This window comes from Cornus florida, unplaced genomic scaffold (genome assembly GCF_030987335.1).
Source record: "Cornus florida cultivar Cherokee Brave unplaced genomic scaffold, ASM3098733v1 CherokeeBrave_3.0.0_Hap2_Chr02, whole genome shotgun sequence".
NCBI classification, from domain to species: Eukaryota; Viridiplantae; Streptophyta; class Magnoliopsida; order Cornales; family Cornaceae; genus Cornus; species Cornus florida.
In genome coordinates, this window is record NW_026775572.1 from 77212979 (window position 1) to 77285067 (window position 72089).

A 72089-nucleotide genomic window follows, 5' to 3' on the forward strand; every position below is an offset into this window, starting at 1 on the left:
TTAGTTAGAAAGCTTAAAGGACTTAAACATTGCACGGTCATTCAAAAAAAATTGTAATAAACATGGTTCGTTGGAGTTCGTAGCCTTTCCAACTTAAGCTATTAAGCCCTCGGAGTGTCTCTACACTTAACACCCTAAAGCCATCTGGTTTGGGAGCTGTTGGCCTAACGCTTACTACATAGGTTGGTTAGAAAGCTTAAGGGACTTCAGCATTGCACAACCATTCTATGTTTCGCTTATGAGTTACAATTTAAAACTTGTCAACAAGCAATAAAAGTTGTCTTGTAAATAAAATCATGCCTTAGGGACCTCATTTAAAGGGGAATTCAGTGATTTGAAAACTTGTGCTTTGGAATTGGAAAAGAAAGTAAAAGCCGCATGTTGAGAATTCAATTCACTTTCACTGAAGTTTGAGTTATTTCCATTTAAGAGATGACAATTGAATTATTTATATGGACTATGATGTTGATGCATGCATGTTGAAATGGTTTTTCCCAATTTTTGTATCAATGCTTCATATATGCAAGGTAGTCTTCCTAATGATCCCGTCTCCAGCCCTTTATCTGTTCCAAGTTGTATTTGAGCTATGTTTATGTTTATTTTTGCCATGGTGAATATTTTTGTAATAGCATTCCCATGTTTTCATTCCATTGAGCTTTGCATTTTGGTTTTGCTAAGGGACTAGCAAAATGTAAGTTTGGGGGTGTGATAAGCGCTGAATACTGTATATTCAGGCGCCCTAAATTACATTAACAAAGTCCATTAATTGATTATTTTATGTAGATTAACTCCATTTGCATGTTTTTGTGCATTTTCAGGTTAAAGTGCAAAAAGGAAGCAAAAATGATGCCTTGTGGAATTATGAACAAAAAGGGTGCCAATTCTGAATTTCTGGCAGCGGTAGAACCTGACTTTTGTCGCCATTTTCAACCTAGTAAACTCAAGAACTGGACTTCCATCATAACATGAAAGATTTAGAGCTCTGAATCAGCTTTCCAAATCTTCAAGCGGTTCGTCATTCGGAGTTCGGAACAGAGAGTTATGATCTTCTTAACAGAGGTGCGCAGAACTGCCAGGCAGCACTGAAGTACTGCCTTTCTCCCCATTTTCGACCAACCAGACTTGAGAATTGGGTCTTCATCAAAACATGAAGTTTTTGAAGCACTGAATCAGCTCTCCAAATCTTCAAGCAGATCATCATTCGGAGTTTGGGGCACAAAGTTATAGCAATTTTACCAAAGTAGGTTAGTGCTGAGCAAGAAAAGCATGTTGCACATTACACTAATTTAGAGTGCTCGAGACCACTCTTCGAGTGCTCGAAAATCAGCCAGATTGCAGCTCAGAAATGCACCCCTCTTCAGCCCACTTGTGCATTGGTTTCCACATTTCCACCCTCCTTCTTTATGGAGTGGTTGGGAATGTCTTTGGAGGAGAGAGAGAGCTTAGTTGATAGATATAAGGCAACTAAGGGCCACATGGATCCTATCCTACATTTTCTACAAGATTAGAGGAGAGAGAAGGGAGCAAAGGAGGTGTGTTCTTCAAGCTCCAAGAAGGTTGCACGAAAATGGCCATGAAGATGAAGCTTCTTCCTTCTTCTAGCTTAGCAATGGGTAACTAACTCTTTCTCTAGGGAGGTGATAAAGTCCCTCCCTTGTAAGCATGTCCTAGGATAGTCTATTTTGGGGATTTGCCATGTATATTTTATGATCTTTTCATAACCAAGAGCACCTCACTTGTTGTAATGAATGTTGATACATGTATGGATGATTTCTTTAAGTTGATTATCTTACTTTAGATGATGTCTTAGAGTAATCATATTGCTTGAGTTTTTCATGGTGAGAGTGGAAGCAAGGTTATGAAATGGTTTCATGGCATGTTGATAGGTGACTTTAATAGACCATTGCTTAGGAAGTCCTTTGATGGTGTATGCTTAATCTCTAACTCCATGTGCTTTATAATTTTGTCAAGAACTTGATAGTCTCTCATTTAAGTAAATGTGTATAAGCTACACCTTAGTTAGGTAGTCTAAGCATGTTTATCTTTTGATGGATTATACTTGTTTGAGACCTAATGTACCTCTTGATTACTTATATGGCAACCATGTGTTGCTATGTAAGTCTTGACCATCATATGTTGTTTTTCCCCAATTTAGGTCTAATCTAGCATATGTATAGGGATGGAGGCGGATTCACTTCCCTAGTCTCCTCTTCTCTATTGTTCTATTTCATCCTAAATTCCTTGCAAATTAGTGTTTTATGCACTTTGAATTCCTAATTTAAGTGACAACAAACAAAACCTTTATGAACACCCCCTCATCATTCGAGAAAAATTCTAGACACTAAGGTTGCCGTAAGACTAGCGCAGTCCCAGTGGTTCGACTTACCCGACCAATAGCCCTATTTTACAATGATTCGTGCTATTGCGAAGGTTGATGTTTAGTTGATCAACCGATCAAGCATGATGTGGCAAATGAAAGTAGTGAGATTGAGACTGATGTGGCGACTGGCAATACTGAGATGGAGCATGATGTGGCAAATGGCAGTAGTGAGTTGGAGACTGATGTAGTAAATGTTAAGGCTCATGATGATTTTAATCCTGAGGTGAAGTTTGAGCTATATGCAACAGATTTCAATTATTCTAACATTGATTCAACTTATGCACCAAGTAATGACCTACAACGCTTAAACAGTTCATTTGAGGATAAGGATTATGACCTACATGGTCCAAGAAGGGTTAATGGTTTTGAAGTGGGTAAAAAATTTGTAGATGTTGCAACCTTTAGGAAGGCACTAAGGGCTCATGTTGTAAGTGAGAAACATGACTTCAGATTTACAAGGAATAAGAGGGAAAGAGTTGCTGCTAAATGTGCTTCTGACTATGGTTGGAGAATTCATGCATCCATTAACTCTTTAGATGACAGTTTTCAAATCAAGACATTCAGATCTATTCATAATTGCACTTATAATTAACAAACTCAATAGGCAAGCATCATCAGATTTCTTAGCAAACACATACATGGTCGCCTTGAGAGATGAATCCAAATGGAAGATTGGTGCAATGAAGAAAGCAGTATTAAGAGACTTGAATGTGATTGTTTCCAAATACAAGGTTTATAGGGCAAAGAGGAAGTCAGCTGCATATATTCATGAGAACTATGGGATGTAGTTCAATAGAGCTAGAGACTACTGCCACTTGATTCAAAGTACTAACCCTAGTAGTATTACAGGCACCATTATCAACAGACCTACACTTGATGACCCTGCAAGATTTGAGGGGTTATTCATATGCTTTGAAGCAATGAAAATTAGGTTCTTGGGAGGGTGTAGGCCATTGATTGGAGTGGATGGTTGTTTCTTGAAGGTAAACATTTTATGCATAACAGTTTTCATTTATTATAATGTAATTAATATTTTAATATTTTTTTAAAAGTTGGTTTAACATATGTTTCTTTATTGAAGGGTCTTTACAAAGGTCAATTATTAAGTGCAATTGGTAGGGATGGAGACAATGGTCTTTTCCCTATTGCCATTACTGTGGTTAGAGCTGAAACCAAAGAGTCTTGGAAATGGTTTATGGAACAGCTAGAAAGTACAATGATTTACATTTATGTCCAATAGATAAAAGGTATAAATTTTAAATAATACACATACTAAATGTTAGTTAAAAACATTTATATTTCATTAAATGTTTGTTTAACATGTATTTATTTGAATGTTTGCTTCATAGGGTTTAGTAGAGGTATTTGAAGACAGGTTGCATGGGACTGACCATAGATATTGTGTGAAGCACATGTATGATAATTTCAAGAAGGAGTTTAATGGGGCAAAGTTGAGAAATGAGATGTGAGATACAGTAAGTGCACTGACTAGTGATGAATTTGAATATCACATGCAGATGACAAAGAAGATTGATAAGGATACGTATGAATGGCTTGCAAAGGTGCCTGTTAGGTTATGGTCACGGTCAAAATTCAATGATAATTCCAAATGTAACTTGTTTGCTAACAACATTTGTGAAACATGGAATGATAACATTGGTGACGCTAGGGATAAGCCTTTAATTATTATGTTGGAGTGGATTTGTGGTTATTTGATGCATCGTTTCTAATAAAAAAGGGAGTGGATTCAGAAGAAGAGTGGCTTGTTGTGCCTTAATATAGCAGAGATTTTGGAGAAGAGGATGTATCACTCAAGACATTGCAGTACAAAGAAATCAGGTGCTTATATATTTGAGGTTCATTACAAAAGGATGAATGAGGGTGTGGATTTGGAAAATAGAACTTGTAGTTGTAGGGAATGAGATGTAAGTGGGATACCATTCATTCATGTAATTGCATGTATTGTTCCAGATATGGGCAACTTGAGCTATTTGTTGACAACTATTATTATAGGGAGACTTATTTGAGGCCATATAACCCTATCTTATTTCCTATGCCCCTTAGACACTTATAACGTAAAGTTGGCACTAATCTCGTACACCCACCCATTGTTAAGGCTACAACTGACAGGCCTAAAAAAGTAAGGAAGAAAGCAGTTAGTGAGGTTAGTAAACCTGATGTACTTAGCAAAAAAAGGCAACATATTCGATGTACCAAGTGTGGGGAAAGAAGCCACAACTTTCATACTTGCAAAGCAACTGAGGTGTTAACCTAAACCTAGGGGTCAAGTAAAAGGTAGATGAGATAGACCTAGATTGCCTCCTACTTTTGGTATACCAGGTGTATTACTAGACATTGGTGGGACTACAAATGGTACTAATAGAGAAAGAGTTGAATTTGGGGTTGCTAGAGGAAGAAGTGATGGAAGTGCTGCAAGAGGAAGAGGTGCTAGAAGTATTGCAAGAGAAAGAAGTGATGGAAGTGCTACAAGAGGAAGAGATTATGGCAGTGCTACAAGAGGAAGAAGTGTTGAAAGTGCTGTAAGAGGAGGTGGAAATAGTGAAAGACAACTGCAAGAGGTATGCACAATGCTAATGCTAATGCCATTGTATTTATTCTTAAATTATGAGTAATTTAATCAAAATGCTAATTACATTGTATTTTTTTATCTACCATTAGGTGATCTCCATACTATCAAGGTATGGAAATATATTGAATAGCTTATCTCAATCTTCTTTTGTGGATTTGAATGTTTTATGGAGTAGTCAGGCTTCATCCTCAAGGTATAAAATATATTGTTGTCACTTTAGACATTGATATGATTTGAATGGTACTTTTAATAGTGTTGTCACTTGAATGGTAGTTTTATTTGATATTATTCTTTATTGTATGACCAATACAATGGACCCATCACTTTAGACATGTTTGGTGTAAGGAAAGGAAAGAGTAAAATGGCTTTAGACAATAACAGATTGTAGGAAATAACTTTTGTTTTTCGTTGTTTCCTATTTTTTGGTTTTTGTTGAAATGTTTAGACAATATCAACTATTTTTTGGCTTTAAACATCTCTTTAGACATGTTTGGTATAAGGACTTGTTGAACTTGGTTGTTGGTTGCTGAATATGGATATTATATTGCTGTTGAAGGGTTATAATGGTTATGGTGTAGTGACAATTTATTTTTTGATGAAGTGATAGTTGGTATGTAACTATTTATGTTGCTGTTGAAGGGTTATAATGATTGTGGTGTAATGGTAATTTATGTTTTTGATGATGTGACTTGGTATATGAAAATTTATGTTGTTGTTTAAGGCGTATAATAGTTGTGATGGTTATAATGTTTTGGTTATATTGCTATGCTATTAGGTTTTTAGTGCACTATTTTTACTTACAATCCAAATTTATTTCATACATGCTCACATACACAATCTTATGATAGTTAATAAATAGATACTTCCATTACATTAATTTACCGTTACATTGATTTAAATAGCAACACAATCAACATTGCAAAATCACATGGAAAAAAACCCAACATGAATACAACAATGTAACTTATTCCACCATTCACAGTCCTCATAGTTGCTATAGGTTGTGCATCAACATAGTTGATGCTGTCATCATTGTGCAAAGGTTCCAATTCTGCATTTCTCATACCAATTTGAGCTCTCAAAGTTGAAATGGTCCGCATTGCCATCTCTCTCTCCATATGGTTCCAATGAAGTACTCTTTGAACTTCATTATGTTGAGATCAACCCATCTAAAAAAACCACAACATTAGCTTCCACATCCATAAAACTTGCGCCCTAGATTTTCATGTGTCGTTGCTGTTCTCAGAGGCGATTTCAATCCATAATAGCAATGCAAATTATCGTATAATCTACCTTGATGTGATACATTAACAGAGTTTCTTGATGTCATTGAGGGCTCTATATTCTACAACAACAATAGAGAGAGGAAAAAAAACAGATATATGATAATAATATGCACATGTCATACACTAGATAAAATACTAACATGTCATATATAGCAATATATATATATATATATATATATATATATATATATATATATATATAACAATACAAATATATATATTGACCTGGGAGAGTGAGAGTAGAGAGAGGATTTGGTATAGGGAGAGGCCGAAAGTTTATATATATGATTGAAGGGCATAATGGTCATCATGGAGGGCAGTTTTGGAATTAACATAAAGTAATCAATCAAGTGCAAAAGTATATCACTGAAAAGAGGATTACGGCGTCTGAGGGCAAAATACTCACTTTCAAAACTACTATGACTAAGTTGCTCACTTTTTTATTCAAGGAATATTTTGTTCATTTGCTGAAATCTCAGGGTTATTTCGCACTTTTGCTTATTTATTTATTTTTATTTTTTATCTACCATGTTATTTAATAGGAAAATGATAATTTTGACGACATATATCTAACAACTTGAAACCAACACAAGTAAAAAATGCTAACGTGGCAATCCACTTAATAACCACAAAGTGCTCTCTCTTGCTCGCACACTCTCCTTTGCTGCCGCCGCTGCTGTTGCCAATCGTTTTGGTGATAGAAATCCATCGTTTGCCGGCGAAATTGTCCCAAAATCTCATAGATATATCCTAATTTCTCTCTCATTGAAAAAAAATACAGGGCTGATAATTCACATTCTAAAGCAATTAGGGCTATAAAAGTAAACTGAAAATTAGACTGTAAAACTAAACTGAAAATAATTTCACCATCATCTCTTCCTTCTTTACATTCTTCATCTTAATGAAGATCAGTTTCAGTCCCAGATTTGGCCTGGCCTTCGTCATCTCCAACTCCACCGCACTTTCCGGTGATCTCTTCGGCGAAAACTCAATGTTTCCTCCAACACCATTGTCTTGCCCCAATTCTCGCCGTTGAATTTGACACTGGCCGGATCCCAAACAATCACATCAAAATCAACTTGAACAACATCGAATCGGAGACAATTCTTGGATTGAATTTGGGTAATACATGCCTGGATTGAATTTGAGATAATTGATCATATGTATATATATATATTTTTAATTTCTTTAAAGAATTAGCTAAATGAGTGGAATAGAGAATTATTTAATTTCAGTTTAGTTTTATGCATAGGAAATAAAAAAATCAAAGTTGCAACTTTTGGGTATGTTAAATTGACTTGATGAATTAGAGTGGAAGAGAGATGATGCGTGATTGACTGCTTTGGCGCAGAGACGAATAAATTGAAAAAGAAGGGAGATGATTGTATGCTACTTGTTAACAGCTGCCCAGGGCCGGCCTTGGGCCTCAAATTTTTAGGGCCATTGGGGATGGAATTTTTTTATTTTTTTAAAGTTAGGACAAGTCTTGGTCGCCTTGGGCCTCAAATTTTAGAGGCGTCATATTTTGAGGCCCATAGGGGATGGAAAAAAATAAAAATAAAATAAGTTTGGGCAAGTTTCAGACGACACAATCTCCTTCGACACGCCGCAGGGCGCAGTCTCCGCTATCGCCTCAGGTGACAAGGTATGTTTATCCTCTCTCTCTTCTGTCTGTCCTTTTGCATGAATCGATCTTTTATACATGTTTCTTTCTTTCGTTCATCTCATCATTTGATTTGTTCTAACTTTGGTTCGTTTGATTCGGGTCTTTACCTTTGTTCCAATAGTGAAAAGTAGCTTCCAAACTAGGGTTTTTTGTGTGTGTGTGTCACTGTGTGTGATGGCTATAAAAAGCTGAATGAATATATTATGGTTCTCTTATTATTTTAATAAATGCGTGCCTTTCTACATGTGTCTTTCATGGCGATCGAGTCCATAATCTATGGCAGGTACTTTTTTTTTTTTTTCCTCTCCCTAATTCCACTCCAATCTCACAACAGCAGCAACCATACCCCTTTTCCTCATAATTTTTTTGCATTTTCACATTCAATCCTACGAAAATTAAGGATCCCTTCTAGTGGGTTGAACCTTTGAGGTAATAATTAACTTTTTCGATTCTCTAAATTATTTTCATACTTAAAAGTGCCAAATTAGGGGGTTTTTTTTATATTTTATTTTTATATGAAGATACATACCACCATTATTGATGTTATTTGAAGTTGGCTCAGCTAGAATTTCAGTTAATAATACTGTCAAAGCACTTGCCATCAGAACGTACAAACACATGGAAATCAAGAGCAGGCTTTAACAAAACAAAAGTTAATGGTTTTTCTATTAATTTGCAGAGGTCTTCTGTAGCAATGATCAACCAGTCACTGCTACTAAAGTTGATTCCTCATCCTGAAATCAAGAAAGGGGTAATTGGCTCCCAAAAAAAACAAACACAAAATGTAGTGTAGTTAATAGAAAGAGTGAAAGACGAAACTGTATATGATAGTGGATGCCACATATAACCTAAATGTTCCACTACTTCTTTAGTACTACAAGTTCAGCCTCCTATAATATATATAGTCACCTCATCTCCACATATTTTTGTTATCTGTAATCGTCAAATTTTAGTAGCTATATAAACAATGAATGTAAAAGAAGCTGCAGTTTTCTGTTCTCTAGTAAACTGTTCTCTTCATCTTTTATTATGTGTCTGTGAAAATTTCGCACTCTTTAATTGATAGATTTATTGTTATTAGTTAGCTATCTTATGCACACTGCACAGACGTACAATTATTTATTGGTGGTGATAGATTTATAGTTATTAGTTAGTTGTCTTATGCACAATGTAAATGCGCATAATTATTTGTTGGTGGTGATAAATTTATAGTTGTTAGTTAGTTGCCTCATGCACAATGCACAGATGCACAATTATATTAGCTATAGAGTTTGAAAACATCGTGTGAAAATTTTGCACTCTTATAATTTTTTTTTGCGCATGTGAAACTTAAGGGCCTCATATTTGAAAGTTCACCTAGGGCCTCTCAAAATATTTGGAATCTCAAGGCGGGCCCTTGCTGGCCCACACAATGACATACACATTAGAGTTGTATTTTGTCGGTTTTTTAATAATCGGGGGAAATAGCACTACTCTATTTAATAACTGTCCCATTAGTATCTTAAACTAAAGAGTCCTGCTATTTGGCCCAACAAATAAAAACCTACTACTTCACCGAGTCTATGTGGCTACCCATGTGTCAAATATAATGGGACCTATTTTAAAATATAAGGTAATTTTTTTCCCTAAAATATAAGGTAATTGACTATTTAGAAAGTTGTAATCTTTTTTCTAAATTTATCTTAATCCAGTATCTTTGTTGGCAATTAAAGTTTCAACCACCATGTATATGCATATTTGTTTTATATTTCAAATTGTATCTTTGTAAGGACCATTGAGATATTTCAGATTGTATTTTTGATCATTAACATACATATATTACTTTGATAGGCATTTGTTAATTGCTATAATGATCGAAACTAATGATCTATCTAACTCCCAAAAACAAAGAGAAGAAGAGAAATTTAGAACAAAAATTGCAAAGGTATGAAAAAATTATAAAACATTGCAGTTTTTGTACAAATCAAATTATTAAATTTGAGTACCATGAAACTTATGTGAAAAAGAAAAAGAAGATGATATGGCTATGGAAAACTGAAAAGATAAGGAAATGGGTTATAGAAAACTGAAAAGATAAGGAACGGGAAATGAAGTATTTTATGGAAATAAACAAAAGTAATAATGATAATAACCATGTCATATTTTTATGTAATTCGGTTTTAAGTCGGGATATTAAGGTGGTCAAAAATATTATTTTCCTAAACTAAAACCGTGTCATCAGAAATGAAATTCCGAATGTCTTTTGTACTATAATATTACTGCAAGTCTAACTTATCAAAAAAAAAAAAAAATTACTGCAAGTCTACAACCTTTTCACTCTAAAACGCTCCACAATATATCAGATTCAGATCGAATAGAGAGGCAGAGATGGGAAAGAGTAGCAGAAATCCGGACCCTCCGAGCTGCAAGAAGTACGGGGTTCCTCTCTATGGGGCTTCGTGGGTCCCACGCAAGAGCATCAGATCCGACTCAAACCCAACGCAAGACGACGACGGCGATCAACCTTCCGCCGACGGATCGCCGCCGTCGACTGCTGCCGAGAACTACCTGGTTTTTGCTGGAGGCGGTGGTGAAGGCCGCAGCGGCATCCCCAACGCTTTACTCCTCGCCCACTTCGATCCCGCTTCCGATTCTCTCTCCGATCTGCCCGTGAGTCTCTTTTTTTAATTCTTTCCATAAATTTTATTAATCGTTTGATTTTCAGTTGTTCATGCTGAATAAATGTCACAAGCATTACTAATTTTTGTTAGAATATTTCTTTTTGAATTCATTCCATAAATTGTATTAATCGTTTATGTCGGTATAGGTATGAAAGTCAATAATTATTTAGTTGTTCATGCTGGTTAAATGTTATAAGCATTACTAATTTAGTTCAATCCAAACTGGGATAACTATTAGATCATAATCATCTTGGATATTTTTAGGAGCATTTAGAGATGACAGAGAATTAAGCTTGCTAATGCAATTGAGTCATTATAAGCATTAGTTGTGTTTTCAGCTACTATAAGTCCTGCGTGTTTATTTGGTTCTTATTATCATTTTTTATGACTCAGATAAAAATCATCTTTTGTGATTCCACGTTTATTGCCATTTGAATTTGGTGTATCAAAATTACATCTTTCTTTTTGATAAGTAATAATCGATTTAAAAAACGCTCAAAAGGGGAACGCGTCCCTTATACAAAAGCAGAACCGGGATCTAAGGACCCAAAGAGTCCAAAAGATTAACTAAGTCATCGGAAGAGGAGCAAGAACTCCTCTTCACGTAACTAAAGATAGAGCGAATAATATGAAATTTCAGCGTCACCATGGACTACTCATTAGCCTTCAAAACCTTTCAGGGACCCTTTAACCCTGGGACCGTGCCCCTCGAGTAAGTCTTCATTTCCTTTTTTTTTTTTTTTTTTTGACAAGTGTAAGTCTTCAATTCCTTTTAGGGACCCTTTAACCCTGGGACTGTGTCCCTCGTACGAAAATCACTACCCCAATATGTACAATCTCCCAAACCAATTCCCAATACCACAACTCAAAATACCCTTTCAGTTACAGTACTTGTCAACTCAAGATACAATACTGTTTTTCATATCAATTATCATTTCAAGTCACATCAACAAACGCATAGATACTGCAATAATTCTGTCATGATAATAATTCTCAGAACCATATATTCAAATAGCATTTGAATTATAACCAAATACACACATAACATGTCTCATCTCAGAATTTAAATAAATGAACAATTAAAGCAAGTATCAACTCAATTCATACAATTAAATAGCTCAATTTTAACATGAAACAACAAAGTAAATACTAATCATGCTTAAACAAGTAATTAGGACAAGAAATAAACAATTAAATCAGTTAATTTCTATATAGAACTTAGAATAGGAGACTTCCCTACATGTTTAATGATCTGTGAAGTCTCTTCTACAGCTCCTGACTTTGTTATGTCTGTTTCCCTTCCTTAAACCTTAGGATACAACTATCCATAAAATATAGTATTGTAAAATGGTCCATTGCCTAAGTTTCCATCCCTCTAAAGGAAGTCTTAGCATTGTATCTAATGTACACGGACACCTATATGCCCAGGTGTTGTGTGTGTGAGTTATGCTGGCAGTCAATACACATGTAGGAGATGACTCACTCAAATGTTTACAGCTTTTACATGGTAAAGACACATTGCCCCCAAAGTTGTAAAATTAACAAACAACCCCTCCAATTCTCTTTTATTCCATAACCCCATCATTAAAGCCAATTATCACACTAAGTATGATTAAAAAAAATAATAATGATTAAAAATCAGTAAGTATTTAAAAGTCATGATTAAAGGTCACTAACATGATTAAAGATCACTAAGCACGATTAAAAGGCATAATAAAATCATAGAATATTGTTGGAAATTGTGTTTTAAATTCCTATTCTAACTAGGATTCAATTTTAGAGTTGTATTCTATTAGGTAATTTCTTATTTGGCAAGTCTTGGCCTATAAGGAATTGTAATCCTTGTCCAACAAGGAATTATGTTTGTAACTCTATAAATAGGTACATATGTTGTGGGTTGAGACTTATAAGATTGAGAGAGATATAGTCTCACGAGGGAGTTGATGAGTAGAGGTAGTATGCAGGTTGGTAGAATAGGAAAAACACCAATGAAACTAGTAGCGAGGAGATAGGCTCGTGGAGTGGTACATGGTGAAAAGACATGTACGTAGTGTTGGTACTCTATTGTTGCAATATCTCTACGAATCATAGTGGAATCTCTTCTCATCCATAGATGTAGGCCGGTTTTGGCTGAACCATGTATATCTTGTGTTTGTGTGTGATTGCTTTGTTGACTTTCTTTGGATCTTTGTGTTTCGTCCGCTACTCCAACAAATTGGTATCAGAGCCAAAGGTGAAGGAGATCTAGAAAACACAAGAAGTCTCAACATGTGCTAATGCAACAGGCTTCAATTGTTGGTGGAATCAATCGGCTTAGTTACATGGCATGGAGCTCTAGTGGTCAATGTGGAGCCTTGGAGGTTTGACTGATCGAGCAACGTATAATGTGGACAATCGGAGATTTATAGGAGTATTATCAAGATTGAAGCTATAAAAGAATTGTCCTGATCAATGCCATGGAAAGCGATGATTGGTTGGATGGAATTTGAGCCAAAGTGGAGATTGTTGGAAATTGTGCCTTAAATTAAGAGATTGAGTGATTGCTTTGTTGGCTTTCTCTGGATCTTTGTGTTTCACGCGCTTCCGCTTCCCAACAAATTGGTATCAAAGCCAAAGGTGAAGGAGATCCAGAAAACACAAGAAGTCTCAACATGTGCTAATGCAACATGCTTCAATTGTAGGTGGAATCAATCGGCTTAGTTACATGGCATGGAGCTCGAGTGGTCAATGTGGAGCTTTGGAGGTTTGACTGATCGAACAACGTATAATGTGGGCAATTGGAGATCTACAGGAGTATCATCAAGATTGAAGCTGCAAAAGAATTGTCCTGATCAATGCCATGGAAAGCAATGATTGGCTCGATGGAATTTGAGCTAAGGTGGAGATTGTTGGAAATTGTGTCTTAAATTAAGAGATTGAGGGAGAGAGACTTTGGAATTCGTACAGAAACAGAGTGAGGTGCTGAAATCTTGTAATCTCCGATTTTACACGTAGTGAAAACTTTCGCCAGATCCCGACTGTAGACGTAGGCTGTTGCCGAACCACGTACAAATCTTTGTATTCTTTGTCTGGTGTGTTTACTTTTTTGTCGTAATTCTTGATTCAACTTGGGTTCGTTTCGTTTGTCATAACAAACTGGTATCAGAGCCAAAGGTGAAGGAGATCCAAAAGAACATAAGAAGTCTCAACATGTGCTGCGATGAGCTTCAGTTGTAGGTGGAGTCAATCGGCTTGGTTACATGGCATGGAGTTCGAGTAGTCAAGGTGGAGCCTTGGAGGTTTGACTGATCGAGCAATGTATAATGTGGACAGTCGGAGATTTGCAGGAGTATCATCAAGATTGAAGCTGCAAAAGAATTGTCATGATCAATGCCATGGAAAGCGATGATTGGCTGGATGGAATTTGAGCCAAGGTGGAGATTGTTGGAAATTGTGTCTTAAATTCCTATTCTAATTAGGATTCTATTTATAGTGTTTCAAACCCAATTCCTTGTTGGACAAGGATTACAATTTCTTATTTGGCAAGTCTTGGCCTCTAAGGAATTGTAATCCTTGTCCAATAAGGAATTATGTTTGTAACTCTATAAATAGGTACATATGTTGTGGGTTGAGCCTTATGAGATTGAGAGATATGTAGTCTCATGAGGGAGTTGATGGGTGAGGTAGTATGCAGGTTGGTAGAGTAAGAAAAACACTAATGACATTGGTAGCGAGGAGATAGGCTCGTGGAGTGGTACATGGTGAAAAGACATGTACGTAATGTTGGTACTCTATTATTGTAATATCTTTACGAATCATAGTGGAATGTCTTCTCATCCATGGATGTAGGTCGATTTTGGCTGAACCATGTATATCTTGTGTTTGTGTGTGATTGCTTTGTTGGCTTTCTCTGGATCTTTGTGTTTCGCGCTCTTCCACTGCTCCAACAAATGTTGGAATAAAAATATAGGATCTTATAGTAAGGCAAGGATGACTACGACAACGAGAACGACATATCAAAACACATTGGTTTACGAGGAAAACCATAGAGAAAAACTGCAAGAACTTAGGCAAGGAAAATTGGATCCACTATGAAGAAAATGCATTACAACCATAGGTCTCAGACTCAAATTATAAAATGCATAGAATCACTGAAGTTACCACTAATTCAAACTCACCAAACGTTCTACCTCCAACTCTGCTGCTGTCTGTCAATGCATTCGTTCCTAATGTGATCCACTTTTCATGTGATTTATCTTCTTGGCTAAGTTGTCCAATCTTATTTGTTTTTACTTGGGTGATTTGTTGGTAAAGATGTTCTTTAAAGCACGTGAATAGATCAACACCCTAAGATCTCACTTGCCATCTATATGCTTGGGTGATGAAATAAAAATTGCTCTGGATGGTATATTTACTCTCTTGATATGTATATTTCTACACTCTTCTATATTTTCTTTGAGCCCTAAGAGTGTTTATATAGGCTTTTGTTTCAGAACAATTAGGGTTTAAAGAGTTTGAATTGAATACGAAAAAGTATCTCGCAAGCTTTGATTGTTCCAATTAAGGGTTCGATTGATCAAGCACACGTAGTAAGGGAAAATCTATGGTTCGATTGATCGATCCAAGTTGCTTCTTTCACTAAGTATACAATTTTCTGTTTTTGAAATCTATTTATATGCATTAAATGATATGTATACATACATACATGTATGTGCATGTATAAAACCCTAATTGGTGAGTCAGGCATGAATTTACAATTGTGCTATTAGCATTCTATCATATGACGAGAACCTTCGTCGCAATCATCCTGTAAATATATATATACATATATATATATATATATATATATATTGAGGATATCAAAGATGGATTGGACCAGACCAGACCCGACCCGCGAGTAAAGCATCAGGTTGAATGGTAGGTCCGAGCCCAAGCAAAAAGGGTAGCGTAATGAGCCCAACACCCACGAAAGAAGGATCGGACTGAACAGTTGAACTTAGCCCATAACGCAACACTGAGAGTTAGGCCCAACGTCTAAGGCTCACATAATGAAGTCAGGCCCAAAAGGAAGAAGGCCCTAGAATAAGAGCCCTATGTAATAAGTTGGTTAGAATATTTGTAATGGTCTATAAATAGACCATACGAGTAGAGAGAAGGAGGGGCTTTTTGAGTTTTTATTTTGTTGAAGTGTAAGAATTCTAGAGAGAGAAAGGTGAAGGAAGTTCTTGCATCTTCAATTGACGCCATCTGTGGGAAGCGTTGAAGGTTGATTCTTGTTTGATCAACGTTATGTTGATTCCGATTGATTGATGATGACGAAGCTTAATTTGTAGCAGTTTAGTCCGGATCTAAGAAATTGCGGTTGGCTTTTGAGAGATTCTGGATTCTTGATTGATTCTGAGAGATTGGCGTTAGGTTTACGCAGCCGTGATCCACTCCATCGCGACTCAATCCGGCAAGCTCAGACGCTGGAAAAACTCTGATCTATCGAAGGGAAAGCAAAACTTGTAAAATTTGAGTTCAGATCTGCCGTGATTCGCGTTAGCGAGACTCCAATCTAAAGTAGAATTTACGATTCATGCCTTTGTTCCGTTCTGGAATGATGACTGGGGGTGAGAACTCCAATACGGTAGAGAATTTCCAGCAGATGAAGCTTGATGAGTTGATGAGCATGATCGAAGATCTCAGAAGAGAGAATGCAGATTTAAGGACTGAAATGCAGCGTCAAGAAGTCCCGGTGATTCCGCGACCGCTCCTGGCGGGAGAACAAGTTGCACATACCGATGCGGCACATCACGACGAGGAGGTAGGGAACAATCAGACAGATCTTCACCGCGAGGAAGTCCGGCCAAACGATTTGCCGCCAAATCCCCGTCGTATTGATGATCGTGAAGGATCAACTCATGTGGATCCACGACGTGAACAGATCAGTCGAAACGAAGCCATGACTTTTGATCCACATTAACAAACGCTCAGCCGAGGTGAAGCAATGGAGTTTGATCGTCACAAAGCTATACCTCCATGGTACAGAGAGTTCGTTGAGGACAGATCATTTGATCCGACTTATCGGCCTTCCATGGCGACGTTCGACTATCGCGGGTCAGAAAGGAGATCTGTAGATTAGAGAGCAACCGCGGGGTTCCAGAGGGAAAATGAAGCCCTCCGTTCAGCAGCTCGAATGGTTGACTCACTGTTCACTAATGAAATTCTGAATGCTCCGAGTCCGAGGAAATTTTCCATGCCCGTTTTCATTCTGTTCGACGGAACGACCGATCCGATTGATCATGTGTATCACATCCAGTTGAAAATGGCTCTGAACACTGAGAATGATTCCTTGATGTGCAAGTGCTTCCCTACAAGTCTAGCTGGACCAGTGCTCAATTGGTTCAAGAACCTGCCGAGGGGCTCAGTGGATAGTTTCCGAAGCTTATGTGATCGGTTCATAAGCCAATATTATGGAAATAAGCGTCCAGCAAAGGACATTTCAAGCCTATTCACAATGAAGCAGCATGAGGATGAGCGTCTCCAAGCTTTACCAAGAGTATGGTGATTGAATGTCACCCTTCTATGGCGGTTCAAGCATTTATACTGGCCATGACTCGTGGCACTCCATTCCACACAAGCTTGGTAGTGAACACGCTGAAGACTATGGATGAACTTAATAAAAGAGCTGATGGATTTGTGCGCTTGCAAGAAGAAGAGGCAGCAAACGCTCGGAAGACATCCGTCATATCAACAGAGGACAAAACCAAAGCAAAGATCAGACAAAAGCAGGTTCAGTCACAGCGTTCCTCGTGGAAATCTGAGAAGAGGCTCAGAGAGGAAGAGCTGGTTTCCATTGAAAGTTACCTTAGCAAGGCTGTACCAAGAAAATAAAGATAAGTTCCGACCACCTTTAACAATCAGACAACCCCTCGAACAGAGGGATCAGTCTAAGCATTGTGCATTTCATTCTGACTTTGGCCATCAGACTAACGAATGCAGGAACTTAAGGAGACAGGTAGAGATGCTGATAGCCAGAGGGGAGTTCGCAAGTTATATTCAAGGCCCGGCGGTGGAACAGAACCGACCAATGGAGCACGTGAAGAGGAATCAGAAGTCGAACTCTCACAATACGCAACCAGTCCGAATAATCAATGCGATTCACGGTCGGCCTGAGCCTACTGAGGAGTCAGATGAACTGCTTCGAACACGCCTTCGCCAGGCACGGATGAAGAGAAGGGTAGGCAGTGTAAACACTCTGCACCAACAGAACGCATCAACACAGATAAAGTTTGATAGAACAGATCTATTGCGTGTTCAGATCCCTCATGAGGACCCGTTGGTCGTTAGTTTGATAGTGGCCGAATGTTTGGTACGTAGAGTTCTGATTGATCCTGGAAGTAGTGCGAACGTCATGCCGAGGGATACATTTGATCGGCTCGAAATCAAGCCGGACCGGCTCAAATCTATCGGGAATCCTCTACTAGGGTTTGATGGAAAACGAGTGGAGCCCATCGGTACGGTGGAGGTAACAGTACATGCTGCAGAGAGGGTTTTGATGGAGACCTTTGTGGTTGTCGAAATTCATCCCTCTTACAACCTTCTGATGGGCAGAGGGTGAATCCACAGAGTTCAAGGTGTTCCTTCCACTTTGCATCAAGTAATGAGATGCCTGGGGCCAGACGGAGCCAAGGTAATCAACATTCATGGGGACCAGGTTGCAGCTAAGGAATGTTATTCAGTAACGTTGAAGTATGCTGGAAAAGGGAAAGCACCCATCCGTTCGGCAAGCCCGAGATAGCAATTACAGGAACCTCCCCCCAAGCAGAATAGGGAGGAGGAGCTAGTGGACTTGACCGAAGAACCCCTGGTTGATGTACAGATCGATCAGTTCCGACTAGAACGAACAACCAGAGTGGGGGAACGACTTGCTATGGCAGAGCAACTTGAGTTAGTTGATTTCTTGTCTCAGAACGCCGATGTATTTGCGTGGAGCCACCTAGACATGCCTGGAATCGATCCTTCCGTATCCTGTCACTCCTTGAACGTAAATTCCAATGCAAGACCTGTAAAGCAGAAGCAGCGAAGGTTTGCTCCAGAGCATAACCAGATCATAGCCGAGGAGGTTGACAGGCTACTTGATGCGGGATTTATAAGAGAAGTGTATTATCCTGACTGGTTGTCAAATGTTGTTGTTGTGCAGAAGAAGAATGGGAAATGGCGGGTGTGCATTGATTTCACCAATTTGAACAAAGCCTGTCCCAAGGATAGCTTTCTGCTGCCGAAAATTGATCAAATGGTGGATGCTACTACTGGATATGAGCGTTTAACCTTTTTAGATGCTTATTCAGGTTATAATCAGATCCCCATGGACCCTGTTGATGAAGAGAAAACTTCTTTCGTTACCGAACGCGGGACCTATTGCTACAAAGTCTTATTAGCAAAATTTTAAAAGGACAAATAGGGAAGACCGTGGAAGCTTACATTGATGACATGGTAGTAAAAAGTAAGAAGAAAGTTGACCATCTGAAACATCTATAAGACGTATTTGATGTGTTGAGGCACTACGGAATGAAGCTCAATCCAACCAAGTGCTCATTCGGCGTGAGTTCTGGTCAATTCTTGGGACACGTGGTTAATTATAGAGGCATAGAAGCTAGCCCAGCCCAAGCAGAAGCTCTGACTAAGAATGCCGAGCCGACAACAGTCAAAGAAGTGCAAACACTTACGGGACGGATCGCAACATTGAGCTGATTCATTTCAAAATTGTCAGATCGTTGCAAACCATTTTTTGACACAACACGAAGCCATGGCAGACAAGTTTGGGGGGATGAACAGCGCCTAGCATTAACTGGTTTGAAGGAATATATGCAGAAACTTCCGGTCCTGTCAGCTCCAGAACCAGGAGAAAAATGATTTTTATACCTCGAGGTATCCAGCATCGCGACAAGTGGCGTTCTGATCCGTTGTCCAGAAGGGAAGCAATATTCAGTGTTCTATGTTAGCAAAACGATGACTGAGGCCGAACGACGTTATTCAAAGGCCGAGCGAGTGATACTCTTGCTAGTGCATGCGAAAAGAAAGCTCAGGCATTACTTTGAATCCCATCCTATTATCGTTCTAACCACCTTCCCTATCAGAATAATCCTGCACAAGCCAGACCTCTCAGGAAGAATGACGAAGTGGGCCATAGAGTTAAGCTCATTTGACATAACATATGAACCCAGAACGGCAGTCAAAGGGTAAGCAGTGGCAGATTTTTTACTAGAATGTGATTCAGAAGACATGGAGGAAGACCTTCGAGGTTGCTTGTGGAGACTCTTCGTCGATGGATCCTCAAATTAGATGGGGGCAGGCATTGGGATCAAACTGCAGACACCAGAAGGTACGTCCTTAAGTCAAGCGCTCCAGCTTGAATTTAGAGCCACCAACAATGAAGCAGAGTATGAAACACTGCTGGCAGGACTTAAGCTTGCTAAAGAGTTGAAGGTCAGGAATTTGACTGTCTTTAGTGACTCGCAGTTAGTTGTTCGGCAGGTGAATGGCGAGTATGAAACCAAAGATGAAACAATGGAGGCCTATCATTCTGCTGTTATGCGTGAGGCCAAAAACTTCGAAAAAATTGAATTCATCCAAATACCGAGGAGCATAATGAAGATGCCGACTGGCTAGCGTGTAGTGCCTCGGGTTCTGGAGAAACATTGGCCAGGGTGATTCTAGTAGGAATATTAAACCAGCCATCCATTTTTTGCAGAACCTTCGGGTCCAGATCCTTGGCAAGTGAATGTTATTCCATATGAGCCAAGTTGGATTGATCCGATCATAACTTATATCATGGATGGTACTTTGCTTGAGCAAAGAGATGAGGCTAGGAAAATCAAATCGAATGTTGCAAAGTACGCCATAGTGCATGACCAGTTATACAGAAGGTCTTTTCTGGGCCGTACTTGGAGTGCATCACTCCCACAGAGGTTCGGCAGGTGCTGCGAGCTATTCATGAAGGTGTATGTGCAAACCATTTAGGGGGAAGGTCTTTAGCGCACAAAGTAATGACGCAAGGGTACTTCTGGCCGAACATGTCGCGAGATGCGGAAGAATTGTCCAGAAGGTGCGATAAGTGCCAAAGGTTCGGACCACTGATTCACCAACCACCTGAGGACTTGCACGTAATGGCCACACCATGGCCTTTTGCATAATGGGGGATGGATGTGGTTGGTCCTCTGCCAACTGCAAGAGCTCATAACAAGTATGTGCTGCTGGCTATAGATTACTTTACTAAGTGGGTGGAAGCAGAGCCGTACCTGAGCGTAACTCAGACTCATGTGAGACGGTTCATTTGGAGTAATATTATTTGCCGGTTTGGTGTTCCGAGGTCAATCGTCATGGATAATGGGACAAACCTTGACAGCAAGCAAGTAAGAGAGCTGTTGGAGGAATATGGAATTAATCAAAACCTGGCGGCAGTAAGTCACCCCCAGGCCAATGGACAAGCGGAAATCACGAATAGAACAATCTTTGCTTGTATCAAGAAGAAGCTTGAAGAGAAGAAAGGAAAATAGTTAGATGAACTGCCGAACGTCCTATGGGCTTACAGAATGACCCCAAGGCGACCGACCGGAGAAAGTCCATTCGCCATGGCGTATGGTACTGAAGCAGTTATACCGGTCGAATACTTGGTTCCGACTGTTCGGAGCTTGGCATGGAGCCGAGAGCATAACGACAGTATGTTAAGTTTTAACCTCGATATGCTGGAGGAAAAGAGAGATGCAGCGGCAGTAAGGCTCGTATCTTACCAGTAGACGCTTGCGAATAGCCATAACAAAAAGGTAAAGCACAGAGACTTTACACCAGGTGATCTGGTTATGAAAAAGAAGGTGGGGATAGTCAAAAAGATGATGCCACCATGGGAAGGTCCATACAGAATTGCAGAAGTCATAGGAAAGGGGGCATATACCCTAGAGACCATGGCCGGAAGGCTGGTTAACAAGCCTTGGAATGCTACGTCTCTGAAGATGTATTATCAATAAAAAGTTAAGAGTTTCAATGTTGAATTTTGTTCATTTTCAATTGAATACAGGCGAATGTACAAGTTTCTGAGATTTATAAAAGTAATATTCCTCTTTAAGAGATTGATCAAGTAAAAATAGCAAAGTAAGTGGCAGCTGGCACTATGAGCCGAACGCCAGGCACTTATAAAAAGCCAAGTGGCAAGTGGCATTCTAGCCGAGTGCCAGGCACTTAAGCAAAGTAAGTGGCAGCTGGCACTATGAGCCAAACACCAAACACTTGCTAAGAGATAAAAAGCTTGCTAAGAAATAAAAAGCCAAGTGGCAAGTGGCATTCTAGCCGAGCGCCAGACACTTAAGCAAAGTAAGTGGCAGCTGGCACTATGAGCCAAACGCCAAACACTTGCTAAGAGATAAAAAGCTTGCTAAGAAATAAAAAGCCAAGTGGCAAGTGGCATTCTAACCGAGCGCCAGACACTTAAGCAAAGTAAGTGGCAGCTGGCACCATGAGCCGAACGCCAAACACTTGCTCAAAAACAAAAAGTAAGTGGCAGCTGGCATTATGAGCCGAGCGCCAGACACTGCAAAGTAGATAAATGTGAAGCTGGTTATTACCACCCATGCACAGATAAAGTCAATGTTTTTGTCATCTCATTCATGATATGTTTAGAGGTTACAAAAGATAAAGTATACAGATGACATAACTACAAAGAAGCAGGAAAGTAAAATATCAGAAGAGTCCTAGCTAGCTGCCTCTGTTCTGTCAGCCTCTTGATTGTGTTGACTTGCCTCTTCATTTTCATTGGTCGTCCCATCTTCATGAGGTGGGGAGTCGAGATGAATAACTGAATCGTTTTGTTGGGGCCCAATCTCAGTAGCGGTTGAAGAAGGGACCATAGTAGACAGAGGAAGAACGTCTAGAGGCTGAACGACAGAGGGAGTTGTAGTGACTCTGGAGGAAGCAATCTCCTGACACTCATCAAAAATGTGTTCAGCAGGAGTGGACTCTGGATCAACATAGACTCCTGGAGGATCAATTTCTAGATCCTTATCAACTTCGTCCGGAGTGGAACCGGTCTGTCCGTCAGCAGGAGCACGGTCTGAGAAACCCTCTCTGTACCCCTGAGCATACCTGAGAGCCCCAACCCTTGAAAACCGAGCGTGAAGAGCCAGCATACCACCATTCACCTTGCTAATGGTGTTGAGCAGAGCATCACGCTCCTTCAGGGCTCTCTTCTTGAAGGCCATCCGAGCGGACTGTTCGTCAGCCAGAAGGCGCTGGAGTTCTGCTTTTTCATTCTTGAGCGAATTGCGCTCGGTCTGCCAAACGCTCTTCTCAAGGTGAAGGGCATCCCTTTCATCCTGAAGAGAATCGGTTTTCCTTTTCAGAGCGTCTGTCTCTTTTTCAACTTTGCCAAGCTAGACGAACAGTTTTGTGTTTTTGGTGGCGAGGATGTTATTTTCTTTATGGGCCACCTCAAGGCTGTCAGAGAACTTCCGAGCCTTGGCGTTCCCTATTTCCACCTGTTTCTGCATGGCCATCATACCGAATAGGGTCTGCAGAGATATGTATGAACACTGGTTAAACCGATTGCATGGTCAGAGGAGGTTAAGCATAAAGATTATGTGAAGATTTTTCTGATTGGGAGATAAAAATTACCTCCATGGCAGATAAGGGAAAGCGGCTGAACACCTCCTTCTGGGATAGACCTTTGGCTGTTTCAATGTCCTTGGGAGTCCACATGCTCCTGTAATATGCCATAGCAGTCTGACTATCCTTGAACATGGTCTCGTTCGGCTTCACGAATGTCCCATCCGTTCGGGCGAATCGAGGAGTCCATGGTGCTGTTGCAGAGGCAGAAGCAGAAACAGAAGCTGAAGCAGAAGCAGCAGCTGTAACAGGCCCAGAGGGGGTAGGAGAACTGACTGGGCGATGCAAGAGTGTACCCGGCCCAGAGATTCGGATCCTCCTTGTATGAGATGCATCATTAAGGTTGGCTGCACTGTCGGGATGAGGCCTTTTGTCTCGCTCTTTATCCTAAGCACCCGCAGTAACAGCAGAAGTAGTATTGACCTGAGGAGGTGCGTTCGGATTGGTAGAAGGAACGCTAACGGCAGGATCAACAGCCACTACATTCGGAATGGTGTCAGAAATAGTGGCCGAAGAAGAAGCCGAGGTAGGAGAAGAGGTTGCCGCAGCAGTAGCAACAGTGACTCGGGGAGGGTTCTTCCTCCTGCCAAATGAAGGAATCTGGAGCTGGCTCATTGCGTTGCCAAGGGCTGAAATTGCGAGAAGGTTGTCCGAGGTAAGGAGGTCTGAGCAAGAAGGAACGTCGTTCAGAACGTACTTCTTCAAGTAATTATCCCTATCCTTGCAAACACTGTAGCTCAAATCATCACAAGGAATGCCTAAGGAACGGCACAAGAAAGTACAAAACCGAGGAACACAAATTTCGCAGGGACAATCGTTCTTATGTGTTTTGAATTTCTTATACGAAGAGACAGAACACACGCCAAAGGTGCTCAGGATTGGATAATCCTCTGCAGCTGGAGAAGACCAGGCCCCCCTAACCCCTATTATGTTGTTTCTCCAACCCTTTTCAGACTTGATTGTGTCTTTACATATGGACATCTTTTCAATCGGGTAGAGGTGGTAGAATGGTTCCTCAAGTCGGATCTTATTAACCTTGTAACAGAGAAGATCTATGATATCAAGATCCAGACCTCTGTCACGAGTCAGTAGTAGCAGAACGGATAGGATCCTAAAAAAATTTGGATTTACTTGCAGAGGGGAGATCCCTAGTTTGTTGAAAACATAGCTAAAGAGAGGATGCAAAGGGAACCTAATGATGTTCAACTGAAGATGGGTAGACAAGACTGCGCCGGGAAGAAGGCCAGCACCAGTCCTGATATCCACATCTTAGGGCAGTTTCTAATTTCTATATCTGCAGGGAGATGAAGTTTCATGCGAAGAACATCTAGATCTACAGGCATGGTGAAAATGAATGAGGATTTTAAGGGAGAAAAAGTGATCTTCTAAAAGAAAAAGGCAAACGAAACTAACCTCAGAAGGAGAAAACGTAGATTACTGCAAGATCGCTGGAAAAAGGAGCTTTCGCAGAGGTTCGCAGGAGGAGATTTGATTTGATTTGACTAAAAAGAAAGAGAGGCAAGCAAAGATTTGGCTAACAACGATGCAAGATAGAGACAGTAAAAAAGGTTTGAGGGAACGTCTCTGATACTTATAAGGACAGAGTGGGCCCGAAGGTTGAAGCGTCAGGAAAACGAGTTTCTTTGGAATCTCGAAGCATCGGTTTTAGATCCGACCATCCATTTTCCCACGAGGTCTTCTTGAGCCGTTAATGTCATGGTTGGCCGCCGATAATAATTACCCCCTTATTTACTAGGGGGTAATTATGGGGGCAATTGAGGATATCAAAGATGGATTGGACCAGACCCGACCCGCGAGTAAAGCATCAGGTTGAATGGTAGGTCCGAGCCCAAGCAAAAAGGGTAGCGTAATGAGCCCAACGCCTACGAAAGAAGGATCGGACCGAACAGTTGAACTCAGCCCATAACGCAACACTGAGAGTTAGGCCCAACGTCTGAGGCTCACATAATGAAGTCAGGCCCAAAAGGAAGAAGGCCCTAGAATAAGAGCCCTATGTAATAAGTTGGTTAGAATATTTGTAATGGTCTATAAATAGACCATACGAGTAGAGAGAAGGAGGGGCTTTTTGAGTTTTCATTCTGTTGAAGTGTAAGAATTCTAGAGAGAGAAAGGTGAAGGAAGTTCTTGCATCTTCATATATATATTTCATTTTTTATTTGGAATGAGATTTATTCCTTCAATTATCTTTCATGTCAGGTGGCAAAACTTGGAACTGGAGCTGATTTGCCTTACAGAATGGCTGTGCATCCTGGAGGAGAAGGCCTTATATGTTCGTTGCTGAAAAGTTGCAGGTATTTCTTCTTTCTCTATTTTTCTGCGTGATGAAGAATTTGATTTATTAAAATAAGCTCAATTCTGGCCTTCTAGGTAATGACGTGAGGTAAGTTAATGCAAGTACATTATACTAACATTGGAACTCCGAGTATTTCCCATTTTTTTTTCCATCTTTTGTGGTGTGGGTGGGGTGGGGGGGTACTTATTCTACTAACTTGGTGATAGAAATGTAGGACATCTAAGCCATTGTTGTAGGTTTGATTTTGATTTAATCATAATATTTTTATTCTCTCTCATCTAGAGGAAATGCTATTTATTTTTATTCTCAGGATTCAGTCTGTTGAAAGTTATTATTAGTCTCTTGGTATATCTCCATAACTATTTATTGATGACAATCATTCATAAGAAAATTCAATTCAGCTAACTAGGATCACGTGGACTTAATTTGGATGGATTTCATTGGCATTAAATGTTATAATTGTTGCTTTTATTTTGCATACCAGTCCTATTCAAGTGTGCAATTCATGAAGCTCTATGCATGTTGGATAATGGTATAATAACTAAATCATATGATGGTAATATTGTGGAAATATTTTTTTTAGAGGTGACTTTTGTTTTGTCTGACGTTGTGGGTGAGTAGGCCATACGAAGGAATTACAGACTTTATATTTATCTGCCAAATTTAAAGAGCCATTTGTGCATCTCAGGGTGCAGGCCTGCCTAGTTGGAGCTGGCCACCATTTATGTTTTAAAAGCAATCTGCAAAGTTTTTTTTTCCCCCCTCAAAAGAGTTTTGTTTTTCTGTGTCATTGGATTTTTCGCAGTTGTCTCCCTGATAGATACTGGAAGCCATTTTGGAAACAGCCCCAAAGTTGCTTCAGCAGGCTTCCTATTGTTTCTAAGAGTAAAACTATAGGAATTCTATAACTACCCAGTAGTTTGCTGTTTTCTACCTTTCAAAACAACCCTAAGTAGGTGATTATTTGATGACTTTTATTTATTTCAGTATTTTTATTTAGGGTGACTGACCCTGACCTCCCTTGAGGTATGGGCTTTTCACCCATAAATTAAATTTTGTTCAATCTGTGACCAACCCCTCCGAGGTTGTTAAAAAGCCGATCAAAAGGGGCCAAAATTGCCCTTAAGTACGCTACAATGACAGAATTAACCATGCACTTAGATTATATTCGTGTCAAGAAACATTGACATGAACACGACACGATTATTACAGGGATAATACAACACAGTGTCGTAACCCATTTAATAAATTCCACCTACACCCTTTGACCTTTGCCAATATTCCACTCACCCCCCCTCTACGTTTCATAATTCCACCTACCTTCCTTGTTAATAATGGCCGTGAAAATGTATGATTTTACGGTATTGCCCATAAATTATATATTGATATTTATAGAAAGTTGTACCTAAAACTAAAAAGACCGAACTACCCTTTAATTATCTAGTACCAAGACACAAATACGAACAGAGAGAGGGGCACTCGAGAGCTCCACCTCAAGGGATTGCAGGACTGAAAAGTAGTTACGAGCTTTGCCGGACTGAACTGAGCCTCACCGGACTTGGGATTGACGAATCGTTTAGCTCTCAGTTCGGTTACGGGAACCACTCGTGCTTGGGCTCACCGTTTTTGAAGTTCCCTTGAGGTGGAGCACAAATGGCCTTCTCCATCTACATAGTCCGACCGGCCAAACTTGGAGGTTGCTGGAACTAAAGCTGGGGGACGTGGGCCCTCGAGGTTCTGTGTACTCGTCGGCGTCGATAGATGTTGAAGTTCTGTTCACCGCCCTCCACGTCGATCAACACCGAACACAACTCAATACCCAAACAACCAAACAAACCCAACCTCACATCCCTTCATCACCAATAATTATAGTCGTCGATCTTGTCGGAATATGTTATTTGCTATCGGCGCCACTGCTGGTTGGGTGGGGATGGTGGTGCCAATTACTGGGATGGAGATGGACCCGGATGGTAGTGCCGATTACGGGATGGGGATGGGCCGGATGGTGGTGCTCCAGTGGTGGTTGTTTGTGGTTGAGAGAGAGAGTGTTCATTTTTTCTCTCCATCTATTTGGGTTGCCGACTGTGGGTGGCAGTGGTATACGAAGACACCACCATTGAACGACATGATCGCGAGCATTAGGAGGTATCTGATCGCCAAGTTGACTCCGAACAACACCGCCACCGACATCGAATTGCCTTGGGATCCCAGGTGTGCCATTATAGTCACTGGTCGTTGGTTCTCCTGTTTTTTCCTCTACTGGATCAATCCCACACCGTTGCCGCATCACTGCCACCGACGTCGATCTGTTCTCGCTGTCCAAGTGTCTCTGTACTCTGCTGTTGTTCTCTCCCCTCCACAAACCTGAGTCACACTATGCCGGCTTGTATTAGGAATTGACGTTTTCTTTGTGTGGATTATAACTTTACCTTTTCTTTTTCCTAAAATTGATTTAGGTATTAGATCTCTGTTTGGTCTCTGTTTTGGGTTTGTAGCAGAGCCACTGGTAGTGGTGGTGGTAGTGGAGTTGCCGATAAAGGTGGTGGTTGCAGCGTGAACAAACTCCTATTGCCGTGGTAGTGTGGTTGATTTGGGGGTTGACTGATGATATTGGAAAAGAAACTCCAGGGGTAGCATTGTAAATTTGTATTGGTCAATGATGTTAAAGATGTCATTTCAAACATTAGAAGGGCAAAATTGACCTTGTACCTATTTTTTCTTGCTGACATAAGCACACACCGTCTGTTACTTAACGGTAGGGGGTAATTTGTTATGTAAATCAAAACCTCAGGAGAGAGGTAGAATATTGAAACGTAGAGGGGGTGCAAGTAGAATATTGGCAAAGGTTAGGGGGTGTAGGTGGAATTTACCCTTTAATAAATAAGTCAAGGCTATGAATAATGGGCTGTTAGTACGTCATGGGCCACAGGCTATAAAGGATTTTAAGAGGATTGTTACGTGGGGCCCAGGAACCAATTATCCATCTCCTTTCTGAATGACAAGCCCAGCCTACACACTATGCCTAAGCTAAGCCACGAAGATTACTTAGATAAGTCATGATTTGGGCCACAAGAGTGCACAGATTCAAAAAGAAGGGTTACTTGGGTGCCCAATAATAACCTGATTTCAGTTTCTTTTCTTAACACCAAGCCCAACCCACCTATCTTCACAGAACCCAGCAATTTTGATCATCCACAGAATCGTCTTCTTCATGGCACCTCTGCAATCTCATGGACTTCGCCGGGGAAGAGGAGGTGGATGAAACTCAGCGCTGACGAGGCTGGTGTAAGCATTGATGAGAAGGTTTTTCGTCATACTCAGTGTTGCGCTGATATATCAGAAACGTTTTTTCCCGACACTGCACTGCCAAAGGGAAGAATCTATAGATTTTCGTCTCGGGACTCTAATAGACATCGCCATGGCTTTAGATGGTCTAGAAAAGACAAACAGAAGTGGATTTCTACTAACAACCCAGGTATGTCCTCAGCTCTTCACACTCGAAGCTCTCTTACTGCTCCTCTTTGTACTCCTCCTTGTGGGGTGTTGAGGAGTGTTGTTGTTGACACGACAACAGAGAAGAGCTGTGGGTTATCAGTTATGCCTTCGGCACCTGAAGTTGAGTATGGTTTGAATACGGATGGGAAGGAAGCCTACGGGTTTGTTATTTTTGGGCATGTTGACCGAGCTGATAGTGTGTAGTTAAGGACTCACCTGAGGGGGTCACGGTCTGCATGGGGAGAGATCTTCATTTTCAGTTGTCTAATGATGAGGCTATGGCTTTGTTCAAAGAGCTCCGTTTGCGTGTAGCCTTGAAAGGCCTTAACTGCTTGCCACTTGCAGGGGTTGAGGAGAACGAGTCTGTCAGATTCATGAGTAATGGAATGGACGACTATGTTATAGATTCGGATACGATGCTTGAGAATGGAAGAGATATTGAAGAGGAGGTGACTGATGACCTGGGTTCCATCCAATAGGTTTGCTCTAATAAGCTTGCCCCTTAGTTGGAGAATGATTCTAACGTGTTAGTGGAGGAACCATTGGCTGTTGTGCGACCTGGCTGTTATGGAACGGTTGCTGATATGGGAAAGGATTGGGTAGTCGGTAATATAGGAGTCACCAGTGAGCTGTTGGGTGTCTCATCAGAGGGTAATAATGACCAGACATTAACCATCCTTCAAGTGATAGTGGAAGGAAGAGAGGTTGCAGTGACTAATGAGGTCGTGAACATGAGGCCTTTAACGTTCTGGAAAGGGGCACAGGAGGTTAAGAATCTTATCTCTTATGTCAATTATGAAGGGAGGAGAGGGGTGGTGAGGGAGAGGGGAAGGACTAGAAGCAGGAGTACAAGGAAGGGAGGAGGAGAGATAATCTTATCTGGTTTTTAATGAAGTTATGAATCATTACTTGGAATGTTCGTGGTCTCAACAACCCGAACAAGAGGGGGGTGGTAAAGGTAGCTTTAAGGAAGTGGGGGCCAGGTTGTTTGTTTGCAAGAAACCAAGTTGGCATCCATTTCTGATGGGGTGGTTAGGAGTTTGTGGGGTGCAAGGTTTGTGGAATGGGAGGCCTTGAATGCTACAGGTACTTCGGGTGGAATTATATTTATGTGGGATAATAGATGGCTGTCTAGGATGGACGTGTGGATGGGTAAATTTTCTGTGTCCTGTGAGTTTAAGATGGAAGAGGACAATTTCAGATGGGTATTTTCTGGGGTCTATGGACCGGTTGTTGATAATGATCGACCTATTTTCTGGGAGGAGCTTTGCCATGTTCAAGGATTGTGGTCTCTTCCTTGGTGTCTGGGTGGGGATTTCAATTCTGTTAGATTCCCGTTAGAAAGGTCTACAGGGGGAAGGAGATCTTCAGATTTGGATCAATTTTCTGACTTTATTGATGAGCATTTTCTCATTGATTTACCAATGGAAGGTGCAACCCATACCTGGTCAAATGGCAGGGATCCAGTCACTTTTTCAAGGCTGGATCGATTTTTGATTTATGGAGACTGGGAAGAGAAATTCCTGGATGTCGTTCAGGCGGTTTTAGCAAGGTTCACCTCTGATCATGTTCCTTTGGTTTTGGATTGCGGGGGTTTGTGTTCTTGAAGATCCCCGTTTCGGTTTGAGAATATGTGGCTGAGAGCAGAGGACTTCCAAGGGAAAGTTCGGTTTTGGTGGGAGGGAGCATTAGTTACAGGTTCGCCCAACTTCACGTTAACAAAGAAGTTAAGAGCTCTCAAATTCGATCTTAAGAAGTGGAATAAGGATGTTTTTTGGAATCTTGAACGGAGGAAGAATAGAGTTCTAGCCGAATTTTCTGAGATTGATTGTCTCGAAGAGGCGTGCGGGGATGTGGAGGCACTACGTTCTAGGAGAGCCTCCTGTCAGGCAGTTTTTGCTGAGATTGCTAGTATGGAGGAGATCTCTTGGAGACAAAAATCCTGGGCTCTTTGACTAATAGAGGGAGATCGTAACACAAATTTTTTTCACAGACTCGCTAATGCTCACAGAAGGAGTAATCACATAGGACGAATTCGGGTGGAAGGTGTGGAGCTGTGGAGGGAGGAAGAGTTGCGTAATGGGATCGTTTCTTTTTATCAGAAGCTTTACTCCGAGCCGTTAGCTTGGAGACCCAAACTTGATGGTCTCCATTTTGAGGCTATTTCTGAGTTGGATAGAGATGGGCTTGAGATTCCTTTTACTGAAGACGAAGTTCTAAAGGCTTTATAAAGTTGTAATGGGGACAAAGCTCCGGGGCCTGATGGGTTTACCATGCGGTTTCTAATGAAAAGTTGGGCGGTAGTGAGAAACGAGGTGATGGGTACATTTTAAGAGTTTTATTCTACTGGCGTCTTTGAGAAGTCACTAAATGCCTCATTCATTGCCCTTATTCTACTGGCGTCTTTGAGAAGGGAGGCGCTTCTGACATTAAAGACTAGACCAATTAGCCTAGTGGGTTGTATTTACAAACTCATGGTTAAGGTTCTTGCTCTTAGGATGAGGGAAGTAATGGATGGGATTATTTCGAATTCCCTGAACGCTTTTGTCGGAAGACGGCAAATTCTAGATTTAGTTCTTATTGCAGGCGAATGTGTGGATTCCAGATTGCGAAGTGGTGTCCCCAGAGTCTTATGCAAACTTGACATTGAAAAAGCGTATGATCATGTGAATTGGAATTTCCTTCTATATTTACTATATAGAATGGGGTTTGGAAGTCGATGGAAGAAATGGATTGAGACATGTCTTTCTTCTGTCAAGTTCTCTGTTCTTGTGAACGGATCTCCTGCTGGTTTTTTTGGGAGTACTCGGGGTTTAAGACAATGAGATCCTTTGTCGTCTTTCCTTTTTTTAATTGTTATGGAGGGCTTAAGCAGACTTATGCGAAGGGTAGAGGATCTTGGTCTTATTAAGGGCTTTAGAGTGGGTAGAGATCTAGTCCATCAGGTGGAGATCTCTCATCTACTTTTTGCGAACGACACCTTGGTCTTCTATGATGCTAATGTGTCTCAACTCAGATATTTGAGGTGCATCCTGGCATGTTTTCAGGCGGTTTCTGGGCTAAAGGTCAACGTGCCTAAGAGCGTGTTTGTCCCGATAGGGGATGTTTAGGATATTTCTCTTTAGCTGCAGTCCTTAGGTGTAGGGTGAGTTCTTTCCCCATTCCTTATTTGGGTTTGCCCCTAGGGGTTTCCTACTGAAGAGTGGGGATTTGGGACCCTGTGATTGACAGGTATGCGAAGAGATTGGCAGGATGGAAGAAGCAATACCTGTCTAAGGGGGGTAAAGTTACTCTTATAAAGAGCACTTTATCGAGCTTTCCCACATATTTTTTATCCATGTTCTAAATTCCATGCTCCGTTGCTGATAGGATTGAAAAAATTCAAAGGGATTTCCTTTGGGGCGGAAGGGGCGAAGAGTTTAAGTATCACCTTGTCAGATGGGAGCAAGTTTGCAAGTCCATGAAGTTGGGTGTTCTTGGTATCAGAAGATTGGTTCCTTTTAATCAAGCTCTCTTGGGTAAATGGTTGTGGAGATACGGGAGGGAAAGACATTGCCCTTGGCGAAGGCTAGTTTCATGTCGGTTTGGGGAAGAGAATGGTGGCTGGTCTACCCTTCCGGTTCCTTTTGTGGGAGGAGTCGGGGTGTGGAAATCCATTCGGAAGGGATGGGATGTCTTCTCTTCTTACATCAGATTCAAAGTTCCTGATGGCGGAGGTGTTCGTTTCTGGGAGGATCTTTGGAGTGTTGACCAACCATTATCTTGTACATTTCCAAGATTATACAATATTGAAGTTGATAGACACGCCTACGTAGCTGACTGTTATCAGCTTGATAGTAGTGGGATTACGTGGGACGTGCACTTTAGGCATTCCTTTCAGGATTGGGAGTTGGATGAGGTATGTGTTCTTCTGGATTTGTTGTATCTGCAGGAGGCAGTTGGTAGAGGTAGTGACGATTTGACATGGATTCCCTCTTCCCATGGCCATTTCGAAGTGCGATCTTTGTTCTTATGTCTATTTAATTTTGTTAGCCTTGACTTTCCGTGGAAGACCATTTGGCGTTCTATTGCTCCAACTATGGTGGCATTCTTTGTATGGACTGCTATATGGGGTAAGATCTTGACGATTGATAATTTGAGAAAGAGGTAATTGTTTTGTTAATTGGTGTTGCCTATGTAAGCAAGATGGTGAGTCAGTTGATCATATCCTTATGCATTGTCCCGTGGCGTACGATTGTTGGAATCTTATTCTTGCGGCGTTTGGCATGCATTGGGTAATGTCACGTTCTTCTAAGCATTTGATTCATGCTTGGAGAGGATGTCGTGTGAGAAGTGGTGTATGCGATTACTGGAGATTGCGTTTGGTGGTGCATCTGGAAGGAGAGGAATAGTAGAATGTTCGAAGGAAATGAGTCGTCTACAGCGACGCTGAGTGAAGAGGAGTTCTTGTTCCTCTTCCGATGATTTAGTCATTTTTTTGGATTCTTTGGGGCCTTAGCCCCCGGCTCCACTTTTGTATAAGGGATGAGTTCCCCTTTTGAACGCCTTTTTATTTAATTCATACTTATCAAAAAAAAAATGTCTAGACTTGACGCAATAAGACACGTTTAAGTCATTTTTGACACATCTATCTGACACATTTAACTAAATGGCCCATTTTTAACACGAACACGACACGTTTAATTACCGTGTCAATATGGGTCGACACGATTACTACCCAAAAACGATTAAGCCAAACCCAAATCAGCTTATTCTGTGCCGTGTTAGCGTATCGTGTCAAATATTGCTACCCCTACTATATACATCCTAAGAAGCAAGGACACAGACACAGGACACGAACACGATACAACACAAATACGCTGATATGCCAAATTCTAAAAATGGACACAGACATAGCGTGGACATATAATATTCATATATATACACACATATATATATATAAACTTTAATTAATTTACAATTTCTATACTAAATTTACATAAGAAAACACCATCATATTACAGAGGTGACCTGTTCTCTTCTAATTGGGATGGGAGTGCCTAAAAATTATTGTGCTGATGCTATCTTAACAACTACATACCTTGTCAATCGCAAGCCTTCTATGGTTCTTGGCTATAAATCCCTCTTCTCTGTCTTACACCATGACACTGCCTTGTTTATTGCCCCTCCGAAAATGTTTGGTTGTGTTTGTTATGTTCACATTCATCATCGCAAGGACAAAATGGACCCTAAGGCAATCTGATGGGTCTTTCTTGGATACTCCGCCACTCAGAAAGGGTATCGGTGTTATAACCCTACCACTTGTCGTCGCTTTGTCTCCATGGATGTTACATTCTTTGAGTATGATCCTTCTTTTTTTTTTTTTTCACTGTTCGGGATTCTTTACAGGGGGAGACTACTATACAAGTAGAGAATCCGTTGTCCATTCAGAGGAAATGCCCCCTTCCTTTGCCTGTTCCCATTTAGGGGGAGGTTCCCATTCAGGGGGACCTTCTTACTGAGGTGCTTATGTCTAGTCCTCCCATCAGTAATGATTTGCAGCAGGGTAAACAACCAATTATCTACACTAGGAGGGTAAAACAAGTTATTAACTCACCCCAGGACCAAGAAGTCTCCCTCGATCCAGGTAATTTCTTAGTTGACATTGATACTCCTGATTCTTCCCAATAGCATTCCTGTTAATCTTGATGTCCTTATTGCCTATCGTAAGGGTGTTCGTAGTTGTACAAAACATCCCATATCTTAGTTTGTATCATATGATGCCTTATCTCCAGCATATCGTGCTTTCACTTCGTGTATCTCCTCTGTATGTTCCTTCTGGTGTTTCAGATGCTCTCAGTCAAACTCCATCGAAGAAAGCTATGTTTGAAGAAATGAAGGCCCTTGATAAGAATGGTACTTGGGATATTGTTCCATTACCTAGGGGTAAGAAACTAGTAGGCTGCAAATGGGTTTACATAATAAAGTATCATGCAAACAGAACAATTGAGAGATATAAAGCTCGGTTAGTTGCAAAGGGCTTCACTCAGACTTATGGAATTGATTATCTGGAAACATTTGCTCCAGTTGCTGAGATGAACTTTATACGTGTTCTTCTTTCTTTGGCAACTAATTTGAATTGGCCCTTACATCTGCTGGATGTAAAGAATGCTTTCCTTCACGGTGACTTGGCGGAAGAGGTGTATATGAACATGCCACCAGGGTTTAAGCTTGCCAATGGTCAGAATTCAGTGTGTAAGCTAAATAAAGCCTTGTATGGGATAAAGCAGTCGCCACGTGCTTGGTTTGAGAGGTTCAGCACTGCTGTGAAAAGAGTAGGGTACACATAGAGTCAGACAGATCATACTTTCTTCATCAAGAAGCACCAGGGCTGCACCACTGCCCTTATTTTATATGTTGATGATATTGTTATCACTGGAAATGATCCAGAAGAGATTCATTGAATGAAGTCATTCTTGGGGACAGAGTTCAAGGTTAAAGACCTCGGATCATTGAGATACTTTCTTGGCATCGAGGTATGTAGATCGAAGAAAGGGGTGTTTATTTCTCAATGGAAGTATGTGTTAGATTTGTTAGCTGAAACAGGTAGCCTTGGACCTAGACATATTGATATTCCCATTGAGCAAAACCATAGGCTTAATGGTGTAGATGGAGACCCATTAGATGATGTGGGAGGACTTCAGCGATTGGTTGGGAGACTGATTTACTTATCTCTCATGTGCCTGGATATTGCCTACGCTATTAGTGTGATTAGTCAGTTTATGCATGCTCCACGTACACCTCACCTTGAGTTAGCGAAGTACATGTCGCTACCTCAAGGGTTCACCTGGTAAGGGGATATTGCCACTTGTGTGTTGAAGCCTATACTGATGTTGATTGGGCAGGGTCTGTGACAGATCGATGATTTACTTCAGGATATTGCACATTTGTTAGAGGTAATCTTGTTTCACGGCGAAGTAAGAAACAGTTTGTACTAGCTATATCTAGTGCAGAGGCTGAGTTCAGATCTATGGCACATAGAGTTTGTGAGTTGTTATGGCTACGTACGATGTTGGGTGAGTTGGGTTATCCTGTTCGCGAGTCAATGAAGTTGTATTGTGACAACAAGGCTGCTATTAGCATTGCCCACAATCCAGTTCAACATGACAGGACAAAGCACATTGAAGTCGATCGACACTTCATCATGGAAAAGCTTCGTTTTGGGTTGATTTGTACTCCATACGTCAACACACATGATCAAGTTGCCGATGTTTTGACTAAGGGTGTGAGCAAGACTTACTTGGAAAATATGTTAGTCAGGACATGATAGATATCTTTGCACCGAGGGGGAGTGTTGTCAGGGGCTTATTTGTTATTACTTATATAATGTTGGGGCTTATGTATAATTTCTGAAACTTGTTATTACAAATAGAATGTGGTGGAAGGATGAAAGTATTCTTTTCATTCTCTCTCTCTTTCCCCATCTCTCTCTCTTTTTCTCTCATTCGCTTTCTTCTCTTTTTCTTCTTCTTTATCACTTAATCTTGATTTGATTATATCTTAAAGTCAACAAGAGTAATTCACCCTTAAAAAATGTGAGGGTAAAAATGTTAATCGAATTAGTAATTCCACACCGTTAATTTGATCGACTCTGACAAGGGGTTTTAGAGTTATTTTTGCAAAAGTTTCATCGAAGGCTGATTTGCTAAAGCCTCAGAGGATGTCAGAGTAGTTCACCGTTATATTTTATTAATGATTGCAAAAAAAAAAAAAAATAATAATAGTAATAATATAACTGGTGATATTAAACTTAGCTCAACTCAATATAGCCTTTTCCAACTACTTGGGGTTGGCTACATGGATCTTTTTTTCCCATTCGAACCTATCTGAGGCCATAGCTTGAATCATACCACACGCTATAATATCCTTTCTTATTAACCCTACCCATATTAACTTTAGTCTTTCCTTTACCTTAGCATTACCTACAATGTGGACCATTTGACTCTTCTCAACTAGCCCATTTAGTTGTCTTGTTTGCACATGTCCAAATCATATTAATAAATTTTCTCATTTTTTCTCCAATTGGTACTACTTCAACCCTCTCATGAATGAGTTAATTTCTGATTCTATCCTTTCTCGTCTGACCACAAATCTATCTTAACATTTTGTATTTCAGTTACACCTCACTTTATCCATATGTTGTTTCTGAATTGCCGAACATTCTGTCTCCATCGTGCCGTGATTCAATTAACAGCATTTCAAATTTCTCCGTCATTATGATAATTGAGCTTAAATAATGGAAATGTCACTTTTTTGTTTGACCCTGGATCTTCACTACATCTCTATTTGTTTTTCTAGATTTGCTAAAGTTACACTCCATATATTCAATTTTATTCTTACTTATCTTAAACCCTTTTAATTCTAGAATTTCCCACCAAACGTCCAATTTAGCACTTACTCATTCTCTAGTTTCATCAATTAAAGCAGTATCATTACCAATTAACATACACAACGAAATTTCATCCTGGATGTGTCTCAACAGTTCATCAATTACTAAGGCAAATAACTAAGGTAAAAAGATAGGGTCTTAATGTGGATCCTTGTACTATGATATTAGAAAAGGAAAATAGTTCTTCTTCCCTCATTTCATATAAAAAGCTGAAATAATTGAAATCAAACAAAATTACAAAAAAAGGCAAGAGAAAGAAAAACTGGTACAATTATGACCCTCTAGTTCTTTTCTGAAGCTTTGTTTGTCAATCTTCATATCTGTACTGGTATGCCCTCCCTTGGAAGATGGTTTGGCGTTCGAAGGCTCCTCTTAGAGTGGCTTTTTTTGTTTGGATTGCAGTTTGGGGCAAGATCTTGATGATGGATAACCTGAGATGGAGAAGGCAGGTTACAGGTGCTGCATGTGTAAGAGGGATGGGGAGTCAGTGGATCACCTTCTCCTTCATTGCCATGTTGCTCAAGACTGTTGGAATCTTATTTTTGGATTGTTCGGCATCCATTGGGTTATGCCTCGGTCTTTGAAGGGTTTGATCTTGGAGAGGCTGCTTAGTGGGAGCCCATGCTTGTGATTTTTGGAGGGTGGCCCCCTTTGATGTTTGGTGGTGCATTTGGAAGGAGGGGAATAGAAGATCTTTTGAACGGGAGGAATCTCCTATTAGGGCTTTGAAATTTCTTATTATTAGCTCTCTTTTTAGTTGGGTGTTGGGGACAAATTGTAAGTCTGTAAAGGAGTTTATTGATCTTTTGGGTTCCTTGGGTCCTTAGGACCTCTTTTTTGGCTTCGGCCCTTGTATAGCTTTTGGGATACGGTCCCCATTTGATATCTTTCTAATATATTCTCACTTATTAAAATATATATATATGTATATATAGCTCTATATATGTCTATACTGGTATGCCCTAGCTGAAATTTTCAGATAAATCTCTCTCTCTCTCTCTCTCTCTCTCTATATATATATATATATGTCAAACTTCATTTTTCCCCCATTTTTTCCGTCCTTGCATAATATAGAAGGAAATTCCTGTGAAGAAGGAAATCAAAGTTGCACCTACCATTTGAGCTTAAGACAAAAGCAATATGATGAGTATAAAATAGTAGAATTGGAAAAAAGTTGTATTCTGCAGTCATAGAAAATAGGTAGCCACTTGTACTTCTGCAAATACGTGATATGATATGAAAAATGATAAGGAAAATACAAAATCAATACTATTTACGGTTGAAGGTGTTGCATCCAGGCTTTATCTTTAATTTCATTGTTGTTTCCAAACTACTTGGGGGGTAGATTTCAATATTGTGTTTTTCTTGTGCAGATGGTTCGAGTGGGATGCAACTAATAGCACTGATGGTCATAAATTGGGTCTAAAAGATTCTGAAAATGTTCTCAATCAACTTGAAGATATTGGACTACAATTAGCATTGACTTTTAACAATGAGGGTTCTTTACTTGCAGTTGGCAGCGAGGTAGATCATTTATCACTATATTCTGTTATACTTGAATGCATTTGCCGCATGAAATATAAGAAAAACATCTTTTAACATGAGAAAGAAATACTAAACCAAATTGCCGTCTTCATGTTTGTTTTTACATGATGGGAATTTTCTCCTATAAAATAGTTATTTGAAGCATCTGGTGGATGAAAGTTCACAAAATTTGTCTTGTAACAAAAGAGGGGAATTCTTGCTTGTACGTTTTGTCCATGCTCAAGGCAGTGTAACATTCTGTGTTAGGGTCCCTTTATTGCCATAATTTAGAATTCTACACCTGTTCAGAAATTTCTTTAGGCTATTATAGGGCTTCATCGAAATTTTTTCATAGGCTACCTGTGCTATGATTACCAAGAAATAAAAAAACCCACACTTAGGGAAACAGGGACTTCAATAATTTGCAGTTACAGATAATTTCTTGGACACCTTCTTTAATTGTAAGAACCATTCACATTGCAGGTGTTTCTAGTCAGTACCTCATATGATCTATTCTTTTCAAAGAAAATGGTATAGTCATGTAAAAAATTTGAACCAACTGGAGACAAATTCGAGTTGTTGATTTTGGAAGTTTTATATAGTCACTCTCTTGCATCATTTTCCAAATTTAAAAGGAATAGGAAGTCGTCAAATAAAGATGTATGAATGTGTGTACCCACAGTTACATATAAATTTCGTCTTTCCTACACGACACAAACCTTTGCACCTTCCAAGGAGAAGTGTTTCCCACCTGCATTCCATAATTTTTACATAATCATTACTGCATCATGGTGCTAGAAACCCAAGTTAACCACTGCAGTAGAGCTTCAGATTGTTTGGATTTTATAAACATATATGAATAGCTTCCTTCTTGCTAAAGTTAAAAGCCTTACTTCTGTCAATGATATTTGGAATATCATGAAGTACCAACTAGGGGAAAAAAAAAAAAAAAAAAAAAAAAAAAAAGAATATCATGAAGTAAGATTTTAGCAGCTTGTACTTATCAAAAAAAAAAAAAAAAATGGAATTTAGCAGCTTGTAGATATCTTTTTTTGGAAACACAAAATTATGTCCAAAAAAAAAAAAGTAGAGCAAGTATATATATATATACATATATATGATTAGCTTCCTTCTTACTAAAAGTTAAAAGCCTTACCTCTGTCCATGATATTTGGAGTATTTGAAAAATACTTATTTATTTATTTATTTTATTTTTGTTAAAACAGAATTTTGTGTTTCCAAATGAAGATATCTACAAGCTGCTGAATTATTGCTTCTTGATATTCACAGAGCCATTTCATTCATATTGTGGGCCATGACATATCAATATGTGACATTCAGATATCAAGAGAACTGGCCTTTTGTTAATTGTATCTTATGTTTCTTTATCTGAGTTGTGCTTGTTTAGGTTGGTGGGAGGGGAGTATGGTGAATTTTAAGTTGTAATTTGTTTATTAGCATTCATTGTAAATAATAAGAACAAAGGTTTTTCCTTCTTTTTTTTTTCTCCCTATTTTTTTTTTATTATTCAAAACTCAAATGCTAATAAATTCCTCTGAGCAATAGATCTGATTATGAAACTTGGATTGACAAAACGTGACAAATGGATTGCCAAGATGACAAGACATGTAAACTTTAGATGAGTCATTATGATATGATATGCGGAATGCTTAAAAATTGAGAAATGATCCTTCAGAAGAATGACACGTCATATGGTCCATGACACAGGATTGGTAACATATGCAAGTATGCAATTGACTTCCCAAAGTAAATGTGGCCAGCCATAGAAAGTGACACAAGGCCGCAGTTCTGTTGCTCTATTTTAAGGAATATACTACCACACTTAATAACGCTTGAAGAAGTTCCTCAATCAACTTGACATTGAAATTGGTGGCAATTGTCGCGGGGGGGGGGGGGGGGGCCCTTGAGCTTGGTGTGACTACAGTAATTCATGGCATTGCGTTGTATTATTGCAGTAGTGATGCAATCTTTTCCTCATTACCCTATAATTAGTGTGATTTATGACTTGTGTTCCTGTCATACAATTGTGATTTACCCCCTTCTGCAATGCATTGTAAACTTCCGGAATTACGATGCATTTGACAATGCGTTGTAATCATACAGTTGCGTATTTGTGAAATATGCGATGCATAGTAAAAGCCATTACTAGGTGCTTGTCCCGCCAATACATTATAGGAGAGTAAGATAAGAAAATAATTAATCTTTGGATTAACTTTTTATGAAGTGGCTGCTCTTAGACTCAAACCTTCATTTGACACTAGACAACTCTAGGTTTTGCCAATTGCACCAAGCAATGGACCCTAATATACCAGAACTAGCAAATAAATAATGAATCAATATTACGTTGTACTCCTTCTATCCCAAAATAAGTGTCATGCTTTCCTTTTTTGTCTGTCCCAAAATAATAGTCCACTTTCCTTTTTCAAATAATATATTTCACATCTTTCCATATATGTCCTTTGAGTTTAAAATTTCAAACTTGAATATTCAAAACTTAAAAGGGCAAGTTAGTAACTTTCCAGGGAGACAATGCATGTCCCACATGTTTCCTTAAAAATTACTACTCCCCATAAGCGACGCTTAAATTGGGACGGAGGGAGTATTAAATTGGAGATGACTATATTCCCCTCAATTATAGTGTATTCGATAGTACTTAGAAAAAATATATATATAGTGTATTCGATATTGTACTGTAATCTTACAGGTGCAATGTACCTCATCTACAGTGCTTTTGATCCCAGTGATTACAATGTGATTACTTACATATCATGGTAGTATTCCTATTGCAATGTTCCCCAATTAGCAATATCATGAGCTTAATAACTATGATGCAGTTCTTTGGCATTTTGTTGGAATCCTCGCAGCCATAGTGTGAGTGCACACATGTTATGACCGCAATCTTGGTGCTCTATTGCTGTATTGTGGTCTCGTAGTTATAGGGCCATTATATGCTGCATCTTTGATTCTTATTTTGGGGTATTTGGGTTTTCTTGGTTTGGTGACTTTAGTCAAGGTTTAAGCAAGGTTGCTCACGGTGTCTCCTGCAATATAAATATGGAGTAACACATAATGACTTGAATTGCATCTCAGCCACATTATTGGGGGAAGAACATGCTTCTATCGGATTTGTCAGAAGAATCCTGACAAATTGGCATGTGCAAATACATCTATTGATACTGGATGCTATCCAGGTACGATCAGTCAACAAGACAAAGGCACAAGCAAACTACCTTTGTCTCCAGATACTGCCTTGTTTCTATTGCTTCCCATTTGATGTCTTACCTTAAACTTGATTCTTAACCACAAGAAAAGTCTCTTTCACCAGATTGTAGAGTTAATTCATGCTATTACCAAACCCCGTGCCTACAGAATACAGCAACTTTCAGCTACAGCCTGTGGTTCTTTACTCTAAGTTAAGTAGGACACAGAAAAAGGGACTACTAGAAAACTACAACAAATAAGATGCAGATATATTTTATCAGACTGAAGAGGCTTATTTAATTAGTCATTATATCTCCTGCTGCTCTTCATTTGATTTTTCCTTTTTCTTTCAAATTATTTGAGATAGAGACAGTATTATGTTGTAAGCTTATGTATGATTCCTATCACTCTATGTATTAGCTGAATCCAGATTGCATATTATAATAATTGAGCACCATGTCAGACTTCTGTTTTACCATACTAAAGAGGCTTGTGAGTTTTGACTTGTCCATACATTATTTTGTTGGTCAATATATTCTGTTTTTCTTTCTTAAAAGTTGCACATCTTCCAAAGAACAACCTTTATATGGTTTACTCTTGGTTAACCATCTTCCACCTGGTACAAGAATTTCCCATAATGCAGATACAGGATCTCCTCCATAAAAGGGAAAACCTTTTTTGCATTGCAGGACTGAAGTTTCTGTAGCTGTATGCTTACCTTTTACAATATGCATTATACAATTATGCTAATTAGTATTTTGTATAATGATTCGATTTTCGGTGCAGTACAGGATGGCAAGTTGAGGGTTTTCAAGTGGCCTAGCATGGAAATTATTATTGATCAGGCTGATGCTCATTCATCTGTGAAGGATTTGGATTTCAGGTTCAAAATAGTAGCTGTAGTTAAATTTGAACTTCCAATCCTGCAAGCTCAAGAATCCTTCAATTTTTATAATTTGTCTGATGGTTTATTACCTCTTGCAGTCCTGATGGGAAATTTCTTGTTTCGCTGGGAAGTGGTGTACCTGGTAGGGTTTGGGATGTAACATCATCAACATCTGTAGCTTCTTTACAAAAGGAAAATGTAAGAACCATTTTTAATGTAACATAAGTGAAAAACAATTTATATACAGGTTTTCTGTGGGGAAGCACGAATCTCGGCCTAATATGTTTATGCAGGATATCCCTGCCATTTTTTTGGGTAAGGACTGCGTTGTATGGCGTTAACTTGCAAGCATGATATCCTAACCATATGATCCTTGAAAATGAAGGAAGGAAGAAGAAGCGTATTAATGTTTTGATGAATAACCTGTAATTCCTAATGGGATGATTGTGACCCCAAATACCGGTTGTGTTTAACTAAAATGGATTTATTCATCTTTTCAAGAATTCCTTTCTCTTCATGCAACTATTCATTGACACTGATTTTTTAACTAACTATATTTGTTTTTTGTTTCCAGGATGAGGTTTTTGGTTTCTGCAGATTCTCACAAACTAATGGCAATAGTCTGGTTCTATATGTCACTTCAATGCGAGGTAGATATGTAGTAATGCATGCCTTCCTCTTTTTTCCTTCCAACTAATGTGCCTTCTACCATACTGTCATGTGATTCAACTATAATGGACCCTCTTCAACTTTCATAGATCGAGGTGGAAGTATAATAAAATGGAATCCTACCTCATGGACGAGGATGAGCTCAAAGCACATAGTCAAAGACCCAGTTTCCGCCTTCGCTGTTTCGACTGATGGGAAGCTTCTTGCAGTGTAAGAATTTGACAGTTAACAGTTTCAAGTGCTTATAATAAGAAAAAACACATTCATTAAAAGAGTGATCGAAATGAAAATGTTGAGATTGATGTGTGTTAAGACAAGAAATCATAAAATTAAGAAATGAGTTCATTCGTGAGACAGTTATTTTTTTTCCTCATTCGTGAGACAGTTAATGTAACACCAATTGAAGATCAAATGAGAGGAAATAGACTAAGATGGTTTGGCCATGTGAAAGCTAAGACCAATAATTGCAAGAGCAAGGAAGAGTGAGGTTGACCATAAACCATATCGCGGGTAATGTTAGGATAAGGGGAAAACTAAAACGAACATGGGTTGGGGTAGTAAATGAAGGTATGTATGATAACATGTGGTTTGACTGATATTATGGTCCAAGACAAAGCAAAATGCCGAAACATTATTCATGTAGCCTACCCGAAAAAATTGAAAAAAGGCTTTGTTGAGTTGAGTTTGATAGTATCAGGTACTTTAGGCATGGGTTCTGGTCTACCCCTAGAGATATGTATGTGGGTACTAAGAGATGGGGTTTAAACTCACAAAAATGACTAAATGACCTACCTAAGAAATCTATAATTTAGTACATCTCTAGTGTAAAGATTATATTAGATGCCAGATTAACTATTATCTCAATCGGAAAAGGTAGTTTGGTGAAGTTATGATGAAAATAAGTACAATGATCAGATACTTGTTATTCCAGTCATCTCTGATTTATTTCTGTTGAAAATAGAGAATATATATACATTTTTTTGATAAGTAAAGATTTATAAAAAGCTCTCAAAAGGGGAGCAAATCCCAAAGAAACACACAAGGTCAAAAAACTCCTCAAGCCTTCAAAGAGGTCAAAAAAACAACAATCTCCTCTACAAATCTATAATCACTCCCTGAAACCCAACAAAAAAGAGAGAATATATGAAAACATATATATTATTGTGTTAATCATACAATAATACAATGGGGTTTATATAGGAGAAGTAGGTGAGTGGAGAACAAGTAAACCCTATATATGGTAATGCTATACATGGTAATGAGTGGTAGGTGAAGGCAGCTACAGAATATAGAAAACTCTAGTAAACCCTTGTATACAATGTAATCTAACTGTACACACGTGAGTGTGACTGTTCATAATACACACGTGACAGCCTATGTTACCTGAACTCGTCAGTTTAGCTCAGGGTGTCCGTGTCAACATGACACAACATGGACACCGACACGAAAGATGGGTCGGACACCCTTTGCTTCTATCGGAAACTGTTGATGAAGACATGCTTGCTTCTTTTTGTTAGATTGAAGGCTGCTGGTTCAAAATTAGGGCTTTTTAAGGTTGAAGATGGTTGTTTTCATCATGCGCGGCTGTTACACGATTTTTTATTTTATCCGAGACTGCTATCACGCCACTTCAGAGACTTGTCATCTCTCTATTTATCAATGTTCTGAAGTGTGGCAGATGAATGGTCATTTTTACTGCCACGTTTTCTTTGTTTCTGTGGGCCTTATCACATTGAGCCCAGTGTAGTTACTTTTTATTTTTTATTTTTTACTTTTACATTTACTTCGTATCTTTTTTACTCCCAGGAGACTACAGCTGCTTGCTTGCTTTTCGTATCTTTTTTACACAGTACTTTTTTTTATTTATTTTTTTTACTTTACATTTACAATACTTCTTACCCTTCTGACTCCCACAAGATTACAATTACTGGCTTTCCTTGTAAATAACCATCCACTTTACCAACTAAAGATAAATGACACGTATATATCTCTTTTTTCTTTTTTCTTTTTTTTGTAGAGAGAGTAGGACACAATGTCTCCTCTTGATGTAGAAATACTTAAGACTCTTAAATAATAGATCAATAGGATATACTTTTATTATTGTTTAATAATTAAGACGTGTCCAAGTGTCCGTGTCCAATTTGTGGACACTTTTTAGCCGAATCCCCATGTCCTGTAATTTGAAAGACTATGGATTCGACCTCTAGACACATACCCGTGTCCGACACTCGTACCTTAGTTTGGGTAACATAGGTGACAGCTCATACTATACTATACAACAGTCTTTGAGCTTCCTGTATTATCTCAAACAAATAGTGAAAAGCTTCCTCTCTTATGGCATGTGGGGGTGGGAGGATGGATGACGAGAGTCACATTGCTGTCTTATAATGAATATCTAAAATGTTCACAGTTTAGGAATGGTTGCATGCTTTCTGGGTATTTCATGTTTCTGTTTCATGTTTCTGAATGTTGCACATTTTTGTTAGTCACATGATCTAACACACTTCTTTATCACAAGACTCACAGTCAATTTCTTTCCCAGAATTTTCATTTCAATTGACTATTTCCTTTGCCTTTCTTCCCTATTTGTGATTTGTGAACTTGCAGAGGGACAACTCAAGGTGACATATTAATATTAAATTCCACTAGTATGCGGGTGCAGGCCATAGTTAGAAAAGCACATCTTGGCATTGTAACAGCATTGATGTTTTCTGAAGATTCAAGGTTGTTCTTCCGACTTATTTACATTATGTCTTCATTCATTAATGCTTATGCTGCAGTGTGGCTTTGTTCTTTAAGAATTATTATTTGATTATTTGGTTTGTATTCAAACACAGGGCTTTGGTATCCGCATCCTTTGATTCAAGTGCAAGGGTGACGCAAATTAAGGACGAAAAGAAAAATGGTATGTACCTCTCGTAATCTTCTGATACTTGTGAAATAACATGAGCATACATCTGCCATTATTACACTAGCAACGGGTTGCCTGCAAACCAGCTACAGGCTAGAACTGGTTCTAGGCTATAACTTGAGGTCCATCATCTGTGCCAGCAATATAACCAACCAAATGTTAGACCAAAGTTGGGCATAATTGAACATAGAAGACAGCTATGGTACTATTCTTAGTGAGCCTAGCTATAGTACTATTCTTAGTGAGCGTAGCTATAGTACTATGATGTACTAATCAATCTGCTAAACCTAAGTATTATAAGTTGTAGGGTAAATTGCAGAAACGCCCCTCAACTGTCACAATCTTGCATATAATCCCTTGGCATTGCAAATAATTTGACTTGTTGATTTTGTGCAAATGAGGCCACAACTTCAGGTTTCTGTTACTAATAATGAGAAGTTACGAATTTGACCTTCTTTTTTATTTAAATAGAAAAGGGGTAAAAATTTAGAATGCATGAAATTCCAAATACACTAATAACAAACTATGGATGCAAACCAGTTTCTTCTTCTCTCCTTCCTTTTCCTTTTCTAATTTTTCTCTCATGTCCACACCATCTCCCATCATAATCATAATATCCTTCCTTGCATTTTTACAGCAATTACTGCCTTCTATAAGTTCAAAACCATCATCAACATCTCATCGTTGCAGATTTGGTCCTCATCAGTCAGTCTTGACTTGTCAGATTTGCCCATGGCTACTGAAATTTTGGTGCACACTTGGGATGATCTTGAATCTGTCTCCTTTCATTTTTGGAACAATTTACTTTCTTTCGAGACATATCCACTCCTCCAATTCACAGAATAAGGGTAGGGTCAATATGTGGGTCAGATCGGTGGTTTCAACCATAAAAGAGTGACTTGGCTAATTTGGTGAGTGATTTCTTAGAAAATTGTAATGCATAATGGTGAGTGGGTCTAATTGGCTATTATGGTGATGATGGTCGTTTTGGCAGTCACTCTGGCCATTTCCAGTGACCACACCCACTTCAATCTTGACCAAACTAACAATCCTTGAAGCACTCGTGTGAACAACTCATTTCTGTTGTGTGTGAGAGAAGGTGGGTTAGTTGTACAGTTTTAGCTATTGAGAAAATAGAGACAAAGTATTGAGGTGGTTTATTTCTTTGCATTTCATATTTGGGTGCTTGTTTTAGAGAAGGGAGGAATCACTTGTTTACCAACTTAGTTGATGTGAAGGCTTGATAGATTTAATTATTTTTCAAGTTATATGTGTATATGTTTATATATGTCATAAGCCCAATTGTCTTTACCGCCATTGGAGAACATTTTAAGAATTCTTTACTTTAATAGAAAAAATAAACAAATTTATACCGATAATGGGGAACTCAGGGTACAATCAGTGACGGAAATCAATTTTCAACAGGAACTTGATTCTGATACATATTATCTCCATATTTCACCATTGTTTCACTCGTATTTGCTTTGGGTGTTTTACTAAATGTTTCCAACAAAATTTCCCATGCGGCTTTCATTTTAGAAAAGAAATTTTATGTATATGGTCCATGGTAGGTTTATAATGACAATCTTTCTTTCGACTTTCCTTTAATGCTAACTATGATCACAATTTCAAATCTTTTAGGACTGCACTATTCTGTCCTAATAGATGGAAGGCTGTTGTTTTGCTTGGAATATCCCAACCGGTTGTCATGTTTTTTCTATATATATATATTTTTTGGCAGGATCGAGCATGTGGATCATTTTGTTCATCCTCCTACTTGCAGTAGCTGTATATTATGCAAAGAACGAAGGAATGCTTCCTTGGTGACTACTGTTCTTACCAAAAAATTTGTGAAATATTACCTAAGTAAGTTGTACACTAATAAAGTTCATAAAGGAGAGAGCGAGATTTCGTTACAGGTTGATTATTCTACTATTGTACTTTGTTTTTATCTTTTTTGTACTCGGATCAGCGAGGCTTGTTGCTAGGGGATAGAAGTGTGGACTTGTTATCAAGGATGGATGTAGTCGGTGTTCAGACTCGAACCCATTGTTATCCCCCACCCCAATACCCCTTAATGGAAGCTATGTTTTTGGTTAAAATTTATTAAATGGGAATATATGCTTATTCATTAACTTAGATTTTTTATAATAGCAAATATGTTGTCATTAACAGGTTTCCACAGGTGCTTATTGTTTCAAGTCTAGGATGAATTATATTTGGTAAGGTATATTGTCTGCTTTTCTATGCTGAACAATTTTGTTGGACAATATCAAGTGAATATCATTTTAAACTTTTTTTTATTATATTATATTTAGCTTAAAAGTGAAGTTAAAGGGACACATTGGGCAACTCTGATACTTTTATAATTTAGCTTTACTGTACAAGGTGGGATTGTGTTATTTTCACTCTTTGTTTGGTTAGATAAAAAGGAAGACAATCAATTCACAATTTAGTACCTAAAGGAAAGGATACACAAATCTTTCTGCGATAAATCAGATTTAGATTAGTTATCTCATGTGGTCAGACAGTCTTTAACTTTTAACTCTTGTGTGTGTGTATATATATATATATAGATTAATGATCTCTTGTTCCCTGTGAAGCAAGAAGATTCTTGCGCATTTTCTATAAATCTAATGGTCACATTCCAAATTCAGCTATATGATTTTCTTTTAATATAAAACCACTATAATTATTTATAATTTCTATATTTAATATTTACTAATACCACTAATTACAACAATAATAGGTAGGTACTAAACAAATAAAAATTTAAATCTCCTCACCTCTAGAAGTAATCCGAATTTTTGTTTTCTTTGATTTCTTTGTTGTTACTTTATATATTAGTTGCCTTCATACTTTTTTTACTTACAAAAAAAAAAATAAATAAATAATGGTAGTGAAAATAAAAAAATAATGATAGTATATTAATAACTGTCGTGAATCTCTTCATTACGTCAATAAATTTTTGTTACTATTGTAGAACTAGAATAAATATATTGTGTTTACAATTAGTTAAAATCTGGAATAAAATAAAACGAAATTAATAAGATATATGAGACAATCTGTGACAAAGGGGTCAGATAAAAATAGATTGAATTTCTAATTTTTAAATAACATGCATTTATGGTGGTATACAACCATTTAAATTGTAATCTATTAATTTTTTTATGGATTTATTTTTAATTTTTTATTATTTTCTAGAAAATCACGTCTCACACTTAAACAAATAGGCAATAGTATCAAGATGCAATTTTTTAACACTTATAAATTTTTTTAAAGAAAAATAATTCCGATTAGTGGTGAGACCTGATTTGGAGAGGTGAAGCAATTTATATTTGTATGGAGCAGTTAGGATTAGTTAGTTTTAAATGTATTAATTACTTTGACTTTCTATTTTTATGGGACTCTACTAACATTACTTTTTAGACAAAAAAATACCTTTTCAAATTATTCCTTTCTTCTTTTCTCCTCTTTTAATCTATTCATATGGAGATGTGTGCATATGCATGTATGTATGTATCTATATATAATAATAATAATAATAATAATAATACTAAATAATGTGATGTGAATGAATGCTGAAAAAAAAAAAAAAGGAGAGAGAGAGAGAAAAAAAGGAAGAAAAAAGAACAAGATAGATTCTGAGATTTAAAAAAGATATATATAAAATTAGTTTTATATACGTATATATTTCTTTTTTTGTGAATGAATTATTTCCTTTTCTTTTATTTCATTTTTTTCTTAAAATCCATTTATAGACAAATAGTTGTAAAAATAAAAAATAAAAACAAAAAAGAAACATATATATATATATATATATAGGAAAAAACAAAAAAGGAAGAAATATATAATCGATTTTTTTTTAATTTTTTTTTTTTACCTTTCTTTTTATTTTTTATTTTTTATTTTTTATTTTTTATTTTTTATTTTTTCTGAATCCATCCATATCTTGTGAATGAATTATTCTATCTATATATATATTTTTTCCTTTTTCAGAATACATTTAGGAACCACACATCCTTGATTAAAAGAGGAGAGAAGAAGAAATATTAGATATTTTAAAATGGTATTTTTGTTTACGAAGTACTGTTAGTAGAGTCCCATAAAAATAAAAAGTCAAAGTAATTAATACATTTAAAACAAATCAATCCTAGCTGCGACTGTGAATGAATAGTTGCTTGCGCGACTACAATTAACACTGCTCATTTTTATTTGTTTGGTATCTATCTTTTATTATTGTAATTAGTATTATTGATAAATATTAAATTTAGAAACTAGATGTAGTGATAATGATTTTGTATTAAAAAGAAATTATATAGGTGGGTTTGGAATATGACCATTAGATTTAATTTAATGGTCATTTTAGAAAGTGCAGAAGAATTTTCTTATTCCACAAAAAACAAGAGATCATTACTCTCTCTATATATATGTTGATGAGTTTAGTTTAACACACTTTTTAATTATATATGCACCAAACCATATAAGTCTTCATTGGCAATGAAGAAAGTCCGAGTCCACCCTGGGGTCATACTTTGGGGTCATACTTTGATGCACGATTCTCCACCGAAAACGCTCCACCACCACCACCCGTCACCGCTACACAACCTCAGGGGTCATACTTTGATTCTCCGCTGAAAATGCTCCACCACCACCACCCGTCACCGCTACACACCCTCGGGGGTCATACTTTGATGCACGATTCTCAGCCGAAAACTCTCCACCACCACCACCACCACCACCCATCACCGCTACACACCCGACGGCAAAGCAGAATGTAAGTTCCTTCATTTTTGTAGTACTTTTTACTAGGCTAATATTGTTGATATGCTATTGACAATTCCCCAAATTTGGGCCACATCCTCCAAAGTTCCAAGTGAACTTGGTTTCAGTCTCTCCATTCAATGTCTCCGCTGATGCAATTGAGCGGTTGTGGAACATAAGTTTTGACATCCAAAACCCTAACAAAAATGATGGAAGGATATTCTACGAAGAAATGGAGGCTTCGGTTTTCTACAAACAAGTTAACGTATCATCCACAGCTATCCCACCTTTCTATCAGTACGAGAATGATCGGAGGTCGCTAGAGGTGGGTGTGATCTCACCATCAATCCTGTCCGTGACCAACCTCAATATTGCGAATTTCACTAGGACCATAGATGGTTTTGTGAGGATTAATTGGAATGGAAGAGGAGGAGATAGGCAAATGTTGAGGGTCACTTGTGAGGACGTGAAGGTGGGATTTTCGGATAAAACAACCGCAGAAACAATGTTTGGTGAATCTAAGGAATGGAAGGTCCATTGTAAGATAGATTTTTAGAATTTATTTCTTCCTTAGAAAGCTCATTTATTACCGAGCTTAATTAATTTTTATGTTAACGATTTCGTCAAATTTATGTTCTATAATGTTAATCAGAGAAATATTGTTTTATTCAATTGGCAAAAATTGAGTGTCACTTGTGAAGACACAACAACAACAGAACAATGTTAGTCTAGTCCAGAAAATGCAAGGTCCATTGTAAAAACATACTTTTCAAAGTTATTTATACCTTCTAAAAAGGAAGGTCTTAACATACAAACCTGATCTCTTCTCCTCTCTAAAAAAGCATCTCTTTTTTGTCTCTCTAATCAAATCCCAAGACTCAAATAACTGGCTTTCTAGTACGATGCTTCAAAACCATGTTGACTACAATATATACCACTAATTAAAAAAACCCAATTAAACCTTTAAATTAATCTTCTACTATGATAAACAGCTTAATTTATTTTTATTTTTATTATTATTATTATTTTTTTTCGGGTAAATAAATTATGATAAAGAGCAAAACTGTGTTTATCAGGTACTGTGTTCAATTAATCATATCAATCCTGACCATTCTCAGTCATACATGAGAGTAAAATACCGTACCGAAAACCCTCCACCACCACCAATACCACCATGCTCCGCCGCCAACACAGGCTCGAATCCTTACAAACGATGCAGCAAACCCATCCCTTCTGAATGTTTTTGTATTGTTGCAACAATCTTAGGTTCATCTCCAATTCTACAATTGTGGTGGGGAGGTTATTGGGTGGGTCAAAAAAGTACCATGTTCGTGTAAGATATAATTAATTGTGGCTTTTGAATTAGGTTTAATTCACAATTGTAAGAGGTTGTGGTTAATTCACAATTGTAAGCATCCAATCTGGCTTTGAATCCCTTAAAAGCCGCTCTTCTTCATAATAATTGAAGAGGGGTGGTTTAATTTAGTGGGTGACAATGCTCATTTCAAAGATGGCAATGTTCATTTCAAACTCAATATCTTCTACAACATTTTGCTTACGTACTCAAAAGTTTAGCACAATGATATATATAATGATAATTGTTTATTTAAAATTTAACATGTCTACTATCTTAAAAAAATAATAATAATAAATTTTCTCTGTTTATATTTTGAATTTAAAATAAGTATGCATTATTATATAAATTTAAACGAACCTGATTTGTGAAGACTTCTTAGGTTCGGTTATTGGGCTTGCATCTTGGGCCTATGTTTTAACTTTCCGCTCTCACTCGGCTAACCTTTGGGGTCTATGGTTGCTTGGCCCTGTGATAAATTTAGGCAATTTTTTTTTTTTTTTCCTCTCTTTGCATATATAATAACTTCTTTCGTTTTCATAAATTTTAAAAAGAATAAATAAATAAATAAATAAAATTACGAACTATGACTGGCTTGTACAAGCGTGTGCATCCACAAACAAACTGAACTCGTCACTCAAGAATAGCTTCTATCTATTCTAAAAATTTCAAATAAATTTTTTATTTATTTTTCGAGAAGTAAATTTTCAAATAATTTAGTTCTATCACAATTATTTTTTCAATCAATTTATTCACTCTATCAATTACTACAGTTATATATGCACTAAATATTCATGTATAAATACACGTAAAAAATTAGAGCATAGAGTATCCAATCACTATGTTTTATCACAGTTTGGCTTGACATAAACTTGTTAAATAAGGAGCAAAGCATTATATGACAAGTAATCTTTAACTTGATGAATTCAGAACAAATAAAATATTTTTCTTATAATAGTTGTAGACGGGGCGGAGGGCACACCCTGGCTGGCCCACCTAGTACAAGATATAGTAATTTTTTAATTTATTTTTATATTTATAAAAAAGTTTTTATATAATGTCCCCCTCAAATTTTTAAATTTTAAAATTATCTTCTAAATTTTTCTTTTGCTCTTAATATTAATCTTTTGATTTTCTTAAAAAAAAAAAGATTAAATTTTCCTTTTTTACTCAAACTCTAATATTTTTTCCTTTCAAAGTTTTCATTTTCCCCCCTTTTTCTTTCTTTTTCCCCCTACTTAAGATTCTTGTTTTTGCACTTAAGAATGATGTATATAGTATATAATTTTTTTTGTTCTTCTTAGTATGTAAGTTTTTTTACACCTAAATTAAAATCAAAATCGAGTCTAAAGAAATAAGCGGTGTAACTATGCGATAACCCAAAAAGATTAAGTTATTAGGTGGTGCTAACATCCAATCCATTTATACTAATTTCCCTTTTCATGTGAGTCCCATAATATGCTACGGTCATATTACCATGGTTGCTTCGTGACAAAAAATTTAAGTTATTGGGTGGGACTAATTAATACCCGGCCTATTTATAAACATTTTTCTTTCATCCAGATCTGTTGTAGAACATGTAACAACCAGCCACTTGGGCCCAAAAATACAATTGTAAATAGTCATACAATCACCTTTTCTTTTGCTGTTCTTGCCATTCTCCTCTTGGAATGAGTTGGTTGCTTGGGCATGTATCATTTTTTTTTTTTTTTTCTAGTTGGGTACTCACACACACATGCCTTCATGAAGGTTCGAACTTCTGACCTCTTTTTGAGAAGTAGGAGCTTGGTACCGTTAGGCTACTGGCCTGTTGGTCTTGGGCATGCATCATTGGAAGAACAGAGTCACAGGTTGGTAGAATTTTCAAGAAGAAAAGGATTTCAGCAAATTCACTCCTCTCCAAAATCACTGAATCAATCAGATTGAAACTGACCCTAGAGTGAAAATAAAGATATCTAACACATGTTTTTCCTAATATCTAAAGATAGACTGTGAGTTAAGGCACAATCCGTCTTTTTTATGATGTCAATTTAAGATATTTTGCTGGTCACTCCTTTCCAAAATCATTGATTTTTATGATGTCAATTTAAGATATTTTGCTGGTCATGTTTGCTGCTTTCAATTGGGGCTCCTTTAGGTCTGGGCTTGTAATTTCTATTTGGGGCTGGGTCTATCTGTATATATATGTTCAAATACTAGCCATCCTCGGGCTTTTGTAATTATCTTTTTATGTATATGTTCATATCCTAGTCATCCTCGGGCTTTTGTAATTCTCTTTTTATTTATGAAATTAACCTTTACCTTTCAAAAGAAAAAAAAAAAAAAAAAAACAAGGGCCAACAAGAAGACCAGTTGACCAGATTTATTAAATGGTTGCTGAAAGTGTCACTTTGGTGAAGGGAGGTTTTCTTGAATGAAGGTGCTCATTTCATATTGAATATCTTTCTTTGTAAATAATATAATAATAGAAAAGAAGAAGAAAAGTATAGGTCTTCCGACCTCAATTACCTCCTCCTCATCCGAATACAACGTGGTTGGGAATGAGTCGAAAAGAAAAAGATCTTTACGAGATTTTTTTTTAAGAGTTTCAATGTGATCCAATCAAGTTGTATTCGAAAGAGAAGTCGACAATTGAGGTTATAAAGCTTATCGTTTCTCAAAGAAGAAACAAGGAAATTGATAGTAAAATGGTCATTTTGTTGTATTTTATTTTATTTTTGTCAATAATTTAGAATGCCTTATCCTTCTAATGCTCACGTGTAGTTATCCTCCCACATAAACAAAAAGATATTAAGTGAGTGCAACAAGTTATTGATATGCCCAACTAATTATCATGCATCATTTTAATTGGTTAAGCGTTTTTTAAGTAAGTGAAACTAATTTTATTGAAATGTGCTTTGTAAATATTGGTTGGGCATCAGCTCACCCAATATTTATTCCACATCCACCAAACAATTCCCTTTAGATGGCCGCAACTACTTTATTTTACTCTAGGTTTTCTCTCCCTTCAACTATTTTCTGTCCTACAAATTTGCTTAACGTATCATGATCTTTTATCATTTCCCATTTACTTTTAATTTTAAAAGCTATTGTTAGCTTCTTCAAAACAAACGTCTTAACACAAACATCTTTTTCCATCTATAATTATCTCTTCTTTCTCTCTCTAAGCAAAATCCAATCCTTAAAAAAGAATATTGATCAAATAGCATGTTTTTAAAATTTTAAGAATACACATATGACATATGATATATATACACAACTATATTCGCTAGAGGTTTTCCCAAAGCAAAAAAAAAAAAAAAAAAAAAAATTAATTTGTCTCCAAACAAATTAAATTGCATCTACCACATAACAATGTGTATTTTCTTTTTTCCCCAATACACACATACTCTAATATATAAAAAAGGTGACCCATCAGTTTAGAACTACTGTCTTCAATTATATATCTATATATATATATATATATATATATATATATGTCTTCAAAAATGGAATATGTTGACCATACTCAGTCATATATTGGAGTAATCCCTTACCCACCAGCCAAAACAGGCACCAATCCTGAAGGATGATGCAAATTACCCACTGTTTACACCCTTATTTTCGCCCATGGAAAAGCAGACACGTGGATGGAGTTTTGGGTCAAGCCAATTTTTGACATATGAAAGGAGTTTGGGTTAAGACCAATTTCAGGGACTTTGACAGTTGAGTTAGTATGGAAGTCCACCACAGGAGAAGCCACGTTTGAACAAGATGACTTGATCAAAGGAACGTGTCAATTATTGGAGTTTTAGACGTGGAAATTAGAGTTCCTAAAATGTGGAAATTGGTTTTCTTCAAAAGTCACGATACAACAAAACACCAAGCGTTTTAACGTGGGCCACTACCACCACCATCAGGAGTAATGGCCATTGTTCAAACAAAGGAAATCGTGCGATTTTTTTTAAGATAACGGCATCAAAGGGCACGATTGCATGTTTGATTGCATGTTTGGAACGTTAGAGCTCTAGAAGCATTAAAGCACAATCACATGATGACACGATTGCATGGGAGCTCCAGACATGATTGGAACGTGGAAAAGGAACGTGGAAGCTCTAGAAGAATCAGGAAGGCACGATTGCATGGCTTGGACACTTGGAAGCATTTGGAGGCATTATTGGAACTGTTATTATTAATTGATTGTATTTTTCATTCTATAAATAGGTCATTATGTTGTAACGTAATAGGCCTGCTCAACGTCAAACAATTACGCATTTCAATACAATCTTCATTTTTCGCAATGCACTTTCAATATGATTAGTCTCAGTCCTGCGCTTTACTTTTCATTAGATAATTCCTTTACTTTCATAAGTAACGTATTTCTTCCTAACTAGTTAACTTTCCCGAAGTCCTTTATCAAAGGCAAAAAGAACCCTGGGGTGTTCATTCCAGACCTCTTCACAGTTGCCTGGTCTCGTAATCTTCCTTTTGGAATATCGTTTGGATCTTTCTTTGGAACTGTTGCAGTTCTTGGCACGCCCATCTGGTTCCATTTGAACCGGCTGCTTTTTCGAGGCCGAACATAGTGGCACGCCCGGTGGGACCTTCTGAATGGAGTGTTTCCATGGCGGGAGGAAAAAGACATGGCAAATCTGTTCAAGATTCTGCCAAAATTGAAATTGAACAGGCTATTGAACTTTTTAATGAAAGTTCACGTGCCGTTTCAGAATTTCAACTACAAGTTAATACGTTTCAGGCATGCTTTAATGAATGCCGTGATGAACTCCACCAAGAGATGGCTAAAGAACGTGAAGAGTGCCATCGAATGCACCGGAGGATGGCCGAAGAACGTGAGCAATTTTTTCGAGAATTCGAGGGAAACCTCCGAGAATGTATTCGGAATGCAATAACAAAATGGAAGAGGTCCCAACAACGCTGTAGCGACCCGAGTTTTTCAACCTGGTGCATCAGTGATGAACCGAAAGTTGGTCCGCTAACGGATTCGAATGCGGAAGCAAAAGATGAAACCGAAGTCTTTAGAGATATAAACCATATCTAAGACACCAATGTAACCTTCCATGAAGTCACGAAGCTCAAAGAGAATGAAAGCGAAAACAAGGGTCAAAACGGGCAAAAATCGTGAACCAAGGGGCAAAATGGTCTACTCACCATTAAAAGGAGAAAATTGACTCTAAACAAGTCAAATAAGGTGAAAACAACGTAATCTAATCATTTCACAACAATCCAAGAGGTTCTAAGAACATTGGACAAGAATCCCATAAAATGCCCCATCCCGGTTGAAGTGAAAACTAACACTACTCCACTAAAATATGAATAACTCCCACTGTGTTTAGAATCTGAGAATGAAATTGATACCATTGGAAAGCTGACTTAAAATCCTTGAGTTTAGGCTCAAGAATCACCCCATTTGGATTTAAAACGAAGGAGTTATGACTCTTTGAATTTGGAAGATCAGTGCTGAAACTGGACTGAAGCTACTCTCGGGATCTAGCTATTTCGGTCGACCAAAATGAATAAAATTTGTGCTGAAAACAAGTACTTAAGGCTTGTTTGGTTTGATACACCAAAAGGAACCATCGGTCGACCGAAATGAGACATCGGTTGACCGAAATGACCCTAAATGCTGACTTTGGCTACTGGAAAGTGAAGTTTCAAGTTTCAAACAAAACCCAAAAGGCTTCGGTCGACCAAAATGGCATTTCAGTCGACCGAAATGACTCAAGAAAGTGCATAAACCTCCTGTTATGCACCCATGGCTAAAAGTCCACTTGGAATACCCCATGGCATGTTCAATTTGCATTATATGCGAGTATGTGATGATGTGAACATGCACGCAACTATAATATAACATTTGAAACATGTTGTAACGGCCTGCGGCCTCATTACATTCCATTTACAAAATTTCACATGTCAAACATCAAAATTTGATTAAAAGACATTTGAAGCAAGATTTGATACAAAAAGTGTCTAAGTACAAAAATAGACATGCTTGGCCTTTGGCCTCTTTATATACATACTTATAATGTCAAAAGTAATTACTTAAACATCTTTACACATCAAAGAAGTTACATGAGCTTCAAAAGTACCATACACCCATGGTATACAAAATATGTTGTCAAAAACAAGTCATGCTAAACATTTGCATGTGAACAAGAATGCTTTGAAAGAAACTTCAAATCTCCAAACCATCAAAGATAAATGCCAATCTCCATATCTTGAATCCTGCACCTGAAATATGCCCCAGTACCGCAGGGGTGAGCAACATAAAGCTACTCGTAAGAAATGAGCATGCATCGACCTACGTTTTACAAGTTTGCATGATTTAATTATTGTGGTTCATTCCACCTAACGTCTATGTCAATATGAGACCTAAGGAGCATCCTAAACTACCTAAGATCATTTCTAGCATAAATCACATCATTTATGCAATTCAAGTAACATGGAAACATGTTATTCAAATCAACAAAACATAGATTCTCCAAGTCATCAATTTGAAATCTAAAATGCGAAAACAACAAAAGTGGTCATGCCACCTAACGTCTATGTTCTAAATGAATCTATAGGGATCATTCCTAAGCTAAATTTGAACAATATAGCATAAGTCACAATATCTATGCAATTTAATCAACATAGAAGCATGTTATACAAAACAACAAGATATAGATTCTCAAGGTTATCAACTTGAAATCTAAAATATGAATCAACTAAATATAGCAATTTAGTATAATTAGAATATCTAATACGACACCTCAAGACATAGATTCTCTAAATTATCAACTAGAAATCAAAAAGTGTGCAATTAACTAAATATAACAATTTAGCATGGATATACTTAACAACATCAAAATCGCTAATAGACAAAACCACAAGTCAACAAGATAAACATGATTGTTAACTTGGAATTGAATGCGAAAACAAATAGTGGAAGACTTAGACATTATGCTCAGAATTCTGCCGAGACCTCAATGGTTATTCCAGGCACTAACCCGCTGGGAAGACCACCCTAGTGCGCACTATCTCAACGACTTAGAGGACTCACGTCCCCGTACTAGAGCCAAACCCTAGCCATCTCAACTCAACAATGTCCCAAGATTCTAAAATAAGCCAAATAAGTTCATAACTTATACATATTACTACTACATAGTAACAAGTTAGCAATTTAACTCCCAATAGTGCATAATAAGCATTTCATATTCATAATGCTATGAAATCACAAGTCAACAATATATTCATATTAGAAACATGTTCTCATGAATATAAATTTAACAACAATGCTTTTCAATGCTTAAAATATAATCAAGTAAATACACCACAAGTCTAAATCCATGATCTTAAAATAGTAGCAACTTCTAAAACATGATTATATCCATAGAAGAATAAGATATAGTTTAATTAAATAAAAATAATTAAACCCTCTAGATTTTCATACTCAACCAAATGCTCTCAAATTAAAGTATGTTAAAGAACATATTAAAACATGATTTAAAAGCATAACACAAGTTGAATTCATGCAAGGTACGACCATGGACTTTAATCTTTCACAAAAGATAAATATTAATTAAAAAGTGTAATCCTTATTTAATTAATCCTAATTTGATATATGTTAACCAACATATTAAAACAAGATTTTCTAGCATGCCACAATTCAAATCCAAGTTACACATCATTATGAAAATTAAATCTTATACAAAGAATTAAATATTTCAATTCTCTAGATTTGATACAAGGCATACATATAGGTTGTATAATCATGGGAAACACACAATACAACACATATAAAATCCTAAAACATCCCCTACCTCCATTTGAGATGAAATCTCAAATCCCCACCAAAATGAATGTGCTCCGAATCCGACGAAACTTCTAGGTTTTGTCGGGGACAACACCGTGAACATCACCCCCAAAGAAGCCCCATCAAATTCACATCTTGACTTCAAACCTGAACTCAAGAAATGGCCAAAACTAAATTCTAATAAGGGGGAATGGTAGAGCACGTCGAGAGGAACAATAAACGTTAAGGCCGAAAACTTTTCATCAATGAAAAGTGAACCAAAAGAGGAGAGAGAAGATGGCAGCCATGGCTGCCATGGATTTCGGCCAGAAGAGAGGAGGGAGAGAGTGAGATCTGATTTTTCAACTAAAGGCACCATATTTATAGAAATATCTCAAAAAGTGCCCCGAACGGGTCCCGCCGGGTCCGAAAAAGTGAAATTCACGCAGACGCGCTCAAACGGAAAAACTCTGTGAACAAAAAAGATTCAAAATTAGGAAATAAGAACAACGGAAAAAACGGCGTCAAAAACTGAGTCCCGAGCAGAAAGTTATGCCCCAAACAAGTTTGGCACAAACCGGAGCCAGAAACCTTGAAACTGGAAAACATCGACCAGGAGGAAATTCCAAGAGTACACGACTCGAGGAAAAGTGGAAATGAATCCCGTACGAGGATCCAGGCTCAAAACAAGACATTGAGCAATAACTTTCATTAATTGCACAATGGCCCCTCCAAAAAGTGAAAACTGCGAAACTGCCCCAGAATGAAAATATCTTCCAAAAAGATATTTTCTTAGAAACCCCTGAAATAAGTATCTTTAAAAGATATTTATGAAAAACACCCCAAGAAAAGAAAAAGATTCCAAAGAACTGTGCATCCATGCCCCTATAGATACCGGGAGTAACCAGAGTACTTTACTACAAAAGTAAAGATACGTATTTCATGGAAACCACTGAGAATGAAGATATGTGAAGTCAGAAACCAACTCCGAATACAAGAAGTGTGGTTATGCCAACAAAGTGACAAACGGGGAAAAGACAAAATAGGGAAAAAAACGAAATGTGAATAGTGTCGAAAAAGTGAAAGTATGGAAATGACTCGGTCCTCAAAGGAAGTTGTCAATCCAAAGAAAAGAGTCTCAGAAATCATTCCAGAGCACTCGAGATGACACTAAGTGATAAGAAACCGAACTCAGAAAAGAAAGACAACGAAAAAAATTATCCGTGAAAATCCTGGTCCTTACAAACGCACAAACCCTTCCACGAGCTCAGAAACAACCACCACCTGTGGTGTCGATTCCACTAGCAGTGAAGTCGATTCCGCTAGTGGTGAAGTCGATTCCGCCACCACTTCCACCGCAGATGCAGGTTCCACCTAAGGTGCAGAACCCTTCAGCAACAGTGAAGTCGATTCCACCGGCAGTAGCTCAACCACTTCCATCGCAGGTGAAGTTTCCACATGAGGTGCAGAACCCTCAACCAACAGCAGTCCAGAAACTTCAATCTCAGGTCCACAATGTTCCACTTTTGAACATTCAGCAACCTACAAACACACTACTAAGGCTACTTATGGCATTTCCAATGGTATTCGAAATGCAACGCCCTCCAACGAAACCTCCTGATCAAGGAGTAAATCCAATTCGCCAGAGGAGTACTCCTTTGCCAGACCCAAACCCAATTCCAGTGGTGTTTGGGGGGCATCCAATGGCTAACTTACCCAAAGGTTGGCCAAAAAATACAAGCCAACTTGCTGACTTCTCCCAGCAAGACTGTGGCTTGGCTATGAGGAAGGTTGACAAACCTTTCCATAGGAAGCCATTATCATTTCTTCCATTGGAAGAAGATTTTCCACAGCCAGATTTTCCTTCAGAAACAGCACAAGTTTCTCAATCATTGTATATTCTTCCACATGAAGAATATAACGGTCATAGTATTTTTCTTCCAATTTTGAAAAAAAATGCTACTATTTTATTTGTCCCAAATTCACATCTTGTGCTTTTTTGGGGGGCAAAACTTGGCCAATCAACTATGTATTTGGTCTGAAGATGTACAAATTCGTCCTCCTCGTAAACCTCCAGACCCCGAGGGGCAACGAAATTGGACGTGAGGCTTCAAATCTTTGTTTTAGTTAAATAAAGTTGCTTAAAGTTTTCGGCCAAATGGTACATTCTGGCTAAAAAGTTTTAGTTATTTCAATAAGAATATCACATGGCAAATTCTCACTTACATCTAAAATTTGATATGCCTTACAATTCTTCAAAGAATATCAGGCACATCAAATTTGGGGGGCAATGTTTACACCTTTATTTTCGCCCATGGAAAAGCAGACACATGGATGGAGTTTTGGGTCAAGCCAATTTCTGACGCATGAAAGGAGTTTGGGTCAAGATCAATTTCAGGGACTTTGACAGTTGAGTTAGTATGGAAGTCCACCACAGGAGAAGCCACGTTTGAACAAGATGACTTGGTCAAAGGAATGTGTCAATTATTGGAGTTTTAGACGTGAAAATTAGAGTTCCTAAAATGTGGAAGTTGGTTTTCTTCAAAAGCCACGATACAACAAAACTCTAACTGTTTTAATTTCGTTTTAACGTGTGCCACTACCACCACCATCAGGAGTAATGGCCATTGTTCAGACAAAGGAAATCATGTAATTTGTTTTTAAGATAACGACATCAAAGGGCACGATTGCATGACTGATTGCATGTTTGGAACGTTGGAGCTCTAGAAGCATTAAAGCACGATCACATGATGGCACGATTGCATGGGAGCTCCAGACACGATTGGAACGTGGAAGCTCTAGAAGAATCAGAAAGGCACGATTGCATGGCTTGGACACTTGGAAGCATTTGGAGGCATTATTGGAACTGCTTGGAACTACTATTATTAACTGATTGTATTTTTTATTCTATAAATAGGTCATTATGTTGTAATGTAATAGGCCTGCTCAACGCCAAACAACTACGCATTTCAATACAATCTTCATTTTTCGCAATGCACTTTCAATATGATTAGTCTTAGTCCTGCACTTTACTTTGCATTAGATAATTCCTTTACTTTCACAAGTAACGTGGTTCTTCCTAACCAGTTAACTTTCCCGAAGTCTTTTATCAAAGGTAAAAAGAACCCTGAGGTGTTCATTTTAGACCTCTTCATAGTCACCTGGTCTCGCAATCTTTCTTTTGGAATATTATTTGGATCTCTCTTTGGAACTACTATAGTTCCTGGCACGCCCATCCGGTTCCATCGGGACCGGCCGCTTTTCCAAGGCCAAACACCCACTGCTGATATTTTTTGTCTCGTTTTTTCATTAGCAGCCCTGGTTGTGACGACCCTGGTTTTTAGGCTAGCGTGTCCTATGATGAATCGTAAGGATGATCTGATAACGGATCCGAAATGCGGAAGCAAAAACAGAAAACAAGACTCTAAGAAGTCAAAGTGACCTTCCATGAGGTCGTGGAACTCAATGAGAACTGATGTGGAAGTAAAAGATAAAAAATATGACAAATAAGCCCCCAGGGGCAAAATAGTCATTTTTAAAAAATGTGAATTCGGGTGCCACAGAACACACCGCTGGAAAGACGACAAAAAAAATAATTAAGATAGACTCAAGAATTGCATGATTCGAAGTCCGGACGAAGGAGAAATGGCATGACGAAGAAAAACGAGCACTTAAGGCAAAAAGGGTAAACTGGTAATTATCCAGGAAGAACCGGGTGCAATTGAGCACACTGTTGGAAAGACAGCGAAAAATTAGTCAAGTTCAAAAAAAAATTCACTTGAATCGGAGTCCGGACGAAGGAGAAAAGCCCAAAAGAAGAATTGACGTCGCGGCGGCCCGACGAGGGGCCATGACAGCCCCATGCGCACGCCCATGCACGCCGCGCGCGCGCTGGGTGCGCACATGGCTGCCAGTAGCCCAAAAGCTGCTATGTGTTTTGTTTTTCAGAAAAATCCGGAACAGAGGCTGAATTTGGAGACCTAGATGAATTTTTTTGCAAAAACACAAAGAAAAAACCCCCCTCAAAAATGAGTTTCCTACGTGACTCGTGAGAGAATTAAAAAAAAACGTAATGTAGAATGCCCGAAAAGCCCCTCCATGAAATCTGGTCATGGAGGTCCAAAAAGCTGCTATTTTGAAAACTGAGAACTGAATTTCGTAAGCGATTTCCGATATCAAGACGACATTTTCTAGAAAAACACGGAAAAGAAACCCCCCCTAAAATCATGTTTTCTATTCAACCATATTGAAAGAAGAAAATAAAACCACCGTGAAAAGTCTATAATTCACCTAGATCAGAATATTCAAAAAAAGTGCGAAATGAATTCACAAGAGGCTCAAAACACAAACGATAAGGTTTTGCCCGAAAACGACCATGCACGCAAACGTAACTTACCTATTTGGACGTGCTACAATAGTCCACGACTTAAAAATACCATCGATACAAAATCTGACCCCCCAATGGGCAAAAAGGCAAAAATAGAACTTGGAATGAAAACTCGGAATCTAAAAATACAAAACGGGGTCAAATGACCGTTTGGACCTTGGCCACACTTCATACAAGATTAATAAGACCCTATAAAAGAATGAGAATGGAATTCCCACACCCGATGCAACCATGGTGAAGCAATGACTTGCGATTTTTCAAGATTTTCACAATATTTCATGAAGTTAAAAAGTACATAGAATACAATACACATGTCATTGGCCTCCGGCCTCATCTCATACATGTCAAATACATTGGAAGGAGTGCACTTATGTACACATTACATACATGGAATCAAATATACATATTTTGACATATAAGTCTACAAAATGACATTTCATACTAACATTTGCATGAAATGGAAACTTGAAAGCTACACGACATCCAAGGAATGCTAGGCTTCATGAACCAAGTCTTCGTACCTGAAATATGCCCCAGTATCGTAGGGGTGAGTAACATAAAGCTACTCGTAGGAGATGAGCATGCATTGACCTAGCATTTTACAACTTTATTACCTTAAGGTGAAACATGTTAAAGGGGTTCATGCCACCTAACATCTATATCGAAATGACACTCAGGGAGCATCCTAAGCTACCTTAGAGTGTTTTTAACATAAATCACATCATTTATGCCATTTAAACAATATGGAAGCACGTTATACAAAGCAACAAGATATAGGTTCTCAAAGGTATTAACTTGCAATCTCGAATACAGAAACAACTAAAGTGATCATGTCACCTAACGTCTATGTTCTAAATAAGTCTAAGGAATTATCCTTGGCCATGCTGAACAATCAAAACGCAAATTACAACTTCAATGCAGTCTAACCATATAAAAGCATATTATACAAGGCAACAAAATACAATTTCTTAAAGCTATCAGCTTGGAATCTAAAGCACGAAAACAATAGAAGTGGGTTATGCCACCTAACGTCTAAGTTATAAATGAATCAATAGGATCAATCCTAAGCTTTATTAGGACGTCAAAACATGATTTTCAATATCGATGCAATTTAACCAACATTGGAACTTCTAATACAACGCATAAAGCACAATTTCATAAAGTTAACATCCTGTAACTTAAAATGGAACGACAAATAAGAAACAACAAGTTACAACATCATCTAGTTATCAACTTGAAAATGAAATGCGAAATCAAACAAAGTAGATACTCGGACGTCACGCCAGATCAGACCGACAACATAGTTACTTTAGGGTTACTAGCCCATGGGTAACCTCCCTATGTTCGCACTAGACTATATAGAGGGACTATCCCCCGTACTAGAACCACGTCTTAGCCATAGCCAAACAACGACATCCCCAAGTTTCCAAAATCAACAAATTGTGCAATAACGCACATATCAACAGGAATATGCAAGATAATCAACTATCTACCAAGCACAACCAAATTTGGAAACCTATACAATACATGCTCTAAGTCCACAACTACTATGATGTAATGAATGTCGAATCTTCAGTGTACGATTCGTTATAAGCTATGCATGAATGATGTTAAATACGAAATGTGCAAATCATTACACAAGGCAACAATATATTCAGTAAGAAAAACATATTTTCATGAGTATAAACATAGCAACTATGTTATCCAATGCTCAAAACATAACCAAATGAATATATAACAAGTCCATGTCCAGAATTTTGATATAGAAACGACTTTCAAACACAATTAAATCCATGGCTCAATTCGATAGAATTTAATTAAATAAAAATAATTAAATTCCCTAGATTCTAATTCAATTCCAAATAACCTCAAATTTATACATATTAAAGAACATGGCATGGTCATCACCTATATCCATTCTAAAACTCAATTAGGTTATTGGAACAACAAAGTAGAACTCTAATTAAATCATGCTAATTTAATTACCAAGGTTCTAAAGCAACTTCAAATGGTCCACAATTAATATATACTAGTAAATAAGTCATGGCCAATACAAATATCAAGTTAAAATCTTAATTAAGCTAATGGGACCACAAAATAGATTTTAATTAATTCTTTTAATTAAAATCTCTAAATTTTCTAATTTAACCAAATGCTCTCAATTTAACATATCTTATAGAACATGCCAAGGACTAATGTAATATCACATTACAAGCTTATTTCATGCAAGTTACACCTATGTAAATTAAACTTTCACTAAAGTTAAATATAAAATAAAGGTTACAATTCTCATGCAATTAATCGCAATTTAATATATGTGAACAACCACACCAAACCTTAATTTTCTAGCATGCCACAATACAATTCCAAGTTGTATATCACCGTGAGGATTAAATCTTAAATATGGAATTTAATTAAATAAAAGGTTTCAAAACCTAACCGAATATTCTAAATCAAATATATGTGAAGCTATATGGCATGTAAATCAAGAATATCAAGTCAGAATTTAAATAGAGTGAATAGTGCCCTCGGGACAAATTAATTAATCAAATTAATTAAAAATTACTAATTTTCAAAACACCTCCAATTACTTTCAAATTCAACTATGTTGAAGAGCATGCTAAGGCCTAATATAATATGCTAACACATATTAATTTCAAGCTAGTTAAGGCCATGTGAATTAATCTTTCACCTAAGATAAATATTAAATAAAATCTTTAATACTTATTCAAATGTTCCAATTTTAATACATGACAATGAGCATATCAAGGGGCAATATAAAATCATGCTACATGTTTAAACCAAGTCATGAGCAACCGGAAAAATTAGATCCCGTACAAGAAAAATAAATAATAAAATCTCTAGATTTTATATTTAATCATGCAAACAAGTAGTATAAGCATCACGAGCATGCTATATAACAAGAATTTAAACATAGAACATCTCCTACCTCAATTTGAGATGAAAATCCCAAAGGCCCACCAAAATAAAAGTGCTCCGAATTCGACAATACCGAGAGGTTTTGTCGGGGACAATATCGTGAACATAACCCCCATGAAAGCCCCATCAAAATCATAACTTGACCTCAAAACCAAACTCAAGAAATGGTCAAAACTGAATTCTAATAAGGGGGAAGGTAGAACACGGCGAGGGGAACAACAAACGTTAAGGCCGAAGACTTTCCATCAAGGAAAAGTGAACCAAAAGAGGAGAGAGAAGATGGAAGCACCCCTTGGGCTACCATGGGAGCTCCAGGTCGTGCATGAAGAGGGGAGAAGATGAAAAATGAAATATCTCACCCCCTTTTTATAGAAATCTCAAAAAGTGCCCCGAACGGGCCCTGCCGAGTTCGAAAAAGTAAAATTTGAGCAGACGCACTCAAATGGCAAAACTTTGTGAACGAAAAAGATTCAAAATAATAAAATATGAACAATAGAAGAAACGGCATCAAAAAATGAGTCCCGAACAGAAAGTTATGCCCAAAACAAGTTTGGCAAAAACTAGGGCCAGAAACCCTGAAACTGGAAAACATCGACCAGGAGGAAATTCCAAGAGCACACAACTCGATGAAATATGAAAATGAATCCCGTACGAGGATTCAGGCTCAAAACAAGACATTTTGTAATAACTTTCATTAATTGCACAATGGCCCCTCCAAAAAGTGAAAACTGCACTTATAGCCCAGAATAAAAATATCTTCCAAAAATATTTTCTTAAAAACCCCTGAAATAAAATATCTTCAAAAGATATTTACGAAAAACACCCCAAGAAAAGAAAATAATTTCAAAGAACTTTGCATCCATGCCCCTATGGACACCGGGAGCAATTAGAGTACTTTCTTGCAAAAGTAAAGATACGTATTTCGTGAAAACCGCTCAAGATGGAGATACATGAAGTCAAAAACCAACTCCGAACATAAAAAGTGTGGTTACGCCAACAAAGTCTCAAACGGGGAAAAGACAAAATAGGGAAAATGACGAAAGTGAATAGTGTCGAAAAACAAAAAATGTGAAAATAACTCGGTCCTCAAAGGAAGTTGTCAATTCACGGAAAAGAGTCTCAGGAACTAATTCCGAGCACTCGAGATGACACTAAGCGACACGAAATAGAGCTCAGAAAAGAAAATTAAACGAAAAAATTTCATTCGTAAAATTTTAGGAAAAAGGAAAGGAAGGCAAATGACTGGGTCGTTACACTGGTGGTGGTGTTCACTGTTGCTTATAAAGCCCTACTGAGTCCTTTCGTTTCTTTCAAATTTCAAGTCAATGATGTTTTCATCTCTCCCTTCAACGTCTTGTATTCTCCTTCAGGTAATGACCCGGTCATTTTACTTCCTTTCTTTTTTTTTTTCGGTAATTTTATTTTTTCATCTTTTCCTTATTTCGTCCTCTTCTTGTTTTTCACTTTGACTTGCAAAGCCTCACTTTTTGTGCTAAGATTTGATTCCGACCTTGCACACGTCCATGATATTTAATTTCCAAGATATCTACTTTTTTTACTTTTGTAGAAATGCATGTTAATTGTTTACTTTCCTTGTAAAGGGTATAGATGTATGATTTTTTGGTAAATATTCATAACTTGAGGGGTTTTAGTGTGATTATGCAAAGTAATTATTTTTCGTCTTAGGGACCACTTTGTAATTTAATTTGGAAGATATTTTCAAAAAGGACTTGTTTGCAATTTTCGGAAAGTGTGACAAGTGTCACACTCTCATTGGTCCACTTGTTGACATTTGTGTAGAAACACTTTGATGCCTTGGATGATGACTAGTGGAGGGTGGAGATTCACCCACTTGTAGACCTAGGATTGGTGTACTTGTTGGCATGGATGGTTGACAAATGTAGATTCAATATTAAGTCTTGGAAGTTTACATAGGATAGTGACAAGTGTAGGCTTGAGATTAAGCCTAGAAATGAACCATAGATTCATGACAAGTGTAGGTTCACCATTTAGTCTTGCATTGTATGTGTGTGAGAGGTAGTGTAAGAGTACATAGTGAGTGGAGGATTTCTAGCCCTTCCACTCACCAATTTACACTTAATCATTTTCATTTTCACTTGTCTTCAAGAACCTTAACCTAGCCGCCATTGGAGAAAAGCTTGGTTAATAGCTTTGACTTCATTTTTGGCTTCCTTCCATTCACCCTAGACTTAAAATCTTGGAACACAAAAGTTTCCTCTCACTCTCCTCTTCATTAACCCTAAACTTGTTTTCCATTTTGAGCTTGGTTACTTGGATTATAAAGATTCAATTCTCTATTGAGGTAGGGGTGGTTGTATGTTTATCCTCTTTGGGTTTTATATATATTGGAGCTTAATATATATTAATTACATGCCTTTTTAAATTCTTGTACTAGCATGTAAATAAAGATTTTATATGCTTAACTTAGGATTGTAATTTAAACCATGTATGTGACTATTAAATTGTATAGGTAAGCTATTGTCTAATAAATTGCCTAATACTTATGATTCCATTGAGGTTTATTATGGATATCTTGAGATTACATTTATGATGTTAAGTAATATAGATTTCATTGAAAGCTTAGTATGAAAATCTTGTGTGTGGCACTTATGATTACTTATAGGTAGATTACTATATTTCATGATTTGCAATTATGGCCTATATTGATAGTAAATTGATATAACATGATGTGTAATATCATTAACTTACCACTTTAAACATGTAACCTTAAGACATGGGTTGTGTGGTTTTACCCTACTTGTGCTTGGTAGGTAGTTTCATGCATTAAGATTGCATATATGTCATGAACTTGTTGATTTTTAGAAGCTTGTAAGGATATGAGATGTTGATGGCTAGGGTTTGGCCCTAGTACAGAGGATAGGAATTCTCCTAAGTCATAGTGCGTACTAGGTAGTACCTTGTGGGTCGTAATTACCCAAAATAACTTGTATGGTCTTGTGGCCACATATCCTAGTCTTTCCATTATTTGATTTCGCATTACTTTCCAAGTTGTAAATCATGGATTTCTTGTAGCTTGTGATATAGTAATCTTACTTTTAAATGCATTAGGGTACTTGTTTAATGTATACTTGGATGCCATGTGTTTATCATTTCAAACATTAGTATAGCTTGAGATGATCCCTTAGAGTGCCTTGTAAACATAGACGTTAAGAGGAATGCACCCTTGTGATGGTTTATGTTTGGTTCACATTATACTTGAAACTATAGGGTATGCGCATGGACCACATCCTACGAGTAACTTGATTACTCACCCTAGTTGTTTGGGTTTTTTTTTAGGTAAAGAAGCTTTGTTGTGGGATGCACAACACTCTTAGGATTGCTAGTCTACTTGGAGCATTTTTGTTATGTTGGGATATGCACTTATTAGCATATCATGCTCTATTTTTGTTTATTTTGACAAAACATGTATCTAATGTTCAAACTATGTGGTGTGCACTTAAGTACACTTTTGACTCTCTTTAGATATGTATGTAATGAAGCCAATGGCCAAGGACACATATATGCCATGTATGCTACTTTATCTTTATAGTTGTATGTGGAACTTAAGGGATTTCATCCATTGAAGGGTCATATTTTGCATATGACGTCCCATGAGGTTGTAAGCCATTGTAGCGTGTCTATTTCACCATTTTACATTTGCGTGCATGTCCGTTTTCATGAAAAACCCTTTTGTTTGTGTTTTGAGCCTCCTATGGACTCATTTCACCCATCTGTTGAAAAATCTAACCTTAAGGGTATTTTGGTAAATTCTTTTGGAAAATAAATTCTGTTCTCAATATTGTCGCATAGAAAATGTAATTTTAGGGGGAGTTTCTTTTTTGTGTTTTTTCGAAAAATGTCGTTTTGACCTTGAAAACCGTGTTACAATCTCAATTTTCTGCTAAAACACTGTTTCTGCTACTTAGGGTTGTTTCTGCCCATTTGGGCAGGCCCCCGCAGTTCCTGGGTGGGCCCCCGCCAAGTTTCAGGGCTGCCCTGCACCTCTTCCCGCAGTTTTGCCCATTTGGGTGGGTGCCCGCGGATACTGTTCCTGCTCTAGACATTTTTTTTTTAACGGGCCATATCTCACTCGTTTTAACTTCGAATTGGTCCATTTTTGAGTCTAAACTAACCGCGTCGAAATAAGCTTTCCAATGGTACTAATTAGAGCTTCAGATTCCATTTTTAGCTTAAGTTATACAA

At 37.8% G+C, this 72089-nt stretch overlaps 2 protein-coding genes across 2 annotated transcripts; both read left to right on the forward strand.

Moving 5' to 3' along the window:
* The first annotated feature begins 10244 nt into the window (after positions 1–10244).
* On the forward strand, positions 10245–48751 carry LOC132295345 (SEC12-like protein 2). The gene is made up of 10 exons (XM_059793571.1): positions 10245–10571; positions 25418–25512; positions 38811–38961; positions 42975–43066; positions 43168–43267; positions 43644–43719; positions 43828–43948; positions 46346–46462; positions 46576–46643; positions 48391–48751. The coding sequence occupies exons 1-10, from the start codon at positions 10290–10292 to the stop codon at positions 48474–48476; spliced, it is 1188 nt and encodes a 395-aa protein (XP_059649554.1). The 5' UTR covers positions 10245–10289; the 3' UTR covers positions 48477–48751.
* Positions 48752–51276: 2525 nt separating this feature from the next.
* On the forward strand, positions 51277–52154 carry LOC132287781 (uncharacterized; the record flags this gene model as incomplete). Its single annotated transcript, XM_059789825.1, has 2 exons — positions 51277–51426; positions 51520–52154. Coding segments are annotated over 2 exons (600 nt in total), but the record flags the coding sequence as incomplete, so codon positions are not given.
* Positions 52155–72089: the final 19935 nt, after the last annotated feature.

Coding starts and splice junctions, on each gene's coding strand:
- LOC132295345 (XM_059793571.1), top strand. CDS start 10,290: ATGGGAAAGAGTAGCAGAAATCCGGACCCTCCGAGCTGCAAGAAGTAC. Junction 10,572..25,417: donor ATTCTCTCTCCGATCTGCCC/GTGAGTCTCTTT, acceptor CTTTCATGTCAG/GTGGCAAAACTTGGAACTGG. Junction 43,949..46,345: donor GATGGGAAGCTTCTTGCAGT/GTAAGAATTTGA, acceptor GTGAACTTGCAG/AGGGACAACTCAAGGTGACA.